Source organism: Panicum virgatum, chromosome 3N (assembly GCF_016808335.1).
Source record: "Panicum virgatum strain AP13 chromosome 3N, P.virgatum_v5, whole genome shotgun sequence".
In the NCBI taxonomy this organism is placed as follows: Eukaryota; Viridiplantae; Streptophyta; class Magnoliopsida; order Poales; family Poaceae; genus Panicum; species Panicum virgatum.
The window spans coordinates 24959918-25021795 of NC_053147.1; the positions used below are offsets into that span (position 1 = coordinate 24959918).

Sequence of the window (61878 nt, forward strand, 5' to 3'; positions counted from 1 at the left end):
TTTTTAATAGGTACGAGTTTCAGATTTAACAGGCAATATTAAATGTTCTCTGAATTGTTCTACTAGTTCAGGAACCCTTCTATGGCATGGATGGCTTCTGCGCGTATGGTGTCGGCTCTTGCTATGATCGCTTCGTCGTCCTTGTCATTGCCTGTTACTATCTATTGACTCAAGGTGCTTATTTCTGTGAACTCTTCCCGTATTTGCTCGGTTATTTCTTGGGCTTCTTGCTTGGAGTTTGCAATCGAGGCTTTCTCCTCATGGATTAGTCTTTGGGTGGTGTGGACCTTTTCTTTGAGTTCCACCAGTTCTTTCTCCAAGAGATTGAGTCGCCTTGTACTCGCGGAGATATCGGCTTTGGCGTCCAGAGTTGCTTTCTTCTGGTTGAGCATTTTGCACTTTTGAGCGATGTCGGCTTTCAGAGGAATTTGAGAATGACGTAGTTCTATTCTCTGTTGCGCTACTTTCACCTCTGCCCGAAAGAAGGGAAGATGGCCGGCTGGCTAGAGCTTGACCTAAAGTGACTCTGGGAGTTGGGATTCTATCTGCTCGAGGATTTTCTTTATTTCACTGGAATCATCAACCAGGGTACTAATTGGAGTAGATAGCAGATTTTTGATGTGTTGAAGCTGATCCGCGAAGTCAATCGACTGCTGTGATGGTGGTACTTTCGCTCCAAGGGTGATCAAACCCATTGATGCTGGGTCAAAGGAGAGAAAATCTGAAATATTGAAGCCCTGTGGAGATATTAGAGTTAGTTTTGGAACAAGGTGCATCAATGCAGTTATCAGCTGATTTAGAATCGGCTCATGTAGTGTTACCTGTTCTGAGGACGAAGCAATGGTTGGTCCAGGTGTGATCGGCTCAGTTGGGTTTGAGATAGCAACAGGGGCATCGGCTATGTCAGCCTGTTCATCACGCACCTCCATCGGAGCATCGGGAGTCCCGGGTTGAACTTCCATTGGTACATCAGCTGTTGCAGTTCCTTCGCTGCGAATTTCTGCTGAAACGATGGTTGATTCTTGCTGTTCTTGGACTTCAGTTGTTCCAGTGTCGGCTTCATGAACGGTGGTTCCCTGTTGTGCTGGGCTTCCAGTACTGAAGGTGTCTCCAGCTGCGTCCTGAAAATAGGATTACAGTCAACCAGAATATATATGCGTAAGGAAGAAGTTTCGGAGGAATGAATTACCTAGTTGGTGTTGGATTCTGATTGATTTGGGGAAGGTTGTGCTGTTTTCTTGATGACTCGTCTTGCGATGATCTTCCTTTTCTTAGTTGGGACTCGGGGGGCAGCACTTCCAGAGGTCTATCTCCGCTTAGAAGCCGACTGGGGTGAGTCTGGCTGAACAGTCATTATTACTTTCTTCATTGGCAGTGATTCCTTGCAAAAAAGAACATCAGGGGCGGTTGGAAGGAAGTAGAATGGCTCCCGTTACTGGTCATGGGTTCTGGATCATCTTGTTGCTGTAGGCAAGGTGAGCAAGGTTAGCCAAGTAAAGTGGTGGACTTAGAGAAAGTGCACGGATTCAGTACCTCTTCCTCGGGGATTACATAATCAGGATCAATTTGTTGCTGTAGAGGGCCTAAAGCTCTTCTGAATACATGAGTTTTCCACATTCTCCACCATGTGTTAAAACCGATTGACGAGGGGGTAAAGGACAGATCGACTGGTATTGAAATATGGAGGTTGTCAAACATGCTGTAGCATCATGAACTGGTAAGACCATCGAGTAAATCGGCTCTACTCTTGTAACACCCTAATCTAAATTTCAGCATTTAATAATAAATTTAATTGATTTATTTAATTTTTCTAGGATCTAATTTGCTTAGCCTTGCATTTATAATTTATTTATTTTTGCTTCCTAAAGTAATTAAAATTTATCTTAGGTCAACATGTTGTGCATTCATGCTGGAGCATAGTTTTATTTTGGTTCAGTGCTTAGGATTTGAATTCAAATTTTATTTGAATTCAATTAGATTTGGGTTGGTTTGAAAAATAAAGGAAAACCAGAAAATAGGAAAAACCCGCTTTCAGCCCAGCAGAGCCCAGCCCTGTAACGACCCGGCCCGGGATAACGGCTAAGATCTACTCTTCAGGTTGAGTAAACCACACCTACTAATTAATCCACTTGCGCTTTCGTCCTCGCTTCGCGCAAAAAGGATCGATCCGGAATTAATTAGCTTCCCGCGACCGGCTATTTAAGCTGGTCTGCTCCTTCCTCCGATTCCAGTATGGGATTATCGGTCCGGCGCTACAGTGTCCCGCGATGAACAGTACCCCGACGCTACAGTACCATGCGTGCTACAGCACTCGAGCTACAGTGCCCGACATTGGGCCCGGCCCAATTCTGCTACAGTGCTCGAGCTACAGTATCCCGGCCCAGCACTGTTCAGCTCGGCCCACTGGCCCACTTAAGGCTGGGATGTCACAAGCCCAACCTGGCTTCCTTCTTTTACCCGGCCCAGCCGTTTTTTTTTCGTCTTTTCCTCCCGTCCAGCCCGAGCTCAGCTCCTTTTCCTTTTTTTTCGCGCGGGCCCAACAGACCGCGGCCCAGCTCGCCCCACCTCCCGCTCAGCCCAAACCCAGCGCCAGGCCCAGCCGCGACCTCCCTTCCCGCGCTCGGCCCAACCTGCTTTCCTTCTTTCTCGGCCCGCGCTCACACTCGCCTCGGCCTGCCCCGCACACCGCTCGCTCCGCAGCACACTCGCTCCGGCCAGCGCTCGCGCGTCGCCTCGCTGATCGCCCGGGCCCGCCTGTCGGATCCTCCGGCTACCTCGCGCAACGGCCGGCCCGGTCACCGCCGTGATCTCCGCGCTCGGCACGCCTGCCCAAGTTCGACCCCGCCGCCTTATAAATGCCCCCGTAGCCTCCCTGTGCTCCGTCCTTCCCTCCACAGCCGCCCACCAAACCCTAACAACGCCGCCGTACCCTCGGAGTCAGAGTAAGAGCCTGCGCCACCGTGTTCCCGGCGCTCCCCGACGTCCCCGCCACAGCAAGCTGCCGGAGAAGCTCCGCCTAGAGGCCAGGAGTGTCCCCGAGATACGGCCGCCGAACTCGACCCCTGCATATCGGGAATTGCTGCAGCGGAGGCCCGTCGATCTCCGCCTGTGTTGCTACGATTCCGCCCCTACGCCGCCTCGCGTCGACATCTACGGCCGGTAACAGCATCATGCGAGGGTAATGATCACGCCGTGCCCTTTCCCGGCTCTTTTTTTCCTTCTGTTGCACCCAGTTGACCTCGCTGTAGCTCAGCTGCGCCGCCGGTCCGTGTAGTAGGCTCTGCCGTGTTGCCGTAGATCGCTCTGAGCCCGTGAGTAGTTTGCCCTTGTCTCGTGCGTCCTACCCGACCCCAAAACCGAGGCCAATCGGGCCCCAGGCCGTCGTTGCAGCCCACGCCGGCGAGCTCCGCCGAGCAGGACCGCCCCCACCGCCGCGCACGCCATGCTCCGCCGTGGCGAGTCCCCTGCAGCGCACGCCAGCCACCACGCGACCCTGGTTCGGGTTCGCACTCACTCAACGCACACACCCGCACTCCTTTGTACCCAGAGCCGAGCCCAGAACGGCACGCGAGCAGCACGCCGGCGAGCCTCGCCGCGCAGACCCGCCGCCGCCACCGCTCTCGCCGCCCAGAACCCCGCCAAGCCCATCTGATGCCCTAGGTGGTCCACGCATGGCGTGACGAACCTCCCTGACCCAAGCTCGGGTCGAATTGACCCCGGAGCGGCGGTCTTGGCCAAGTCCGGCGAGTTTTTCCCCACGCGCCGCCGCGGGAGAAGAATCCCGGCGAGTTCCACCGCCGCCGTCGGTTGCGTTCGACCTCAGCCGTTCGATCCGAAATAGACGCGCTAGATTAAATCCAGTTTCGATCGAGTCCGGATCATCGGATGAAGATCCGATGGATCAGATCCGAGGATACCGGTTCGCCGGGTGTTTTTGCTAAAGAGTCCCTGGTCTTCTTTGAAATCAACCCGCGGTCCAGCTGTGTTCAAAACTAATTACAGATGGGCCCAAAATCTTGCACAGACCCCCCTGAGCTATCCAGAAATTGAACCCGCCGTCCACCCTTGGCAGTTTTACGCGTTAGACCCTAGAACTAAGGTTTAATTATATTTTAGTCCCTGGTTTTTGCAGAAAACCCCCAGAAACTCTGTTTTCTTACAGTTAAGCCCCAAGAACTTGTTATAAGCGTAGTTTTCACGTTTTAGCCCCGTTTTAAGCTTAGTTTTTTCTATTGTTTGCATGTATGTTTATGTTGTGTATTGTTTTTGGCCATGTGTTCGTGAGTAGACGTTGATCCATCTGAGGAGCCCCAGTACCAGTACCCGGAGCAGCCATCTTTGGATCAGTTTGAGCAGCAGCACGAGTAGTTTGAGGAAGGCAAGTATAACATGAGCAACACCTATCACTTTAAATACACTTTCATACTGCATTTTAATACTGTATGCCTATAAGGATTTCCTAGCCACATTTATCATTTATATAATTATCTTGGGTTGCATTTTGGTTAGTTGTGCTAGGTGCCGCGCTATAACACACTTGATCCTTTTTAATTAATTTGATTAATGGTTTATGCAACTTAATTTTGGGAGTGGCCCTCTGTGCTCCGTGCTTGAGTGGCTCACATCTCGTTAAAATATGTTTTGTTAGAAACATGGTTTAGGGGGCCAGCACGGTGCTTAGTGCTTGGTTGGCCACTCTCCATAAGGACCGGTTCATAGAGCGACAACCTGGGACAACAGCGCTACCACAAGATTGGAATGGGACGGTCTTGGCGTAATAATTAGGTCTTTTTGGTTTGGAGTAACTTACCTGCGGGGCAGGGGAGGTAAGCTTCTATGGCCCTCGTGCTGAGTGGCCTCATCTGTGCTCCGTGTCTTGACGCCCACTAGACCTGCTCCATAGTCGCCGATCCACCCTCGCGGTTACTCCTTACCAACGAGATTCTTTGTAAAGGCCTCGTAGTGAGTTTGCTAGCCATCTCACCTAAGGAAGTGTGATGAACAACTAGCGTAGCTCACGACTTGTGGGTAAAGATGTGCAACCTCTGCAGAGTGTAAAACTGGTATACTAGCCGTGCTCACGGTCATGAGATCCCCAGATCCTCCTTTTGATTAGTGGGGTTATCTTCCTTTGGTTAGGGAGGTTTCCCCGGGTGGCTTGGTTTGGTATGGTTCTCAGTAGTATCATAATTAATTCTGATTAATTACTATGTAACTGGGTTTATGGTAATTCATCAACTTGTAGTAAATAGCTTTAATAAAATTTTGCCAAGATTAAAAGCTAATGCAGTTATGTCAGCCAACCTTAGAGCCTCATAGTTTGTGTTATACTTGTTGAGTACAAGTTGTGTACTCACACTTGCCTTCTCTACTCTTTTTCCTCTTGTCCTTTTTGGGGATACTCTACTGCTGCTCAGTTACTGCCGACGCGAGGGAGTTCACCCGGAGCTACCAGGAGTACGAGGACTTCTAGGCGTTCGTCTCCCAGTCGACGTCCCTGTGGTGCCCAGCTTCCGAGAGGCTTCGTTTATGTTTTACGCTTCCGCATACTCTGTATCAGACATTTTGTCACTAATGTAATAAATAACATTCATACTCGTTTTATTATATCTTTTTACGTGATATGTGCTGTGATATATTGTTCATTCTGTTGTATATACATGTGACTTGATCCTGGCACGTATATGATTGCTCGGTTTATGTCCTTTTATAAACCGGGTGTTACAACTCGCCACCAAGTGGTGAATATGGAAGTGGGGAGGGACTTGTCCTAAGCCAAATTGCCGAGCTGCTACGACTGGTTGAAAGGTTTCATTACCTGGTTTGATGATTCTGTTGGAAGTACTTATGCCAACAGGGAGGAAGCCAGGTCAGATCATTAGGGAATACAGATGCCGAGTGCCGTCATCATCGGCAAAGCTATCCAGCCTGAAGGTAGTTGGGTTCTCAAAGGCTTCAGATTCAATGAATGGAAAGTAGTGGGGATTGTCTAGACCTTTGTAGAAAACTCTAAACCAGTTTGCTGCATCTGTCGAGTTCAGTTTACTGCCAGGGAGGCTAAATAGGGATTGGCCATAGCTGGTGCATCTAATTTTCTTGCCATTCTCGTCGGGGAAGGAATTATTGGCTAGGCTTTGAAAGTTTGGAATCTGATGCTGGAAGTAGAGTTGTGCCCATAACTGAATAAACCACCAAGGGCCTCCAGTTTTGAGTTTCCTTTGGCTGAGCAAACTAGTTGTCATCAGATGGAGACATCTGTATGTTTCTCCGAGAAAAAGTTTGCCTAGGCTGGTGCGGTTGCCATGGGCCAGATGGTAAGCCAAAGGAAGGTAATTCTTAGTTGGAGCTAAGGAAGGACCACAGAAAATAAATTGTTCTAACCAAAGATTTAAAAAGGCTGTGTGTTCCTTTTTAGTTACTAGACCTTTTGTCTTCATGTGCTGGTTCATGTAAGTACTCCAGTTTGTGCAGTCTGCCTTGAATGAAAGTTTGAAGGGGACTTCTACCATTCTGTTGGCTGCAGGATCAGGGGATCTAATGTCTAGGCCAGTAATCATGGTAACATCTAGCAGAGTAGGGGTCATGGGTCCATGACCAAAGAGGAAGCAGTTCAGAGCGTCGGACCAGAAATAGCCGATGGTTTTCAGAAGGTTTTCATCTTTATCAAGGGGGGATAATGATAAACTGAGTGCATCAGCTATGTTCAATTCTTGCCACAAGGCCATATAGGTTTTTGCTATTCTGCTATACCATGCAATCCAGCTCTCGGGTGGATTAGGCCAGACTCTTTAGCAGTCGGCCCAGGAATTTAAATTAATGTCTTGACTTACGAAGGGGATTCTATTCGCTTCATAGGAGATTAAATCCATTTGATCATGGGCCAAGACAAAATGATTTGGGATTGGAAGGATGCGGCAAAAGGATGTCTGACACCTAGAGTTCAGAAATTTAGAAATTTATATATGGTGTCATATTTCAGAGTTTAATTCATTCGGAGGATTAATGAGCTGAGGAAAGTCGAAAGGACAGGCTGAATATTACCTTCAGGCCGAGGATTGCCGTATCTATGATTGGAGATCTCGCTGTTTGAGCTTCAGAGTCTGCCATGGTTCAGATCTGCTAACTTAGGGTTTGGTTGTTTTGTGGGCTGTGGATCAAGTTTTGGATACTGTGAGTTTTCGCTCGAACTTATGGAGCGGGATTCTCGAATTTGGAATATCTATTTCGAGTCGGATTCAGAGTGGGGGTGTGGTTTTGTTCTTATGTGGGTTACTTCCAGTTTTGAATTTCGTCGGCTCTTGGATATTGGTAAAGCCCGATGCAGTGCTATCGGCTTTTGGAGGGTTGTCCGAGCAAGCAATTAAGTGATAAGGAACTTTATTCATTAAAGATAAAGTTTTTACAAGAGGAAGAGCCGATTTGACAAAGGGGCGAATCCTTCGGCTCAATCTACGCTATAGTACTACTCCTACAGTACTACCTACATCTACCACCTGTAGGTACCTAGGTGCCTACGGCGCTTGGGGCTTCGTGCCGGCATGTTTCCGCCGTCGCTGTCGTCGCCGTCGTCATCGCTGCTGCCGTCGCTGGCCTCGTCGTCGCTGCTCCAGCCGCCACCGCTGTTGCTTTCCTCCTTGCTGTCCTCCTCGGAGGAGCCGAGGAATTTGAAGGCGCTTCCGGCCATCGGGTCATCTTCGTCAGAGGAGGAGTCGATTTCCTCTTCCGAGCAGGAATCGACTCTATCCCAGGAGAAGTGGTCGTCACTACTCTCCTCCAACTCTTCCTGGAATAGGAGCCGGAGGTCCTCGCCGTTGGTCTTGGGTTCGTCGTCTTCAGAGACGACCCCGAAGTCAAACTCCTCTGCATCCCAATGTAGAGAAGTGAGCACCTCGTGCGCCGCCGTCGGGTTGTATTCCGGCGTCGGCTCTCGGCTCTCGGAGATGGGATCGAGGGAGGAGACAGAGGAACTAGAGGAAGAGGGGGAAAGAGGGGAGCCGATGGAAGATGGGGAAAGAGGAGGAGGAGATCGCCATGGCTACAGGAGGTTTGGGTGCTCTACGCTGTTTGGCTGAGGGAGGAAGACAAGTTTGTGGTGAAATGAGTCGATTCAGGGTGAGATTAAATAGAAAAAAATGGAAGATGAATCGGCACTTTCACATTCTACGAGGAGCCGGCTGCAGAGACATTGCGTCTTCCGTGGTGGTTGTAGTGCGTTTTAATGAGCATCAACAGGGAGATGAAGCAACGAGATGGTTTTGGGATTATCATTGCCAAAACCAGGGGGCATGTGTTATCGCCATAAATTAACAGGGTTGATTAATGGGCCGCAAGTGAGTTGGGCTTATTGCAGAAATTAAAGGAGGCTTACGAATCGGCTCCTGCGTGGGCGTTCGGGTCATCTGGGCCATGTACCTTTAGGTTTAAGTTTAGTTTGAGTTAGAGATAGAGTACAATATGGGCACGTTAGTTTAGATTGTTTTCCAAGTCTCCAGACTATAAATATGTACCCTATGACATTCGTAAAAGAAGAACGTCATCACGTTTTGCAACAACACCTCAGCGCATCGCCGTCCCAAATTCTAGGGTTTCATCCAAGTAAGTGCCATGCTGCCCTGATTGCCCCTCGTGATCAGGGCGCCATTGTTCTTGCTTCTATCTTGGTATTACTCGTGCTGAAGCATTTTTTATGGCGAGTAATGCTAGTTATCCTGATGTTTCGTAGCATGTTTTAGTAGATTCATTATGCGCTTACTTGTTTATTATCTGTGAATATCATGATATCTCTGTACGATTATGTTCTAATCTTATGCTAATTCTCGTTACATAGAGTTAGTCGTGCGGAGATAATACCTTGCTTTGTTTCATTTAGTAGATCCGATCTGTTATGGTTTGTTCTTGTTCCATGAGAATTGGCTCAATATCTACTAGATTAGGCCTTGCAAACGGATTGGATGTTCCGGTGGTATGTCAGATGCTTTGTTTTGGCCTTAATGGGGATTTGTTCTGGGAATCGGCTCTTGCTAGTTCTTAGGCCTCCGTTCTGGTTAGTGTTTAGCCATCTATCATGCTCGTTAGGCCCAATTACGTGTAGGATGATCCGATCTAGTAGTGAAGCTTTAACCGTCGTGGATTGCATCAACTAGATTTAACTAAAGCAAGTTTCACTGTTATCTGTTTTAACTTTCAATATCCGGATATATATATATATCTGATCTGACACCGGGACTCGATCGGCTCTTTAAAAGCCGATGCAAGAGTCGTCCCGGGGAGCCGACCACGGCTCGGACTAATATTTACACGTGTTTATGCATGCAGGCAAATCGTCGAAAGCACGTTCGCACCTTCCTGATCTCCGGAAGCGTCGGCGTGTGCCAGGATCTGGGCTGTTGACCGAGGGACCGGTGCCAGCCAGCGCCCCGGCAGCCTCCCGGCTCTTCGTGTTGCCTGTCGCTACTCGCCGGTGGGTTTTGACTGACAACAGAACTTGAGTATAGGATGCCGTACTATCAAGAGGGATGCAACATCAGTGGTTTGACATTACCAAAAGTGCTCATAGCTTTCCCATGTGAGAAAAACCAGAGAGAAACACTTGGGAGCATAAAATCATCTGGGACCGGTCTAACCGGTCCAGGTGACCGGTCTGACCGGTCGGGGTCCAACGGCTAGTTTAATTGAACCGACTGGTCTGACGGGTCAGGGGGACCAGTCTGACTGGTCTGACTCTGATAGAGCAACGGCTAGTTTTTGAGAGAGGGGTATTTAAACCACACACCCTCACCCATTCGTGGGTGCTGATGCTATTGTGATTCTAAGCCATCACTGAGCCGTGAGAGCACATGAGAAGTCCTCCCCAACCTCTCATTGTGAGATTTGAGTGAATCAAGATTAGATCCTTGAGTTGGGTTGAGTGAAACCTTTGCTAAGAGAGGATTTGAGCAGTGAGAGCATAAGCCCTAGCTTGAGCACTTGTGGTTGCGTCAGCCAACTCGATTGAAGCATTTGTTACTCCTGGAGCATCGGCTCCTAGACGGCTAGGCGTCGCCGGCTAGCTCCCAAGCTTGTGGTGAGCAGTGGCAAGTTTGTTGCAGCAGCGATTGTGTGCCACGAGGGCACATGGTCATATAATGGAAAGGAGGAGATACCTTGACCTTGTGGTCGCCATAAGCTTCCTCAACGGAGAGTAGAATTCACACGTGGTGAACGTGGTGAATCCGAACTTCGGTGAAACAAATCACTGTGTCTCCTTGCATCATCTTCATTTGCTTTGCCTCACACTTTGTGCTCTAGCTTTATTTGTGCTTCCGCTTCGATCTACTTGGTTTTGTTGTTTCTGTGTGTGCAGGGTTAAGAAATATATTTGTAAGCACCTATAGAAGCACCACACCAAGTTGCATTTGTGCTAGAGCTCGTAAAGGGGAGAATTAACTTTGTTTGTGTAGGTTCAGCGTAAGACCAGTCTGACCGGTCTGCTCAACCGGTCTGACTGATTTGTGGCTAACAATTGTGTTAAGTGTTTTAATCTGCAGGATTAGTTTCTAAACGCCTATTCACCCCCCTCTAGGCGACATCACGCGATTAAGGTCCTTTCAATTGGCATCAAAGCGACGGTCTCCGGATTAAAGCTTAACCGCTTGGTGAATCGCGATGTCGATGCCACGTGAGGTACCATTTGAGCCACTTCGTTGCAGTGGCTCAAACTATCCTTCTTGGTCTGCTCATATGCTTAACGTTCTAAGGACCATGGGTCCTTCCTTTGAACATGTTGTCAAGACAAATGTCCTTCCCAAGGACGTTGATAATTTGTCCAAATTATCAACCGAGGAAAGGGAATGTTTGTCTTGCAACCGTCATGTTATTGACCTCTTATTTGAGTATATGGATAGAGAACTCTCAGATTCTATGCAAGAGGAGAGATTATTGCAAAATACAGGTAGTGATGCTTATCATCTTTGGAAGTTTTTGGAAAAGATATATGAAGACGAAAGCGATGATGAAGATCAAGAAGAAAAAGAAGAAAAGTCACTGGAGGAGTATTCTACTGCAACAATAAATACTCAACCTCATGTGACTCTTCATGAAGATCAAGGAGCGAGAATTGCAATGTCTGCTGGTTCCCTATTGGAACTGGTTAGACCGGTATCCAAGACCGGTCAGACTGGTCCTACCAGAGGGCAGCGCAAAGAAAGCAAGAAATGCTCCCGTAGGCGATCAAGACAAGTTTCAGCTAGATCAGCATCCTCAAGTAATGTTGATCACCAGTACTTGATAGCCAAAGGCAACAAAGAACATGTCCAAGAAGTCGAGCAAATAAGAGCTATAAGAAAGGAGCTTAAATGTCTTAAGATCAACTATGATTTCTTGGTAAGCATATCAGAAGCCTCCTCTGCTAATTCTTCATATCGAATAGACTCTTTGCAGAAGGAAAATCAAGTGCTCCAGGATAAATTGGAGAAGCTCTCAAGTGAACATGTGACTCTACAAGGAAATCATATGGAGCTTGAAAAAACATATGAGAAACTTGTGGAATCACATGTGTTGATTGAAATGGCTCATGAGGTTATGGTCAGCATGGTAAAATCCTATGAACCTCTCACACACACTTGCACATGTTCACATGTTTAAATTGATTTGACTTGCACTAAACAATGTTGTTCTCAAGCAAGCCAATCTAGTATTCAGCAAGTATTTGTAGAATCTTGTGATGACCTCATAGCACAAGAAAATGAAGATCTTATGTGTGAAGTAAAAAGGCTCAAGAAAGAAGTAACCCAGTTGAAGGGCAAGGGGCAAGTGAGACCATCTCAAGATAACCGGGATCCCAAGGTGAAAAAGCTTGAGATGGATTCAAACTTCACTAGCTCAGCTCATCAACAAGGTCAAAAGAGGATCAAGCACAAGATTCCAAGAAAAAAAACTCTAGAACACATCAAGTGTTTCAAGTGTCTAGAGAAAGGGCACTATGCAAGATATTGTCAAATCAAGTCTAATGAGGAGCTCAACTCTCAAGAAATCAAAAGAAGCTTTCCGAAAATAGGATGTGCCATGGATGCAAGAAATTGGGGCATATAGTTCATTGTTGTCCACAGCAGTGCAAGTCTGACCAGACCGGTCAGACCGGTCCAGGCCAGTGCAGCTGCTGGACCTCTTAAGAAGCCCACAAGAAGCACTCTTGCACCCAAGAAGGCTACTGATGCCCAGAAGCCCAAAATGCAAGTAAAGAGCACCTTTGTCAAACTCAAACATCGAATTTGCTATACATGTCGGGCAAAAGGTCATATGAGCAAGGATTGTCCAAATGGTAAAGTACTTAACTCAAAACTTATTCAATATTACTTTGCTAGACTTGGGAGGGACAAAATGAGCACTTATGCTACTAAGGTGATTCAATCACCAAATGCTAGCATAAGAGCTATTTGGGTTCCCAAGTCAATTGTGACTAATGTGGTAGGGTCCAACAAGAGTTGGGCACCAAAGAATGCTTGAAAAGCTTTCAGGTACATGGAGATGAATTGGAGGGCTTGGTTCATTGAAGTTTATTGTGCATTAAAGTTATTGGCCAAGTTCAAGGAATAATCTTGCATATCTTCATCCAATGTCATCTCGGTAACTCGTTTCTAATTTCAAATTGCACTAGTCACTTGTGTTGAGCTTGTGACATTCTAAATAAGTGACTAAAGCACTTTCTTCTGAGTTCCTTCCCATATGCCGTGAGATGCGTTTAATGGCTCTTGTGTAGAGCAATGTCTTGTTTTAGTGCAGATAAGCAAATCTATCTAGTAAATCATTCAAGGGTACAAGACATGGATAAATTGAAGACTACTGCAGTGCTGCCTTGACGGAGGTAGATCTACATACCTCCCTGCCGAGTGGGGTACCCGAACCCGGGAGACTACCCTGCTCGATGACTCGGCTACAACTACTCGGCGTGCAGGACTCGGTTGTGCGCAGAAGAGGATCCTCAGAGGATTAGAATGAGAGGCTCCAACTAGAAGCCCGCATATCTAGGGATCTTAACCGACCTCCTTCCTTGTAAAACAACCCGAATATATCATTCCTTGTACCCCTACAGCTCCTGGTCTATATAAGGGAGACGTAGGCCGACCCATAGGGTGACTGACTCTCTCCACTTTTCGAAGCATTCCACAAACCCTAATACAACCCCGAACACAAGACGTAGGGTGTTACGCTCATTGCGGCCCGAACCTATCTAAGTCCCTGCGTCTTCGTGTTACCATCGAGCTCTTGGTCCTGAGATCCCCATCCTGAAACTCTACCGTCGGGTACACCCCTGGTGGATTAGCCGGAATAACAATCCGACATGCCTGGTGTGACCGGTTTGACCGGTCTGCCAGACCGGTCTGAACCAGAAAAACTGCAGTAGTCAGAAGAAAGGAGAAAGAAGCTATCCACAAAAGTTCCTTCCCAGTGCATGTGGTCAAAAGGCATCTCATGGGGTCATGTACTACCAACAGCAAGAGAATCTAGCACAAATTTCAATTAAATATCCTTTTATGTGCTTTATGACCAAATTATCAAAGTAGTCTCTTCTAGTCCCTTAATATCGATAAAGTGCATCTAAAATAAATTCAAATCTCTTATGCACTTATTTAGGGGGCGATCACTTTATAATTTGTGTCCTTGGGATTAACATTTTCTTTGAGTGAATTTGTAGTCTCTCTTGATGTTGATTATGCTCTTTATGGATTTAATGAGAGTTAATGGATCAAATATTGATTGACTAAGCATGATCATGAGTACTTGTGCTACATTGAACACTATTTCTCTTCTTTGAGAGCTGGTGTTGTTTCTAAATTACTTATGCACAAGTTCAAGTGGCTAAGAGGCAAAGGTATATTTTCTACTCACTTATGTTTTACATTTGAGCATCTAGGCCTTGTTGTCGTGCTAGTGTGTGCATTTGTGTGCTTCAAGCTCATGAAATCCTGTCACCTAGAAATTTAGCTAAAACCTTCCTAATTGTGACTAAGTGTCAATCATGCGTAAAATTGTGTAAGGTTTATGCTAAATTCTCTAGTGTGGTGATAGCTTGACTTGTTGCATGTTTTGAGTGTTATAGGATGTAACACCCGGCTTATAAAAGGACATAAACCGAGCAATCATATACGTGCTAGGATCAAGTCACACGTATATACAACAGAATGAACAATATATCACAGCACATATCACGTAAAAAGATATAATAAAACGAGTATGAATGTTATTTATTACATTAATGACATAATGTCTGATACAGAGTATGCGGAAGCGTAAAACATAAACGAAGCCTCTCGGAAGCTGGGCACCACAGGGACGTCGACTGGGAGACGAACGCCTAGAAGTCCTCGTAGTCCTGGTAGCGCTGAGTGAACTCCCTCACGTCGGCAGGAACTGAGCAGCAGTAGAGTATCCAAATTAATTAAAAAGGACCAAGTGTGTTATAGCGCGGCACCTAGCACAACTAACCAAAATGCAACCCAAAGGATATATATAAAGGATATAAGGTGGCTAGGAAAGTCCTTATAGGCATACATTATTAAAATGTATGAAATTGTATTTAAAGTGATAGGTGTTGATCATGCTATACTTGTCTTCCTCAAACTGCTCCTGCTGCTGCTCAAACTGATCTAAAGATGGCTACTCTGGGTACTGGTACTGGGGCTCCTCAGATGGATCAACGTCTACTCACGAACACATGGCCAAAAACAATACACAACATAAACATACAAGCAAATAAGTGCAAACACTAAGAAATAGTACAACAATACATGAAAACAGCAAACAAAACTAGGCTAGAACTAATCTACGCATTACAACGATCGCGTGGACATAAAGAACGCCTAAAACGGAGCTAAAACGCAAAATCTAGGCCAAAAACAAGTTCCAGGGACCTATTTGTAAGAAAACTGGAGTTCCAGGGGTTTTCTGGGCAAAACCGAGGACTAAAACATAATTAAATCTTAGATCCCAGGGCTAACATGCAAAACTGACTGCACAGGACTGCGGTTTCTATTTCTATAGAGCTCAGGGGGCTACGCGCTAAATTCTGGACTAAACTGCGAATACTTTTGACTAGAGGTGGACTGCGGGTTGAAAACAGGAAAGTCGGGGGTCTCTTTTGCAATTAAACTAGGCCGAACCGGTATCCTCAGATATCGGCCGCTGGATCGCGATCTGGCGGTTCTGATATGATTGGGCCGTGATCTAATCTTATGCGTCCAAAACAAATCGAACGGTTCAGGTGGAAAGGGTCAACGGCGGCGGCGCGGGTCGCTGGAAAACTCTTTCCCGCGGCGGCGCATCGCTGGAGATGGTCGATTCCGGTGTTCCAGGTGCCAAAACAACTCGGGTTTGGGTCTGGGAGATGGTTCGCAACATGGGTAATCCACTGGAGCCAAAAGCGGGGCTCGGCAGGTGTCTGGGCGGTGTGAGCGACGGTGCAGGCGGCGAGCCTCGCCGGAGCACGGCGTGCAGGGACTCCAAGATCTAGCGTAACCGGGGTAAAAGGCCGATGCGGTGCTCACCGGGGTCTGGGAACGAACAGCGTAGCCGTGTAGGAGGGTTGTCGACGTAGACCGGCGGCGACGCACGGTCGGAGCTCGAGGTCCGGGCGCTGCTGGGCTCCACCGGGCGCCTGGATCCCTCGGGCTGGCTCGTGGTGCTCCTGCGAAGATGCTACGGAGGTTAGGGCGGACCAAGGACCACCGACGGCAAGCAAATGCTCGAGTCGGCGATTACCTGCGGCGACGGGATCCGAGGAAATCCCGGCGCGGGTGTAGCTTAGAGTCGGGGTAGCGGGCTCGGGTTGTTGTGGACTTCGAAGCGAAGCTGCTGCGCGGGCAAGGGGGTGGGGGCGCAGCGTGGAGCGGCGTGGCCGCGGTGGCGGGGTGTCCTGTTCCGAGCGGAGGCAAGGCAGGGCGATGCGTTAGGGTTTGGGCGGCTGCGGCAGCGAGGTAGGGTCCGGAGGGGCGTCACGGTTTGGTTTAAAGGAAACAAGGCGGGGATTGCGGCGTGGAGCAGCGGGATAAGGATCCCGGCGTCCTCGCCGGTGATCTCGGGCGCGACGTTGCGCTGCAGGGAGAAAGGAAAGGGAAGGGGAGCCGCTGGTGTGTGGGCCTGCGGGTCAGTGACAGAGCGAGCGGGTCGCGGGGCGCGCACGCGGGCTCCGTGCTGCTGCGTCTACTGACTTGCAGGCCCGCGTTGACGGTGAGGTGCGCGCTCGGGTGTGGAGGCGGGTCACTGCAGGATGAGGCGCTGGGCTGCGATCTGCGGTGCGGGGGCGCCGACAGGTGGGGCGAGCTGGCAGCGAGACACGGGGGAAGCTCGCAGCTGAGGAGAGAGCGGCTGACGCAAGGGGCCTTGCTGTCAGTAGAACGGAGCGTGCGGAGCGGGGCTGAAGCGGGCTGCGAGCTGGGCCGACGGGGAAAAAGGGAGTCGCGGGCCGGGCGGAAAGGAAAACGGGCCGGCTGGGGTTGGGTTGGGTTGTGAGCTGGGTTTCTTCTTTTTTCCTTCCTCTTTTCTGTTTAAAACAACACTCAACTCTATTTGAATTCAAATTTAAAATTTGAATTCAAGCCCTATCACTCAACCAAAATAAAACCATGCACCAGCATAAATGCACAAACATGTTTTAACCTAAAAAGATTTTTATTACTCACGAAAGAAAATTAAATTAAATGCAAGACTAAGCATATAAACCTTAGAAAATTAAATAAAGCCAATTAAATTTATTATTAAAGCTGAAATTTAAATTAGGGTGTTACATAGGATAGATGTTTTGAAAAACTCAACTAGTATGATAGGTTGTGTGTCAAACTTAAAAATGTTTGGATCTTGGTCTTTGTGACCGTATCAAGCTACTTGTGACTGTAGTTCTCATTGATTGTCTGATGGCTAGTCACAAGTGGTGAGATTTTCTCAAGTCCATAGATCTTTATCCATATCACTTCTCTCATCCAAGGACTGGTTATATATTGGAAACATCCTATCTTCCTTGGAAGTAACAAGGAGCTCGTGTTCAGAAATTGTTTAGTATCAAAATGCTCCTTAAGTTAATTCTATTCTTCCTATCTCTTTTCATGGTTAGCACATAAGGTCGGAAAAATATGAATTTTTGGAAGTGCTTAACCATTTGATTCAAGGAATTTTCACTCACAAAACACTCTTGCACAATCTTTTTGCATAGGCTCGGATCGTCCTGAGTTACCCCGGATGATCCGGCCAAACAGTGATTTTTGGCACTGAGTAAATTCGGATGATCCGGCCTCACTCCGGATGATCCGAGGTAACACATTTTTTCAGTTGTCAGGGGCCGACCGGTCTGACCGGTCTGGCCTGGCAGTTACATTTTTACCTCCTCACGGATTAAACAGTGAAAATATTTCACTTTTACCCTTCCACCGACACCACCCTTCTCCTTTCACCGTGCCTCTCCTTCTCATGCGCCCAAGGTCACCCCCATTGGCGATTTGAGGATTCAACCAAGGTAAAGGAGTTTCCTTTGGGGGATTTGGTGCACATCACCGGTCTGACCGCTCTCCCAAGGCGGTCCTTCATTTTTTTCTCCAAATCTCGGCTCTAAAGGTACCCAATGGCTTGTTTTTCATCGATCTATCTATCTAGGCCATAGATTTGAAATCCCCCTGGTAGAACAACTCCTGAAACATCCTAGAGCTGGCCCCTAGAAGACCTTTCATTTTCGTTGGATATTTTGGAAGATTTCACAACCTAGGGTTAGACTGGCCCGACCGGTCTGACCGGTCTAACCAGTGAAACCCTACGTCGTGATTTTGGACAATATGTTCAACTAATCTCTGCTAAGATTGATCTAGAACTTCCAAAAAATTATTCATGATCAAATTCTTGCTTTGAGATTGGCTTTGGAGCCATTGGCTCTGTTCTGAGCGAGACCCAATTGCTGCAATTTTGGTTCCTTAAACTTTCCACAATCCAATGCCAATCTATTCCTGTGGCCTTATTTCATTTTATTCTATCCTTTTGACCCAGGATCTGCAGCAAAATGGCAGGGGGACATGAGAGGAGAACAAAGCGCAGGTTTGATAGTGGTGGGGCAAATCAAGATGAGAGTGGCTCCAGTCATCCTGATGTGATCAGTGGCAGGGAGCTAAGGCCCAGGGAGAGAAAGAAAGCAGCAGCAGCTGACATAGTGGAAGAAAGTGAAGGTGGATCCTCCAGTGATGATGATGATGTGGAGGACTCCCCTTATAGGGTTGAGCAAAGGAGTGGGAAGGCTCCAGCAGATGAGAACAACAGTGAGGAAGAAGAAGTTGCTGGAGATGATGAGGAAGAAGATGAGAAAAGTGAGGGGAAAGGAAATCTCACTTATCTGATTATACAGAGGCCTATCAGACTTGGCTCCAGGAAATGTGTTGACTATTATGGAAAAGGGATGACAAGGGAAGTGAAAAGGTGGAGAAGCATTGATCCCTACCGTGAGCCAAAGAACTCAGCTGATCCTAGATTTCACACTCTATTTCAGCAGGATTTTTATGAGTCAGTCATTCTGAGGAATAGGAAGATTGCCATTGAGGCACAGTGTGTTGATTGAAAAAGCATGGAAAAGGCCAATGATCCTTTGTTTCAAGAAATCTTCAGTGCTTGTGAAAATAAACATGTCAAGAAACTCATGGGATTTCAAAATAGGGGCGGCTGCCAAGCCCATCTAGGGCCCAGCAAGCCCATCTAGGGCCCTCGAGAAGCCCATCGAGGCCACTGGTCGCTGGCTGCCGGCCACCAAGGCCGTTGCTCCGTGGTCGCGTCCGCCAGTCGAGGCCCCTGCTCCATGGCCGCGTCCGCCCGCCGAGGCCGCGGCGCTCCTTGGCCGCGTCCGCCAGCCAGCCGCCGCGCGCCGTGGCCGCGTCCGCCAGCCGACAGTCGCGCTCCTTTGCTGCGTCCAGCCCTAGGGCCCACGGCTCACGTGCCGGGCGCGGCTGTATCGACCGCCCGCGTCGGCACTGGCTGCTAGGGCCGCCAACCGTGCCTGCCGCCCTCGACCGCGGCCGCGCCGGCTGCCCGCCGCCGCTCCACGGCTCGCTCACCACCCGCCCCGTCCACCGTGTGCTCAGGTCCGAGCCACTGCCATCGGGCAAGGCCGGATCCGCCCTTTGCTCGCCGGGGAGAGGAAGAATGGAGAGAGAGGGCTGGCGGAGAGGGAGATGGAAAGGGAGAAGGGAGAGAGAGAGGCACGGGGGCGCAATAGGGAGAGTGGGTTAGGGTTTGCTGCCGTCCCGGGTTATATGGGTTTTAACTAGGCTAGTCTATTAATTGAGGTGATTTTTTATAATGCGTTCGCCTCTTAACCGCCTCAGTTAATGTATTTTTAGAGGCAGTTTTTGTAACCGCCTTAGTTAATAATAAATGACCGCCTCGGTTAATGATGGGCATTAGCAGAGGCGGTTATTTTTTGTGCCCGCCTCAGAGCTCCAAAAAAAGGTCGCTATTAATCAGTTTTTGTAGTAGTGATAAATATCTCAGACCAGTCACTCGGATCCTATAGTTAGACGTGTTAGCCACGTCGGCCTGCCAGTCCATACTCATACACGTGGACATCCGGGTCACACTTCCTCAGTGGACCCCGATTGACCCAGTCAGCATACGTCGCTGCCAGATAGACATGCATACTGGACCAGTGAAATGGGACCTACAGTTACACATGTTAGCCACTTCAGCCTGCTGGGTCTGCACTCATACACGTGGACACAAGGGTCACACCTCTGTAGTGGACCCATGTTGACATAGTTGACCACACAAGCATGGCACAAGGACCGGTGGATCCAGGTCGCTACACGTGGTAGCCAGTCCAGTTCTAGGACGAGTCGTGTTTTGAGGGTGGACCGTTTTGTGTCGCTATCAGATACTGTTTTGTGACACACGTTTTACTTTCATCACTGTCCTGCATGGGATGAAGGCTGCACCGATGATCTATGACGAAACGGATGTTGTTCTGTGACATGCATTTTATTTTCGTCATAACTAAACAGGGAATGAGGGCCGTAACCGAAGAGCTATGACGAGTTTTGGAATGTCACGTGCAAAATGTCATTGAAGCTATTGTTTTCGTCATAGATGTTGTGCTCTGACATGCATTTTATTTTCGTCATAGATGCTGCCTGTTCGATGACAAGTTTTGGAATGTCACGTTCAAAATGTCATTGAACACTACTAGAAAACGGGCCTTGGGCACCGGCTGAGAAAGGCCAAAGGCACAGGTTTCCCAACCGGTGCCCCGCAACCGCGACCATTGGCCTCTACTTAAGACACCGGGTTTTTCAACCGGTGCCTTAGGCCTCCATTGGTACCGGTTGGAAGTACCAGCCGGTACCAAAGAGGCTGCCTCGCTGACGTAAGGTGGCAGCCCCTTTGGTACCGGTTGGTATTTCCAACCGGTACCAATGACCTTTTCCCTTTTTTCCCAAATCCAGTTTTGTTTGTTCTATTTATTACTGTTTATTCTTTTATAATTGCTAAACGCACTCAAACTCTACAGTACTCTACGTTCATTGGTTGTTCGTGTTCGTTTTCAGAGAATATTTGAAACTAACTAAAAGTGAAATGCGAGCATATAATTAAGCTAATTACATGAACTAATATATTTACAAATTTACAAACATCAAGGCATAATGTTTAAAAATATTTACAAATGTATAAGTCATGTTAGCCGTCCAACTACTAGTCCCCTCAGGATGTCGATGAAAGTCCTCTATCGATGTGACCGTCGTGGTAGAACTCGCCTCTAGGATCCAAGATCTCGTTCAAAATGAATCCGGCGAGCTGCTCGCACACGGCGTTGATCCGATCAGTAGAGTAACATTCATCCCCCATTTGAGACATCTATCATTTAGGAAAAAAGCATTAACATTCTGTGCGTTAGTACAATTATGAAAATATACTAGTGAACGGTTTGGACGTACTCTCGTTTCTTCATCAGTAGCCTTCCCGCATGGAGTCATGATGTGCAAGTAGTCGCATACGTAGTACCCGCACCAATCAGTTCCTTGTTGTTGTCTCGCACACTTAAGGAGAAACAAATAAATTACTCAATTTAGAACAATTTGGGATTATATACTTAACTAGACAAATCTTTATGAATGACCATACCGGATAATCCATGTTAACGTTCAGTTCGGGCCTCCATTGACCACGTCCTTTGTTATTTTTCACAAATTTTTTCCAAACCCTACGCTCAAAGTTAAGTTTGATATTCAGGAATTGTTATTAACAGAAAAAAGATTTGATTGTGCAAACTGAACTTACCTGTTCAAGGAGTCTATGATATGTTGGATTGCGGAATATGGATTTCTCATTGAGTCAAAGACTATAAGATTGCCGGTCTCTACGGAAAGTATGAGTAAAATCCAATGATAACTGCAGATATAGATAGGATATATACATAACTGTATTAGACAACTTAGTATTTATTTAGTAATATAACAGAGGTTTGAGTCGATCAAGGCTTACCCAAAGTTGTATGGTATAAATATATAGGATTTGTAACTTTGCCTAGTCAACGAATCGTACATGTTTTCGCACGTTTCCTTGTAACTTTCGTTGATCAATTTCTGGTTGACTAGCAAAGGAGACATGAAGCCGATCTGATGGTGCCATCCATGTTTTCAGCTTCTTTGGATCTCCTGTCTAAACGATGCAATACAAATTTTATAATGCACACATATAATTATGTTCTTGTTAACAATAAGTATTAATGTAGAGGTAAGTGATACTTACAAAACCCAAATGGTGATGATAGAGGCATCGAGGGCTTGTCGATGGTAAATGTGATATAAATTTTGGAAGTACACCCAGAAGTCGTCCTCCCCGCGGAAGAAATCATGGTCACGATACTTGACTCCAAACATTTTTCCTTCGTCTTTCGCCATTCGCAGGTACCATCTATGCAAATTGAACATCTGCGTGCCTAGACTTTTCTCCTCTTCCTCAGTGACAAACGGTATTCCATGCTGGAATGGAGTAATAGTGCGAGCGACAGGGATTTTTGCCTCCACATGCCCCGTTGCCTCCTCTAGCGTTAATCCAGTTTCAGAAAGAAATATTGCGGCCTGTAGGTTTGCCTGGAGTTGTACGTCCGTCGGGTGTAGGAGTGGCAACCCTGGCACCCGGAGGGGCTCGAGTTCTTTTTGTTGTGTGCCAAGCTGAGGAATGGTCTTGCCACATTTTTTCTTCAGATTTCTCACCTTGTGTGCCTTTGTCAGAGTACGATCATAGTCCGAGGGTAAGCTTTTCGGTTTTGGTGGGTTGTCTAGGTTTGCGAGAAGCTTTTTCCCTAGTTCTAGAGGTACCATTTCCCTCGGCGGGGGGACTTTAGGCTTCAATTGTTCTTTTATATATCGAGCAGTCTCCTCTTCCAACTCCTCAGCGGTTTTATCGTAGGTTAATTGTATTTCGACCGTTTTCTACTTCTTCTTTGAGGGTCCAGCCGCTGGGAGGGATGCTGTCTTTTTCTTTCCCTTTTCTAGTGTAGGAGGAGTTGGAGTACTCGTGGCCCTTTGCGCCAGCGGAGACGGTGGTGAAGGAGGTGGTAGTGGGGACGGCGGTGAGGTAGGCCGCGGAGACGGGCGATCGGTCTGCACGGGAGCCGTTGTGCTTGCAGTAAGTTTGATGTCGGCCTTGCGCCATAGAACGACCCCGTGCAGTGCGTCTCCCAATGTCTTCTCTCCATCCCCTCCAATGAAGTCGAGCTCAAGATCCTCATTGTTTCCAACTATCTGCTCGACTGTGACGGAGGTGTAGCCAGGAGGTATCGGCCTTCCATGAATTGTAGTAGAAGGATTCAGGGGCAGGGCTGACCCGTATGCGACATGAATGGATATATTTCTTGCTCGCACATGAAGCTCGCACGGTGTCGGCATGGTGACATCATCCACTGGATACCTCTGGTCATCTACCGTCGTTGGTTCAATCTGGGGTTGCTGTTCCGCTTGTACGTCGGGCGCCGCCGTGGATGCACAGCTGCTGCGTCGCTGAGAGGCCGGGCTTATCACAACATCCGGGTGCGACCGAGCAGTGCCCCTTTGGCTCAGAGCTAGCTGCACCGCCTCATTGACCCTGGCGTCCATCTGAGATTCCAAGGATGCAACCTTCTCGTTCATCTTTTCTTCTATGGCACGAAGTTTCTCTTCCTGTTCGGCTTTGCTCTTTCGGTGAGTCTTGTAAGAGGGATCTCCGGCCCAAGCAACTTTCCATGGGACCACACCGATGCCACGGGCTCGTCCAGGGTGTTCCGGATTCTTTAATGCCCTTGTCAGCTCATCATTCTCCCTTTGAGGATGGAATGTTCCTTGTTGAGTCTCATCTATTGCAGCGACTAGATCGCGGGACACTTCTTGCATATGCTCGGGCACGACCAAACTTCCATCCAACTGGTTTAGTGTCACGCCATTAGCAAATAACCACCACTTGGATCTATCCGGCCAATCACAAGTCGTCGGCCTGATGCCTCTATATATAAGGTCCTGCTCCATCTTCTGCCATTTTTTTACTGACTTCTTGTACCCGCCAGCCCCAAGGTGGTGGCTGTACTTCTTATTTGCAGCATTCACCTTGGCTTGTTCGGATTTTTTTTGGGCTTCCTCTGATAGTTTGTATTGTTTGAACTCCTCCCAGTATGGTTTAACCTGAGGAAGATCGTCCCAGTTCGGCTCCTTATCCTTCTTGATGTAATTGGTGTACATCTTCTTCTTGAAAGTTGCAAAGGCAAGGGCCATATTTCTCAAGGCACATTTCTTCACAAGTTCTTGGTCAACTCCTTCAGAAAGAGTGAACATATCCTTGAGTTCTGCCCATAGCATTTCCTTCTGATGTGCAGGCACGGCGTGTTGCTGTTCTTCGGGTTTGGTCGTTTTCCATAGTCTTGTGGTGATCGGAATTCTTGCCGGAACAATAACCCCACATTGGTTGACAAATTTTGTGCTAGCATCCTCTGGAGCACTTGGACAGCCCTCTGCGTCCACTTCTCTGACGACCTATCTTCCCTCCATTTTCTTGGTTGGCCGGCGTCTCCCTTTTGACTGGCTCAACGAAGTCGATGTGGAGGTCGACTAAATTACAGAAAAGATATGTTAATCGCAAAACTAATCTACTAAAGACACCATGCATATAGTTTTAAGATTCGTACTGGAACATGCTGCTGTTGATTGGGCGGCGGCGCAAAGTCATCATCTTCTTCATCAGCATCTCCAGACATATTCAGGAACGAATCAGCTGTCCGAGCATCTTCTTCAGCGATTGGCTGGGTGGTGTTGGTCCTCGTATCTTTGTTTATTGCGTCCAACATGTATTGCCCGGCGGCCTGCTCATCACCGAATGGGTCCATCCTTAACTGAAACCGTAAAAATGTGTTAGAGTATGTGTCCATCCTTAAATGAAGCAGGAGAATTCAATTCTTTGAACGAATATGCGTGTTTGAGAGAGAGAGAGTGTGTGTGTATGTTAGAGGGACAGAGAAAGAGAGAGAGAGTTAGTGTGTGTGTGTGTGTCTGTGTGTGTTAGTGTGAGCGTGTGTGTGTGTTAGAGTGTATTAGACAGTGTGTGTGTGTGTGTGTGTCGTGGAATGGGGTCGAGGAACCGGTTCGAGGAACGGGGTTGAGAGTTGAGGGTCGAGGAACCGGGTCGAGGAACGGGGTTGAGGGTCGAGGTCTAGAGTTGAGGGTCGAGGGATGGCAAATGCGTGAGTTAGAGAGCGAATACGAAATTACTCATCGTCGTTACTCGTCGTCGTTACTCGTCGTCGTTACACGAGTTACATGATAAATACATGAGTTACAAAAATACATGATAAATACATAAATACAAGCATTATTCACTCTCTATTTAAATACATGTTATACTTGCCTTCCTCAAACTGCTCCTGCTGCTCAAACTGCTCAGAAGATGGCTGCTCCGGGTACTGGTACTGGGGCTACTGATCAGATGGATCAACGCCTTCTCACGAACACATGGCCAAAAACAATACACAACATAAACATACATGCAAATAATAGCAAAAACTAAGAAACAGTACAACAATACATGAAAACAGCAACCAAAACTATGCTAGAACTATTCTACGCGTTACAACGATCACGTGGACACAAAGAACGCCTAAAACAGAACTAGAACGTGAAAACTTCGCTTAAAACAAGGTCTAGGGGCTTTTCTGCAAGAAAAAACTAAGTTTCTAGGGGTTTTTTCTGCAAAACCAGGGACCTATACGTAATTAAAGGGTAGACACGGGGGTTAGGATGCAAAAAGACCAGGGGCGACGGTTGGGTGGACCGCGGGTTAAATTTTAAAGAAGATCAGGGTCTAAAACATAAAAGCAGGGGCGGATTTGGAAATACTTTTCAACTAGCATGGACTGCGGGTTTATTTTGAAGAAGCTGAGGGGCTCTTTAGCAAAACACGTGGGCGCTGACCGTTATCCGCCTGGATTGACTCGGGCTCGGGTGTTTCCGGCCGTTGGATCAAGATCGGGCGGCTGAGATCGGTTGGGCGCGCGGGGCGGCGGCGCGAGTCGCCGGAGACGACGCTCCCGCGGCGGAGGCTCACCGGAGACGGCCGAACTCGGCCTTCCGGGGGTCAAATCGACCGGGCTTTGGGTCTATGATGGACTACGCGGCATGCGTGATCCACCTATGGCCTGTGCGGGCTAGGGAAGGCTCGGGGCGGCGGGTTCGACGGCGGTGGCAGCTCTGCGCGGCGGCGCTCGCCGGGGCGTACGCGCTGGGCGGCTTTGGGGCTCGGATCCGGGCGCAAAAGGATGGCGGGGGCTTGGGGGACTTGCCGAGGCTTGAAATCGAGCAAGGCGGCCGTGTAGGGGCGGTGGCGTCAAAGGCGAGCGGCGAGGGCAGTGCGGTGCCCGTGGACGAGTCGATGCAGGGGTCCTCTGGGACTCTTGGCTCCACGGGAAGCTTCGGGGTCGAGCTGTGAAGCCGGTGGAGGGGTCAGGGAGGTCGGAATCGCGCCAGCGATGTTGAATTTCACGGGCGGAGCACTTACCGGCGGCTAGAGCGGAGGAGGGGCGGGGGCCACCGGCGCGGGCAGACGACACCGGACCGAGCGCGGAGAGGAAGAGGCGGCGGCGTGACAATGTGGCAGCGGCGGCACAACTATGCGACGATGCGCGCGCGGAGATGGAGGGCGGCGGCGGTCGACCGGAGGAATGGAGGAGCAGTGGAGAATTGGGAGGAAGAAGGCAACGGGTTTATACCCCTGGCCAAAGGTACCGGGTCAAAAATTCAGCCGGTACCTATGTAGGCCTCAGGTACCGGTTGTATCTCCAACCGGTGCCTTAGGCGAGACTTAGGTACCGGTTCTCCGCACACCCGGTGCCTTAGGGCCCAACGGGCAAGAAATGAAAAGCCCCTATGGTACCGGGTGGATTAACAAAACCGGTACCTTAGGCCTTTTGCAGTTCACTTTTCAATCTTCTTTGACCCCCTTTGAACGGAATTCGTCAGTATCTCAATGGTAACTCGCGGAAATTTGGGCTTCGCGGCCACGGTTCGACTCCCGCGCGACGCCCCACTTTTTTTTTATCCAAATAGGACCCTAAGGTACCGGTTGGATTTTCCAACCGGTACCAAAGGTTATCTTTTCTTTTCCCCTTTCTTTTTCTCTTGTAAATCTATTAATTGCCTCATAATTCGTAATAAATCTGATATTTGCATAATAAATCTGATAATTGCCTAGAAAATCAGATAATTATCTAATAATTTAAATAATTGTCTAATAGTTAAAATAATTGTCTAATAAATTTGTTATTTGCTCAATAAATTTATTAACTGCCTAGTAAATCATTCAACTAAGAAAATATTAACTATGGTTTTATGTGCACAATAATAAATCATTTAAATGTACAATAATTTTAATTACTACATAATAAATCATTTAGGTGCATAACTAATTATTTTAATTGCATAATAAATCAAATAATTGCATAAGAAATCTAATAATGTTCACATAAAATATTACAAGACATAATCATTCAACTAAGGGAATATTAACAATGGTTCGCTTTACAATCGTCCCTTCATTAGGATCATGACGTGCGTACGGAGCCTCCACTTCGGCTAAAAGAATACTTGTGTCAACCTCCACTGCGAACGGAGTCATATCTTCAACCTTATTGTATTCTTCTTCATCTGTGACATCGTCGACTCCCACAATTTTTCTTTTTCCTGCCAGAACAATATTGCGCTTTGCCTCATCTCTGGCACCTACAAAACTTGATTTATTCCTAGACTTGTCCTTTCTCGTTTTGCTAGACATGTCCTGCACATAGAAAACTTGAGTGACATCTTTAGCTAGGACGAATGGTTCGTCTCGATAGCCAAGCTCTTTGAGGTCTACCGTTGTCATTCCGTACTCGTCAATATCGACACCTTTTCCTGTGAGTTTAACCCATTGACAACGAAATAGAGGTATCTTCAACGGCCCATAGTCGAGTTCCCAGATCTCTTCAATGTAACCAAAATATGAGTTCGTTTGGCCACTAGAGTCGGTGACATCTATACGGACACCACTATTTTGATTGGTGCTCTTGTTATCTTGGGCTTTTGTATAAAATGTGTAACCATTAATTTCATATCCTTGGTACATCAGGATTGAATTTGCCGGACCCCTGGCTAGCCAAGCTAGCTGCTCATGAATTTGATCGTTGGCCATGACTTCCTTCTGCAACCAGGTGGCGAATGTATCGTTATGATGTTTTGTAATCCATGTCTCAGACTTCAAAGGGTATATACTTCGCACAATTTGCATGTGCTCCTCCATGTATGGAGCCACCAAGGCTGATTGTTGCAGAACTGTGAGATGTGCTTTGCTCAACGTGGCATGATCTGTGGCATTTACTGATTTTCTTCCAAGTGCGCCCTTTCCAATCAGCCGCCCCTCATAACGTGATACTGGAATCCCAATTGGGCAGAGTTCTTCCACATAGTCAACACAAAATTCAATGACCTCCTCTGTGACGTAACCCTTCGCAATGCTTCCTTCTGGATGAGCCCGATTACGAACGTATTTCTTTAGTACTGCAAAGTATCGTTCAAAAGGGAACATATTATGAAGGAAAATAGGACCGAGAATACCAATCTCTTTGACCAGGTGAACTAGAAGATGCGTCATAATATTGAAGAATGATGGAGGAAATATCATTTCAAAACTGACTAAACTTTGGACAACATCCTCTTGTAGCCTGCTTAAACTCGATGGATCGATTGCCTTCTGAGAAATTGTGTTGAGAAATGCGCATAGCTTTATGATTGTTGCTCGAACATTAGATGGTAGAATACCTCTAAGTGCAATTGGAATCAATTGCGTCATCAACACGTAACAGTCATGAGACTTTACGTGTGCGAATTTCTTCTCTTTCAAGTTCAGTAGCCTCTTTATATTCGAAGAGTAGCCTGATGGGACCTTGATACTGTTCAAACAGTCGAATATACTTTGCTTCTCTTCCTTACTAAGAGTGTAGCACGCAGGACCTAGATAATGACGTCCTTTATCCCTTTTTTCTGGATGTAGGGCGGCCCATTGTTTCATACGTTGAAGATCTTGCCGCGCTTCCAATGTATCCTTTGCCTTACCGTAGACACCAAGGAAACCTAGAAGGTTCACACAAAGATTTTTTGTTAGGTGCATCACATCAATTGCGTGGCGGACGTCTAAGACTTCCCAATAAGGTAACTCCCAAAAAATACTCTTCTTCTTGCACATAGGTGCACGTCCGTCATCACTCTGCACTAATTTGTTGTTGGGTCCTTTTCCGAATACTACTTTTATATCTTTGACAATTTCAAACACCATTTTCCCACAACGGTGCCTAGGCTTGGTACGATGATCTGCCTTTCCGTCGTAGTGAGCATGCCTCCTCCTTAATGGGTGCTTGATCGGAAGAAATTGACGATGACCCATATACACAATCTTCCTACAGTGCTTGAGGTACATGCTGTCGGTTTCTTCTAAACAATGGGACATGGGTGCATGCCCTATAACCCTTATTGGATTGTCCGGAGAGGTTACTTAGTGCTGGCCAATCGTTGGTGGTTACGAAAAGCAATGCACGCAGGTTAAAATGATCCTCTGCGTGCGCATCCCACATACGAACACCCTCATCTTTCCACAACAATAGAAGATCCTCAATCAGTGGTTTCAGATACACATTTATATCGTTACCGGGTTGCTTCGGGCCGGGGATAAGCACCGGCATCATAATGAATTTCCGCTTCATACACAACCAGGGAGGAAGGTTGTATATACATAGTGTTACAGGCCAGGTACTATGACCACTGCTCTGCTCACCGAAAGGATTCATGCCATCCGTACTTAAGCCGAACCTTATATTCCTCGCTTCATTTGCAAATGTTGGGAATGTTCTGTCCACTTTTCTCCACTGCGACCCATCAGCGGGGTGTCTCAACATATTGTCTTGCTTACGTTCTTCTTTGTGCCATCGCATCAATTTAGCATTCGTTTTGTTCATGAACAAACATTTTAGACGTGGTATTAGAGGAAAATACCACATCACCTTGGCAGGCACCCTCTTCTTGACACGCATCCCCTCAACGTCGCCTGAATCATCTCGAGGGATCTTATACCGGCATGCGTTGCATACAGGGCATGAATCCAAATTTTCATACTCACCTCGATATAGGATGCAGTCATTAGGATAAGCATGTATCTTCTGTGCCTCTAATCCTAAAGGACAAACAACTTTTTTTTGCCTCGTATGTTGTCTCCGGCAAGGTGTTACCCTCAGGGAGTAAGTTTTTAATAAGTTTCAGCAACTCCTCGAATCCCTTGTCAGACAAACCATTTTATGCCTTCCATTGCAATAATTCCAATGTGGTACCCAACTTCTTTTGGTCTTGTTTGCAATCAGGGTACAACAATGTTCTGTAGTCCTCCAACATACGCTTCAGATCTCTCGATTCCTTTTCTGTTTCGCAACCTTTCTCAGCTTCGCGCAGCATCTGACCAAGATCATCTTCTACAACGTATCCTTCAGTATCTTCTTCAGGTTCACCCATTGCAGTGTCGTTGAAAAGGGAATTATAATTGGCTGCAAAGTCAGGAATCCTGTCCTCTTCTTCTACATTATTATCCAGCTCAATTCCTCTTTCGCCATGCTTGGTCCAAACATAGTAGTTCGGTATGAAACCACTATTGAACAAGTGACTATGGATGGTTCTTGATGATGAGTAATCCTTCTCATTCTTACAGAATTTGCATGGACGACGAACGAAACCGTCATACTTGTGTTTCTCGGCCGCTTTTATGAATTCATGCACGCCATCAATGAACTCCTTTGAACGCCGATCGGCCATGTACATCCATTGCCGACTCATCTAGGTCCACAATACATTTATATACATCATTGTAGTGTACAAATAATACATTCATACTATATTAAATTTGAATTCAAATATATAATTGATAATGCTTATAACTATAATAAATAGATACTATTCACTTATCAAATAAATTAAATGATAAATGCTTCTAAAAACCAATTGCTAAGTTATGGAGAAAAATAACTAACCTTTTTTGAAGAAAAAAAATCGCCACCCCTCCCCTCACTCAGCTGCCATGAACAGTGAGTTCACGGCAGCTTGGAGGGGGGAGGGGTTGGGGTATTTATAGGCGTGGCTCAAAGGCACCGGTTGGTGCTCAACAACCGGTGCCAAACAAAAGGCATAGGCACCGGTTGATGTTACTAACCGGTGCCTTTGTTGTGGGCACGTGGCGGCACCGGGCCATGGCAAAATCCGGTGCCATTGTCCACCCTTTAGGCACCGGTTGGTTCCACCAACCGGTACCTATTCCTCCCTGTGCTTTTGGTACCGGTTGGTGGCACTAACCGGTTTCTATATTAAAGTTTTGGTATCGGGTGATGCTTTAACCTGGTACCAAACACCTTACCTTTGATCGCCGCTGGCCAAAGGTATCAGCTGCTTTTGCAGCCGGTACTGATGCGTGGCATTAGTACCGGTTGCAACAGCAGCTGGTACCTTTGGCCAGGACCTTTGGCATATTTTCTAGTAGTGGAAGCTATTATTTCTACCAGTGGGTTGTTCCTGTTGCTGGCGACCCTTGTGGACGTATGCTAGTGACCGATCCCCTTATTATTCCGGATTTCATGGGATTTTATCGGCCAAATTCTGGTGTCAACGCCAGCCAAGTTTTGATGTTCACAACTATAAATAACCTTCTAGGTGGTTTTGCATAGCAGTTTTGCTGATGACACCTGCTGACATGAAAATATTTGCATACGTTGACATGGATAAAATTGTCTACATATCATGATAGATGACTCTAGATCCACCCATTTATATCTTCCCATTTCAACATTTATACCACCTCATGTCATTTTATTTCTTTCATCACGCATAACTATAATACGCTACCTTAATGACAGCCTCTAATGCTTACCCAGACTAGGATAACATTTTAGTACAACTAAGAAGGAGATGATATTTTTTATGCCGCTGTAATTGATAATAAAGATGACCCATATGCAATTTCATGAGTTATTGTCATGCCAGCGTCCATGCAATATGTCATGTTAGCAAAACTACCCTTAAAATTTGCCTAGGAGATAGGGTCATTTAGACATTTTGAATAATCTAGGATGTTCAAAACCTGATTTTACAGTTAAGGGATTAAGTAGTCTGAGATTCATCTCCGGACAAATCAGATCCTAGCATTTCAGGCTGGGCATTCCGGAGGAACCGAACCAATCGGTTCTGTTCCTCGGTTCCCACGGAACTTCGGCTCCTAGATAATAGGTACCGATCGGTTCTTTTTATAGGCAGGAACCGAGCAACTTCGGTTTGGGTTAGTTCGGTTCGGTACCGGTACTAACCGAAGGAACCGAACTTTCATGATGCAAAAAAAACAGGGGCACAGCGGCACTTGGGAGGTTGGCCGGAGCTGGGCGGGGCACTGGGGCAGCGGAGGCCGGAGCTGGGCGGGGCACTAAGCAACCGAGTAGGGGAGGCTGGAGCTGGGTGGGGCACTGGGGCGGGAGGTCGAGCGCCGAAGCTGGCCTGGCCGGGGCATTGGGGCGGGCGCTGGTGGCCTAAACGACGAACGTGGGCCCGGGGCGGCAGGGAGCCGGAGGCTTGACGCCCGGCGGGGCTGCGCCGGGGGGCGGGGACCAGTGGGCGGCGATGTGCGCTCGTGCCAGGTGGGGAGCGGCGGCTCGGGGGCAGATGTGACTGGGAATCGGTAGGGGGATGGGGTGAAAAGAGGGATTAGGGTTTTTACTTGGGCTTGGGCCTGTTAGATTGGGCTTTATTGGACTAAATTTTGGTTGCTCGGTAATCGAGCCCAAGAACGGAAGTAACCGAAAAACTTCGGTTCCGCTCAATTGGGAACAGAATCAGAACTGAACTTTCTCGGTTCTGATACTTTCGGTTCTGGTTCTCGATAAGTTCGGCTCGGTTCTCAGTTCTCAGTAAATTTTGCCTAGCCCGACTAGCATTTTCGTGGCATCACCCTGTCATCATCTATTTCTCTCTCCTATTTGTCGCTCTCTAGCCCCCCCCCCCCCCCCCGCTTTTTAACCCCCTCGGTAACTAGTATTATAAAAAATAACAAAATCGACCGTTACGTATGGATGGCAAAATGGGCCGCACAGCACGACACGACACTAACATGGTCTCGACTCCTCAGCCTAGATACAGCACTAGATGCACGCTGTCGTGTCGTGCCGGCACGATGGGCATGGTCGGGCTGGTGTGCTCGTGCCGATCCGAGCCTGAAGCTCAGCGACGGAGGCCGTGGCCGTGGCGGTGAAGCTGAGAGGCGCTGGCAGGAGGAGGCAAGCGAGGGGCGCGGGGGCGCCGGCCAAGTGACGGCGGCGATGAAGGTGAGAGGCACAGGAAGACGGCGTCCATGGGATGGCACAGGCGTGGGGAGTCCGCGGCGGCGGCAAGGATGGCAACAGGCGCGGGTCCACGCGCCTCGAGGCGGTGGAGACGGCAAGGTGCGTGGAGGCCGCGGCGGCGGCTATGGTGGGTAGGGATGTAAATGGTACGGATATTTCCCGACCGTATTCGAATTCGATTCGGTCTGGAAGAGTTTTTATCCGTCCGTATCCGATTCCGAGTATCCAATATCCGTAACCGATCCGTATCCGAATGCTCAAAAGTTATATTTTTTTATGATGTCGATATCCATTACAATTCTATCCGGCAAAAACCAACACTATTCGTATCCGACTCCGTATTCGAACATAAATATGAAAATAAATACGATATCAGTAATATCCGTCCATATCCGATTCGTTTACATCCCTAATGGTGGGGATGGCGAGATGTGTGGGCGTCGGGATGGAGAGAGGTCTGGAGAGACGATAGGCATGAGGCAGGCACATGCGAGAGATAAAAGAGATTAGGAAGTAGATAGAAGGAGGTGCGGCCCAGACTGAGGGCGTGTTTAGTTCGTGAAATTTTTTGGATTTGGCTACTATAGCACTTTCGTTTTTATTTGATAATTAGTGTCTAATCATGAACAAATTAGACTCAAAAAATTCATCTCATCATTTACAACTAAACTGTGTAATTGGTTATTTTTTTAAACTACATTTAATACTTCATGCATGTCCAATAATTCGATGTGACAGGAAATCTTGAAAAATTTTAGGAACTAAACATGACCTGAGACTAAGGCAGTGGTCTGAGATAGTAGGCCGAATCCAAGATTAGCCGTGTCTAATCGGTTCAGGTTCGTTAGTTGTATATCAACACAACGTAATAAGATTCCGGCCAGGCATGACATGGCACATCAGGTCGGGTCGATTGGTTCTACTTATTGTGTTTTTCGTGCCGTGGTACTTATACACCCCACTAGTGCCCTGTTTGGGAGCGCAGGTAGCAGACGCGCGTCGCTTATACGCAAACGCGGCTCGGCCGTCGATTACTTGATTTTCCCCCGCGCAGTTCAAACATCTGTATTTTGTGTTGCGTGTGTTCGGCAAACGCGCGGCTGACGCGAGGCGTTCAGCGGGATTATTTCTGCTTCTCGCGTTTACGCATCGCCACCGTAGTCCCAAACAGGACCTAGATCGAGCCTATTTGATCATCTATACCGTTAGCAAATAGACTGATCGGATCCTAACATTCCCGCGGAATCACCCCATGGTGATCTATTTCTCTCTGCTGTTCATCGCTCTATAGTCCCCTCGGCCCTCTCTCTTTCTCTCTTCACGAGCCGCCGAGCGCGTCGCTGGTGATGAACACTCTCATCATCTATTTCTCTCTCCTGTTCACCTCCCCCTCCTCTCTCTCTGGCCTCCTTTTCTGGTGGCGACGAGGCGCCCTTCCCCGGCGACGAGCACCCACCAGGTTTGCCCGCCCCTTCTATTCCCTTCCTGCTGTGCGAAACGGAGCTCTCCAAAAACTATTTTGTGAGTATGAATTTGAGGTATTTTGCGAAACGGAGCCCTATTCAACTGGTGCTCTTCTCTGGAGCGAGAGCAGTATGAATTTGAGGTTTTCACCAAAGCAAAAGATTTCTCCATTTTTTGAAAGGACAAAAGATGGCTGTTGCACCTAAAATTCTGCATTTTGCTAGAACAAGCATCTGACGGAGGAAAGATCACAGATTCACAGCAATCAGAAATCTGTTTCCAGCTACACAGGACCTTCTCCTCTCCTCTCTCGGCCCCCCTCTTCCTCCTCTTTGCACACAGCACGGTCGGTCCGGACTTCTCTTCATCTCCGAGCTCCTTCCCTCACTGGCCTCCTCTTCCCAAATTCCAACCTCCCTTCCCTCTCTAATTTCTAGTCTCCTCTGTCCCCGAGCTCCATCGGCTGGGCCGACGCGGAAAACCACACTTGGGCGACGCGAACGGAGCCGCCGTCGCCTCGGAGAAATCTGACGCAGCACGGGAGAGCAGCCGGTGAAGGATGAGGGCTCCTACTCCCTCTCCTACATCTGCGAGGTGAAGGCAACTAGCTGGAATAATTTGATGATCTCTCCTTCACTGTGTTTTTTCTGTCCAGTGACATGAATCCGGCTGGAATACTCTAACATCGATTAGAAGATGCAACGAATTTACAAAATTTGTATAAGTGTTTTGGTGCAATTATTTCCCGGGGTTTTGGGGAGGTTTTAGCCCCCTTCTCTTTGTTGTGTCACTTTTCCTTAGCCTGTTGTGATCTTGTTCTTTGCAAGGATTTCCCTCAGGGTGCACCCTGCATGCAACTCCTGAAAGCCCGGTGGATTTGACACGGGCATATCCGCGGGGAGGGGCGATCTAAACATTCCTGGCAATAGACCTCTGTTCCTGAATGCTGACCTACCCAACTTAGGCTGTCAAAATCTTGCTAATACAGCCACAGCAGGCTACAGCAGCCCAATTGTCTCACCGGCCTTACTCTCCGCATGCTCCACGTCTGTCCTGCATACCATGCAGGAGAGTTCTGCTCCACAAGCTGCTCTGTCAAGTCCAATTGGCAGCGCAACTGAACAGCATGGCAGCCCATCCGTCCATCCATCCTGGAATGTGCCTGCCGGGTGCACGCAGGTGCCTATTAGTATCCTAGTGTTCCATGGGCCGCTGACTGGAAGGGGTTCGAGGCCGCAGTTGCCACCATCTCATAGTTTTATGCCAGCCCCTGCTTTGCCTGATGCTTCAGAGGGTAAGCATGTCTTTATCTTATTCTTTCCAGGTGTCATGTTGGTTCAGCTTTGTGGCTGGATCACCTGACATTGTGAATAACTGAACACCTTTTGTTTGCTGTTGCTCTATTATTCTGAAGGTGGAGCTTCCATTCAGCTTGCTGGGAGTAATTTCTTGTCACTTGGAAGAACGTCAAATGCAGGTGATATGATGATGAATCCTGCACAACTAGCCACTCCAGATAAATACAATTCTGAGCATCTTTGGGCAAATGGTTTATATGATGAAGCATCCAAGACTGAAAATGGAACAGAAGCTAGCCATCCGCAACCATCAGCAACAACAATTTTCAGTGATAACCATTATGATTTGGAACCAGCGGTTCCTGCAAACACCTTGGCAACACGAGTCCAGCATCCTCACAAATCAACTGCCATTCTTGCAGAAAGAGCTGATGATGATGACATGCATACTTACCAGCCTATGCAAAAAAGGCCCAAGACACAAATCAATCAGAGTGAACAAACACGATTGCCAACACCAGCTGTACCCAAGGAGAGAACACTAAATCAAATTGAGATGCATATTGTAGGTGCTGAGAAAACTGAAATGTTCAGGAATGAGGAAACCCCAGCACAAAAAATGAAGACTCGGAGGAAAAAACACAGGCCAAAGGTAATCAGAGAGAATAAGTTAACCAAAGTGCAAAAATCTGATTCAACACCAGATGGAAAATCTCCGAATCAGAAAGTTAAGAGAAGGTATGTCCGGAAGAAAAGAAGTCTCAGCTCTCTCGAGAAGTACTCAGGTCCTGCTAGTGATCAATCAATCTCTAGAGGAACAGGAATTGCAGCTAGAAGAAGAACTGCATCAGTTCGAAGAAGCCTGCAATTTGAACCCGAAGAACAAGGAGTGCAGGGAGGTGGTTCATCAACGCCCAGTTTGCATCACCAGAACTATGAGAAACCTGTTCATGCTCGAAGTTCATTCTGCTCAGAATCAGAAGTGCAGATTGAACATGGTCTACAAGCAGATATGGAAAATTCACCAGGAGGATTAGCTTTTGGCATGAGTCTCAGACTGAACAAATTGATAGACGAGTACATAGATTTGCCAGATGTCACACCAAAACCTGCACAAGAAGTTTCAAACGCAAGTTCTGGATCTTTAAGTACGGAACTAGCAAGGGAACAAGAAAATGTTGGAAGAACTTGCAAACCTGATGATACAAGCAAGTCCAGTTTGTGCAATGCAGAAAGGGTGGTAAAGACAGTAATGGAAGGAAATAAAATGAACCTGGAATTGAATTATTCTGATGCAGATGGTTTTCTTTCCTCAGCTAGGTCTATGCATGAACAGTCGAGTAAGCTATCAGAAGTGGAGAACCATAACGATGGTGAATCATCTCTAACTGGCACACAGGATTCTATTATCTTGAGAACTGCAGCTGAGATGCTAGCATTCTGCCAAGCTGGTGGGATAAAAAAGAAGCGATCGGCCCGAGTCCGCAAAAATTCCTTGTATTCTATGATGGATCTCGAGGATAATACTTCACAAGCATCAACAAGACTGCGACAGCCATGCATGGATGATGCTCTGTGTGAAAGTTCGTACATTAAGTTTATGACCAAAAAACGTTCAATAGAAGCAAGACTGCACTATTCTAATTTCATTCATCCAAATGATGAGCTAAATAATATGCTTTCAGCTGGAAGTATTATATATGGTGTATCTAATGGATCCACCAAAGTATCAGAAGAGACATTTCCAAACTCATCACCTCAGACCCTGGACAATGAAAGAATCAACTTCGATACTCATTGTGATGTACCAGAAGGGAGCTCAGCAAATACATCAACAGGACAATATATGGATTACCTTCAAGGAGTTGCCTCAAAGCTGAAACATCTTGATTTGAACACTGAACAGGTGCACAGAACTGAGATGCATTTATCTCGGAGCACACCTGCTGTCATTTCTTTTGGAGGAACAGATGGTCTATCAAATGCTCTTGTCCCATATGGTGGTGGGGTGATGGTTCCATATGAGAGGTCCTTGCACCTGGTTAAAAAGCAGCGCCATCGGGCTAAGGTTGAGTTGGATTTTGAGACAACAAGAGTTTGGAATCTTTTGATGGGGAACACAAGTGAGCCTGATGGAACTGATGTTGAGAAGGAGAGATGGTGGCAGCAAGAAAGAGAAATTTTTCAAGGCCGTGCCAATTCGTTTATAGCACGCATGCGACTTGTTCAAGGTACTGAACATCTATACTATGCTAAAAATAAGTTTCCCTTTCTGCTACTAATACCTATCTCACTCTCAGGACCGTGGCAGCTAAAGTGTATTGATTTACATAGTCCTTGAAATAGGAATTTAGTGTGATTTGGGAGTCTATTTGTTCTTATTTTCTGCCGCCTAGTTCCTTCTAGGTTGGTCGAGTTTACATGGTCCTTTAAATGTTTTGCATTGCCTTGAATCCATGGTTGAAGCTTGTGAGAAAACATAGTCTACAATTAAATTTTTTGCATTGCCTTGAATCCATGGTTGAAGCTTGTGGCTAATTTCTCAACCACTTGTTTATCAGGGGACAGGCGCTTTTCCCCTTGGAAAGGATCTGTAGTTGACTCTGTAGTAGGAGTATTCCTCACTCAGAACGTAGCTGATCATCTTTCAAGGTATGACGTTCACATTTTCTTTGCTTCACTGATACTCCCAATTCTTGAAATCAAAATGATGAACGAACAAAGATCTTATGTGTAGCTCTCATTATGACTACTATTTTGACAAACTACAGCTCTGCCTATATGTCCCTTGCTGCAACTTTTCCATCACGGTCAGTCAACAGCAACTGGAAGGATGATGTTACCACCCAAAACAATGAACAAACCATCAGGACGAGTGCACTAGGAGAAAAAAGCATATTTGACCCTTTCTCCGATGGTGTCAGACTTGATAGAGTGGGCTGTGAGGATCTATCAGTGACCTATGAGAATATATATATGGAGCCAAAGGATGATACTAGGGCTAGTGAATGGAGTGAAGGTGAAATTTATTCCTTTGGTTACAAATCAGCAAATGGAAGTGTTTGCAATCACCAAGGGACAGGAATAGAACATAAAGAACAACAATTTCCGGAATCGTCCTCGGTAGAATTAACCGACCCTACAGAACTCATCCAGCAGACGCAGATCCAGAAGGAAACCTCATCCTCTCAAAGTGTTTCTTTGGAAACTATTCAATCAAGATTATCTTTGACTTCTGGGACATCTAGAAATTTTGTTGGTGGTAGTTCCTCCTATCAGCAGCTGGAAAGCAATTTTGACTGTGGAAGATCATTAAGAGGAAACAATGCCACAGCCAGTGAGATTGAATCCCAGAGACTCCGAATGGCAGCAATAAACGATTATGGATTTGCTAAACTCGGGATTCCTTCTAGTTCTGCGATGCCATTTCTCTTGACTGTTGATGCTCAACAACTAAATTTGAGAAATGAGCCAAATTTTTCTTCAGCATCTTCCAACAGTCCTTCAGATTCTGCATCACCAAAAATTAAAAATGGCATGAGTCCTGTTTTCATGCCTTTTGATTCCTATGGGGCAGAGTGTAGTGGTAATAGGGCAGCTGGCACCACTCTGAACTCTGCAAAAACAAGCACAGCACTTCCAGGTTAGTATACATCGCTTTCTTCTATAATTTTAGTGAAATGAAATACTAGTCTGCTAACTGCTTGGCAAAAACTTAACCATGAATTAAAGTGACACCATGACAAAAGGACTAGTTTTGAACCACCAGAACTGAAGGAGCACATAATTACTTTTTCTGACAGGTGAGATGACAGTGGAAACAACAAGAAGAGAAGATGAATATACACTGAAATCTGGATTTACTTCCTATAATGGAGTACCAGATACAGCAGCACAAGCATCAAGGCCAAAGAAAACAAGAACCTCAAGTAAAAAGAATACAGAGAATTTTGACTGGGATAAATTACGAAGGCAGGCTTGTAGTGAAGACCACATGAAAAAAAGAAGTTGTGAAAGACGAGACTCTGTAGATTGGGAAGCAGTAAGGTGTGCAGATGTGCAAAGAATATCTCACGCCATTCGAGAAAGGGGAATGAATAATATTTTAGCAGAGCGAATCCAGGTAATAGTTGAATAGTTACTAGGATTAACTATGATCTATATGCACCAGCTATGTCTCGTTGCAAGTCAAACCATTTTTTCTCTCAGAAGGACACATGATGGAGTTAGTAATTATTCCTTAGTACTGAGTTGGAACAGTTATTTTTTTATATGCACATGATGTCTTTGTCCAAAGTCAGTTATTGGAATAATTATGTTAGTAATTATGCCACATGATAGAGTTAGTAATTATTCCGTAATATATGCAAATGCATGGAGTAAGGCGCTATCATAGAGATGACTTTTAACCATAAGGATATTTCCTACTGTAGCATAAGAAGTTTTATCATCATTCCTATACATTTCCTAATGTTAAAATTGGTGGTTTTTACAGAATTTTCTGAATCGTTTGGTTAGAGACCATGGGAGCATTGATCTTGAGTGGCTCAGGGATATCCCCCCTGACTCTGCAAAGTAAGATGCTATGTTTACATTCGATCATTTCATGGTCATTCACATTTCTAGTGCTGGAACTGACCAGACCAGAATCATGAGTATGTGAATGAATTAAGTGCAGCAAGGGGTGCAGCATTTTGAAGCCAACATTGGAAATCAGTAAATAGATTCGTGGTGCATTAAAATTTAAGTTCTGTGAAATGTCACCTTTATTACTAGTATGGAAAAGTTTATAATTTGTAACATAGATTAAAGCAGTGAAGGGCTCCATAGAAAAACACATGCATTTATATGAGACTCGTGTACTTAACAAGTGAGAAGTATTTTTATTAAAATATATTTGGTTTACTGTCAGGGATTACCTGCTAAGTATTCGTGGACTGGGGCTTAAAAGTGTCGAATGTGTTCGTCTTCTCACACTGCATCATCTCGCCTTCCCTGTAAGTTTGTTCCTGTTGTCCTTAGAAGCCTTGAAAATCAGCAATCCACGTGCTTGATACATGAGCAAGGCTTTATTAATGCCTTTTTATGTTACTATTACTATTAATTATTAGATGTATATAGCTGTATTTGACTTGTATAAGTCATGTAACTGACTTTACTTGTACTCCAAGCCTATACGGCCTATATATATACAAGAGGTCACCCCCCCTCCTTGGGTGTGTGGTGTTTACCCTAATCATACCTCTCTACATGGTACCACGAGTCCGGGCCCTCTCCTGCCCTGTCGTGCGCCCCCTCCCTTCCGCTGCCCTAGCCGCCGACCAGGGGACTCCCCCCATCGATGCCACCCCTTCTCTGCGCCCTAACCCTAGGGCGCCTCCCCTCCTTCCCTGTGCCCTACCTTGGGCGCCAAACACACCACCCCCAGCGCCCCCTTCCCCGGGCTGCGCCCTCCCCTCCTCAACAGATCCAATCAGTTGATGTTCGAGATCACCAGCTCCTCCTCCGCTGTTGCGTCTCCTGCCATGGCTGATGTGATCAGCCCCTTTGCGACCATCAACGTGAAGGCTCACGTCCACATAACCCTGGAGCTTCATTCTTCAAACTACAAGTGGAGCGCCTTCTTCCTTGCCATGTGCGGCAAGTTTGGGCTCCTCAAGCACATCGATGGACCCCTGCTCCTAAACCTGTTGATGCGACCTGGGCCCAGAACAACTGCTGCGTTCGCACATGGCTATACGGCTCCGTCTCCGAGTCCGTCCTCGACTTCACCATGGCGCCCAATCAGATGGTGCGCCAACTTTGGGTCGCCATCGAAAATCACTTTCAGGCGAAAAGGCTCCCCGCTTCATCTACCTGAGTTAGGGAGATCTCTCTGTTGAAGATTACGCCAAGAAGATGAAGGTCATCGCCGATGCGCTTCGCGACGTTGGTCAGCCTGTTTCAGAGGCTACTCTCGTCCTCAACATCCTGCGCTGCATCAACCCACGATTCAATGCCACCGCCGACTTCATCGCCGGGCAGAAAGACATGACGTTCACCACAACTCTCGATCAGCTTGCGCTGAAAGAGCTGCGCCTGGCTAATGAAGCCCAAGTCGCTGCTGCCACTACCCTGGTCGGCTCCTCGCCTTCCACTAGCTGTGGTTTCGCCTGCCGTTCTTCCTCGACTACATCCGGCACACAACAGCAGTAGCCTCGGCGCCCTAGGAAGAACAGGCGGCAACGGCGGCGGCGGCGCCCAGCAGCAGGCGCGCCCTCCTTTCCCAGCGGGTCCGCGGATCTGCTTCAACCCATGGGCCGCTCAGGGAGGATGACAGGCCGGCCACTGGGGTGTTGGATCACGCGCTGGGCCCTCTGGTTTGGGTAGCTAGGGCGGGCAAGGTCTGCTCGGCTCTGCCCCGCAGGCGCACACCGCCTTCGCCCCGTCCCAATTCTCCCAGCCATCGGCGCGCCCTCTTGGGATCAGGCCGGCCTCATCGCCGCTCTTCAGCAGATGTCTGTCCAAGGCTCGTCTCTGTGGGTCTTGGACACCGACGCCACCACTCATATGCATTCTTCTGAAGGTATACTGCTTTCCCGTACCCCTTCACCGCATTCTTATATTGTTGTAGGCAATGGCACTCGTATTCCTGTCACGTCTCGTGGTCAGTCTACCCTTCCCACCACAACTTCCCAATTCGTTTTGAACAATGTTCTTGTCGTTCCATCCATAGTTCGTAACCTTCTTTCCATTCGACAATTCACTCGCAGCAATAGTTGTTCAATAGAACTTGATGCCGTTGGTTTTTCTGTGAACGACCTCAGGACGCGATGCGTGATTCTTCGCTGCAATAGTGATGGCGACCTCTACACCATCACTACTGCAGCGCCAGCCACTGCCCACGCCCTCCTTGCTGCCTCTACTTCCCTGTGGCATCAGCGTCTGCTCCTGCCGTCGTTGCTTCGCTTCGCCAGAATAAGCACATCACTTGTACTAAAGTAGACTGTTTCCAGTGTCATGCCTGTCAGCTAGGCAAACACAAGCGTCTTCCTTTTAGTACCTCTACCTCTCGGACATCTTCACCTTTTGAGTTAGTGGATTGTGATGTTTGGACGTAACCTATTCCTAGTGTTTCGGGTTACAGATATTATTTAGTCGTTCTGGATGATTTTACTCATTATTGTTGGACCTTCCCTCTTCATCATAAGTCTGATGTTTATGAGCATATTGTCCAGTTTATTTCTTATGTGCAAACCCAGTTCAGCCTGCCAGTAAAATGTTTCCAGACTGATAATGGCAAAGAATTCATTAATACTCCTGTACCACTACCTTTCTAGCATCTCATGGTATTATTTTCCGTCATTCTTGCCCTTATACGTCTCCTCAAAACGGCAAAGCTGAGCGTGTCCTTCGTACTCTAAATAATTTTGTGCGTACCCTGTTGATGCATGCCTCCATGCCGCCACAATATTGGGCTGAGGCATTATCTGTAGCGACCTATCTTCTGAACAGACGCCCATCCACCTCCATCTCCGGTGAGATTCCGTACGTGCGTCTTCATGGCAGCCCTCCCAGCTATGATCACTTGAGGGTTTTTGGGTGCCTCTGTTACCCTAACCTCCAAGCGACCTCGCCTCATAAGTTAGCCCTCCGGTCTATTGCTTGTGTGTTTCTGGGCTATCCTTCGGCACATAAAGGCTATCGTTGTCTTGACCTCTCGACTCATCGCATTATCATCTCTCGCCATGTTGTGTTTGATGAGTTTTCATTTCCGTTTGCTCGCGGTGATCATGTCCCGTCTTCCTCTTTTGACTTTCTAGAAGACAACGATTTGGATATACTTGTACCTTGCTCTACTAACAATGCAACGGTTCGGGCATCGGTCGCTCCATCTTCGGATGTTGAGCAGCCACCTTCATCGACATCTGGTGCCACTAGTGCTGGTGGGCGCGGCTCTGTGCCCCCACCAGTCTCTTCTTCGAGCGACTCTGGCGCTGGTGGGAGCAGTTCAGTACCCCCACCAGACTCTTCGCGACCGGGCAGGTCGCCTACTGCTCCACAGCAGCCTGCTGACCCTGCTGATCCGCCTGGTCGATTTGGCATGGTCTACACTCATTGGCCTCACCAGCAGCCTGCTGTTCCATCTGGCCGATTCGGTCAGGTCTACGTTCGACGTCCACAACTGCCTGCTTAGACTGCTGATCCGCCTCGTCGCCTGCCGTCTCCACCTCCAGTGAGGCACCCCATACATGGACCTGTTCCTGTGTGGTCTGCTACTGTACGGCAGCCATCAGCCGGTTCATTCAGTGTGGTACCGCAACCACCTCTGCACAGTTCTTCGCCACCTCCTGCTTTGCGGCATCTGACTCGCCTTCGGACCGGTACCATTCAGCCTAAGAGCTATAAGAATCTGTCTGTTGCACATCTTGTTGCTTCTCCGATCCCATCTAATTATCAGAGTGCGCTTGCTGATTTCAATTGGTGGGCTGCTATGGCGGATGAATATCAAGCACTCATGGATAATGGAACCTGGCATCTTGTTCCTCGCCCTTCAGGGGCCAATGTGGTTACAGGCAAGTGGATTTTTAAGCATAAATATCATTCTGATGGTTCTCTTGCTCGCCATAAGGCCCGCTGGGTTGTCCGAGGTTTTTCACAGTAACATGGTGTTGATTGTGACGAGACTTTCAATCCTGTGGTGAAGCCTGCAACTATCAGGACTGTTCTTAGCATTACAGTCTCTCGTCATTGGCCGATCCATCAGCTCGATGTGAAAAATGTCTTTCTTCATGGACATTTTGATGAGATAGTGTACTGCCAGCAGCCTCCTGGCTTTGTTGATCCTGCACACCCTGATCATGTCTGTCTGCTGCAAAAGTCACTATATGGTCTGAAACAGGCTCCTCATGCGTGGTACCAGCGTTTCGCCACATATATCCGACAGTTGGACTTTGTTCCTTCACTTTCCGACACGTCCTTATTTGTCTACAAGGATGGTTCTCAGATGGCCTATCTTCTGATGTATGTGGATGACATAGTACTCACAGCTTCTTCAGATGCCCTGCTTCACTCTATTATTGGTCGACTTAATACTGAATTTGCTATGACTGATCTTGATGCCCTTCATCACTTCCTGGGGATTTCAGTTACTCGGTCTTCTGATGGTCTATTCTTGTCACAGTGGCAGTATGCTTTGGACCTTTTACAGCGTTCTGGTATGAGTGATTGCCATTCCACCACGATCTCAGTTGACTGTAAGCCCAAGCTTTCTGCATCAGATGGACCCCCTGTTGCTGATCCCTCTGAGTACAGGAGTATAGCTGGTGCTCTTCAGTATCTGACACTCACTCGACATGACCTTTCTTATGTTGTTCAACAAGTCTGCTTGTTTATGCATAATCATCGGGAGCCACATCTTGCTCTTGTCAAGCGCATCCTGCGCTATGTCAAGGGAACCCTATCTTCTGGTCTTCAGATTGGTGTTGGCGCTGTTGACTCGCTCACAGCCTACTCTAATGCAGACTGAGCTGGTTGTCCTGACTCTCGACGTTCCACTTCTGGCTATTGTGTATATGTTGGTGACACTCTAGTCTCCTGGTCCTCCAAGTGGCAGACTACTGTCTCTCGCCTTAGTGCTGAGGCTGAATACCGGGCAGTTGCACATGTTGTTGCAAAATGTTGCTAGATGTCAGTTGCTTCAGGAGCTTCACATTCCTCTCTCAAAGGCTACGATCGTCTATTGTGACAATGTCAGTGCAGTTTATATGACTGCCAGTCCAGTTCATCATCGACGGACGAAGCATATTGAGATTGACATCCACTTTGTGCGTGAGAAGGTTGCTTTGGGAGAAGTCCGAGTTCTTCATGTACCTTCTTCACATCAGTTTGCTGACATTATGACAAAAGGTCTTCCTGTTCACTGAGTTTAGGTCCAGTCTTGGTGTCCGACAGGCTTCCCCCGCAACTACGGGCGGGTATTAGATGTACATAGCTATATTTGACTTGTATACATCTTGTAACTAACTTTACTTGTACTCCAAGCCTATACGGCCTATATATACAAGAGGTCACCCCCCTCCTTGAGTGTGTGGTGTTTACCCTAGTCATACCTCTCTACATTAACAATGCATTTCTATATTTTATATTTTCCTTTTTTACTGGTTGCTCTGTTGGCTTTCATCTCTAGCTTACTCGAATTTTCTTGGGCCAATGAGGCTTTGCTGTTATTGAGTATTTAGTTTTCCTGTATTAAATTCAATATTTGCATAGCAATGCTTTTACTACTCAGGTTGACATCAATGTTGGTCGCATATGTGTAAGATTGGGGTGGGTGCCCATTCAACCCCTTCCTGAGTCTTTACAGTTACATCTCTTGGAGCTGTAAGTGTCATGCATTGTCCACATCGATTATGTCATTTATGGGTCTTTGCTTTTTTTTCAGTTAAAATATGAACCCATCACTTTTTTTTATTGTCACAGATATCCTGTGTTGGAAACTATACAAAAATATCTTTGGCCTCGCCTTTGCAAACTCGATCAACAAACATTGTGAGTTACAAAAGCATTTGCTTCGAAGTGCAGATTCTTTTATTGGTTTTTGTGAATCCTTGCCGACTGCAGTATTTGCATATCATGTATAAACAAGTCCTGACAGTAATAACTAACAAAACTATCGCATTTTGACAGGTATGAGCTACATTACCAGATGATTACCTTTGGGAAGGTACTTCATAAGCATGTCCTTTGAAACTAGCTGAATTTGTATGTTCAGCCAAATGTGAATTTTGTATTCATTACAAGACTCTAATGCCTCTAATTAAATATAACTGTATTTTATATAAGATTAGAATTCCTATGATTCAATGAACAAATAATTCGAATGATTGATACATACTTCTATCTGTTCTTTTTCCATTCGGATTTCCTTTTCTCCCCTTCAGACTTGAATCCCAAATAAGAGGTGCCTTGAGTCCCACATGTTACTTTTATTTGAACATATGGATGAGTAAATGATTTCTTCCCATCAACCATGCAGGTCTTTTGTACCAAAAGCAAGCCAAATTGCAATGCATGCCCAATGAGGAGTGAGTGCAAGCATTTTGCAAGTGCCTTTGCGAGGTATTGTCACACTTTCCGTGCATCTTCAGTCATAATAGCTTATAATTAAGTAGAAAAGAGCTTTGTGGAGCAATTAGTGGACTTAAGAACCCATGAATTGGTCTGAACAATTGATACTTTCACAGTGTGCACACATGAACCTTGTCGTGAGTGCCTCACTTTCATTGGTTGAGACTTGAGAGGAACCACCTCAGTAAAACAACATGACAATATAACCTACCGCTCAGGGTGTAAAGAGAATTGTGCAATACCTCAGAGCCAATTTGATTCGTTGCCACACTTGGAGCTGTGAATCTATTGGTCCTTATTCACAGACTACATGAACATATCATTTTTGTATGCACTTCAGCATAATTGACACTTCAGTTGATCTTATTTAGGACCTTTACTTACTCCCCCATCCCAAAATAAGTGTTCGTTTAGCCTTCAAAGTTTGTCCCACAGTGTGTTCTTTTAGATTGCAGTAAAGTCCATCTAATTAAAGCAATATCAAATACCAAGAAAAATTGTATAGAGGTGTGGGCCAATCAAATGCTTAAGTAGATCAGTAGATGTTACTTTTCTAGTTCCAATGCATTTGCATTTATTGAGAATCTAGGGAACCAAATAAACAGTGCGGTTTTCAATCACAACTGCTATAGTTAATTAGGGGTAACATGGTCATTTTCCACTACTAGTAATGTGTGAAATTTTCTAAACGAACATTATTTTGGGCCGGAGGGAGTATGTGTTACCTCTTTATATTGACTATTTCTTTTCCTGATTGCATTTGGAATGAAGTGCAAGGCTTGCACTTCCTGCTCCACAGGAGAAAAGCTTAGTGAAGTCAACAAATCAATATGCTTTCCAGAATAGCAGCATGTACACTATGAATTCGACTCATCTGCCTCGCCTTGAGGGGAGTAACCATGCAAGGGACTTTCTTCCTAAGAACTCAGAGCCAATAATCGAGGAGCCTGCAAGTCCAAGAGAGGAAGAATCCCCAGAAGCAATGGAAAATGATATTGAAGATGTTTATGAAGATGGTGAAATTCCAACAATAAAGCTTAACATGGAAGCTTTTGCGCATAACTTAGAAAATTGCATTAAAGAAAGCAATAAGGAACTCCAGTCTGATGATATTGCAAAAGCATTGGTTGCTATAAGCACTGAAGCAGCTTCAATTCCTGTACCTAAACTAAAGAATGTGCACAGGCTTCGAACAGAACACTATGTGTAAGTGGTGAATTATTTTTGTTTGGGCAAATGTCTGGTGAAAATGCATCAAAATCAAACTTCAAATAGTGTAGAAAAAGTCTCTAAAACATACCATAATTTGGGTAGAGCATGTTCTTTATGTATGAAAAAAGTTGCAAGGTTGAACTACTGCATTTTTCTTTACTCAAAACTGTAGGGGAGGACTCTATCGCACTTGCAAGATGCAAGACTAGGTATTTGTGTCTTCCATACCCTGCAAATGCGAGCAAAGTTTAAACTTGACAATTTTTAAGGGATATAGAACATGTGTTTCACTACATCTGGTCTTGTTTCGAAGATATAACCTTTAGTTTTTACCTATTTGGCCTTTTCACCAATTTACGGTGGTCTTTTGCTTAGCATCAATATGCATCACTTCAGACTCAACATTGTTGCTGTCCATCTTAAATAATGTCATTCATCTAGAAGATATTTAGTCCTTAACTGCAATTTCTGTGCTTGCAGATATGAACTTCCAGATTCACATCAACTTCTACAACAGGTGAGATTCTGCCAGTTCTCTTTGAAGCATTTCAAACTACAATTCCTGATTCAGCAATTGATTAACAGTTAGGACTTGACCAACGGGAGCCTGATGATCCTACCCCGTACTTATTGGCCATATGGACACCAGGCAAGCTTATTTGCACCCCCCCCCCCCCACCCACACACACACCCAAAACAATACACAGATCTGTGTATCTGCCCTAAGAGAGAAGAAAGCTTATTTTCTTTAAGTGCATCAGGTTGACATACAAAGTTGATTTTCACTAATTTTATGACTACTGTGCAGACGAAATAAATGAAATAAGGAAGGTACCGAAACCATGCTGCGACCCGCAAATGGAAGGCAGCTTATGCAATAATGAGATGTGCCACAGTTGTACTGATGAGCAAGAGAATCAATCCCGATATGTGAGAGGCACAATTTTGGTAAAGGAACACTATAAACAAGCAATAACTTATCTAAATAGTGAATTAACGTTGCATGAGTTGTGAAACAAAATCAATGTTTAGTGCACATGTGAACCCAGGTCCGTCTTTCAGTTCTACTACATAAGCAAACTGTCCCTTAGTTTATGTACCTACAGTTTGGCTCAGAATAGAGGTGTAAACTCGAATCCAATAGTTTATTAATTTATGATATTCACTTCCAAAAAGAAGACTAACATATACTTTTGAACTGTCAGGATAAAATGTATTTTTTGTTAGATAATATAAACAGATCTGAGCAAGAAGAATAATGGCTATTAATTTTGTGCACATTTCAGCTAATGATAAGTTGATGGAACATGAACAGGTTCCTTGTCGAACAGCTATGAGGGGTAGTTTCCCATTGAATGGCACTTACTTTCAAGTCAACGAGGTATACCAGAGCTATATCTAATATATAAGTACTGTTCGTGAGCCTCCCTGTCTCCATGGACAGACATTTTGAGATTCTGTGTGTCTGTTCATACAGGTATTTGCTGACCACAGCTCTAGCCACAACCCTATACATGTCGAAAGGGTGCAACTATGGAATTTGCAAAGGCGCATGGTCTTCTTCGGGACTTCAGTATCTAGCATATTCAAAGGTTGTCACCCTTGCACAAATAACTCAATGTAATTTTATCTGCAATAGTACCAACAACAGTTATTTTGATTATGTAGGTCTAACAACAGAAGAAATACAACAATGCTTCTGGAGAGGTATGAAAAGTACTTCCATTCATTTTGTCATCAGATGCTATTCCTTGAAACATCTTGCAAATTGTCATCAAACAGTTTTGCAGAATGCAGATCCTGTGATGACCAGTAATCTAGACCATGGTATATGTGTACTCAATCACCGTTTACAGTGTCCCAATAGTTATATGAGATTCACGATTGCCACGTGGTGTCTATTCAATAATGAAGAAAACAGTTCATGGTGGCTATATGTTGATGCCGGTGTTACTTTTCAAGATAACCTGAGGATAGTGGGGCCATATTCAAATGACAGAATGATTAAGGCTAACGAACAAAATTGCCAATATGAATGGAGAAACGAACTTATGAAAATTAGAAGAGGAATTGATGTGCACATTTACGTAAACTTACATTTCATGTGCAAAGATTATGGATTTTAGTAGTTCTAGGCTTCAACTTAATGACTTTCTGCGCGACTGAAATGCAATGCAGGATTTGTCTGTGTGCGAGGATTCGACATGGAGACAAGGGCACCAAGGCCTCTGTGCCCTCATTTGCATATTGTAGCAAGGCCGAAATCCCGCAAGACAGCAGCGGCTGAGCAAGTACCGTAATTCAGCAAGATATCAGTTTTATAAACATCCTACTTATGGTGATATGATGCCCTTAGCTCTCGACCTGTGCATGGACCATATTAGTTCCTGCCGGACGACAGCCATTCTTCTAGCAAGAAACCATGGAGTTGAAGACTGTTAATTCTGATATGCTGGAACTAATCAAGATAGTGAAGAACCAATTGTTTTCGTTCGCACTGCTGGTGCAAGTTATATATAAAATTATCAATCAAACATCAATCGGTGTAGGATGTTATTGCGTTCCTTTCTGAGACACACCATCTTTTCAACATTTCATTTAGTTAATCAATTGTACTTGTACTAGATTTTTATGCGATGATGATATCATGTTGCGTGCTACCTACTTAAAGCATCGGTTTGATTGCTAACTTTGTTTTTGTACATGTATGTTCTTGTTATCTGCATCAATGGTTTAATTGATTATGAACATCACACCATGTGTTGGGATGATGATAGCAATGATAGGGTTACAAAAATGCATAGCATACAGTATGAGTAAATTTTCTCGGTGCCATACAAATTTTGAGGACTTCCTTCTATGCCATAAAATTTTGAGAAATCCCTTCACTGCCATTGAAATTTTGATTTATCCCTCAGTGTCATTTCTTTACTATTTCCATCAATGTGCTGTTAACTCACATGCGAAAAAGATGATTTTACCCCTTGCCCTATCTGTCAGTGCCCATCTCTTAATTCCTTTCTCCACCCACCCACCCACCACTGCCATGGCTCAGGCTGACCACGCTCGCCTACGCCGACGACCGCACCGCTTGCCCGCACTGACAGCCGCAACCCTGCTCGCCCGCACATGCCACCGCTGCGGCCCTGCTCGCTCGCGCGTAGGCCGCCGCCGCTCGCCCGCACCATCTGCCTCGCGAGAAGAAGGCGGCCTACGCGCCCGCACCATCTGCCTCACGAGAAGAATGGAGGGGAGGGGCAGTGGGGGAGGCACGGAGAGGAGCTGTGGGGAGTTGAGCGAGCGAGAGGGGGAGTTAGGGCAACTCCAACCGAGCCATTTTCTGAACCCCTACCTTATTTTTTAGAGTTGAAACGTAAAAAATGGTCTCCAACCGGTCTCTCATCCCGACCCCGACGGATGAGGCGACCTCATTTTCCCCCCTCCAACTCTCACTTGTAGGAGCTCCTCTTCCGAGCTCTCATCCGGCGACAACCGCAACGACCGGACCTCCCGCGCCTCCATGGAGTTTTCTCCACGCCTTCCACGGAGCTTTTCTCGCGCTAGGTAGGTTGATTTCTCATTACTGATGGCTATGGAGTCTAGGAGATGGAGGTACCTTTAGATCCGGTGGCTATGGAGCCAGGGGCGCAGATCCGCGCCGGAGGGGGCCGGCGGTGTCCCGCCTCGCCCGATTTCATAGCTCCTGTAGCCCGATTTCATAGCTCCGGTAGCCCGATTCAACTTGGGAAGGGCTCAAATGGATCGCTGAAGTTGCTGCGATGCCGGTGGTGCGAGGAATTGGTTGGTTTGGCTTGACGATCGGTGAATTTGACGGCGAGTGAACTCAGGTGCATTGACCAATTTAGTCGGTCAAATGACCAATTTAGTTGGTCAATTTTCACCATTTACCGATTTGGTCCGTCAACGATTTAGTCTGTCGATCAAAAATTAATAATTATAAATACTTAATGGTTACAAATAAGTCCGCCCAATAATTGTTAGTGCGAAATATAGTTATTAAGAAAATCATTATTAGTAGTAACGAACGTTTGTATAAATAATGCTTAGATTGTTAGTTACATGATATCAATAAAGAAAGAGGTATAGGAAGACATATGAGAGTTCGGTTGGAGTAAAGCAAAGTAGGGGCTGAATCTGGATGAGAGATCCTCATATAGAAGAATAGGGGCTCAAATTTGAGAGTTCGGTTGGAGTTGCCCTAAGACAGCGACAGCTGAGGCTAGGGGTAAAATTGTCTTTTCAAACCACACTTAACAGCACATGGATGGAAATCGCTGAGGCTAGGGGTAAAATTGTCTTTTGAAACCACACTTAACAGCACATGGATGGAAATGTGGACGGAATGGCACTGCGGGGATAAATCAAAACTTTAATGACAGTGAAGGCACTTCTCAAAATTTATGGCACCGAGGGGAGTCATCAAAATTTCTATGGCACTGAGAGAATTTACTTCAGTAGTATTGTAATGAGCTACAAATAAGGATTGCTGGAGAAAGCAAATGAGCTGCACTTGCCATCATGGAAGACTCCTTTGCCATAACATACGGAGTATGTGATATAAAGAACAGAGACCGTTAAATACCAGGGGAAAAGCAATACCTGCCCTGATGGATGCATATCGTCAAAGAACAGGGATTCATCTGGAGAAAGCAGAACCCAGTGCTCTAGGGCTGGCAACTTTGCCTGTATCTTGCATATACAACTCGGAGGTAATGATTGTCAATTCCATAGAATAGAGGAACATTTCAAACATTGATACTGCTTATAAACATAACTTGTTCCCAGATTGCAACACGACATGACACACATTGCTACCAAACCTAAGGCAAAATCAAATCAACAAATGGCATCTAACTCAAAACAACGTAAGGTTCAAAGCATGCACAGGTACAACTGAACTTAATGCCCTAAACCATGACCATGCTCGAAGAGCATACCAGCATCTCCAGAAGGCATTACCCTTCTGAAATCATTGCCAAACCTTGTAACTTCTGGGAGAAAAGAACCCCTCCCCATTCTGAAATCCGGCACAGTGATGTTACGACCACCAGAAGTAGGCACGGATAGCAACATGGAACTATGAGGATCATGATACAGATCTGGTGACAACTCCGAGCCATATTGCGAAAAAGATGGAGTTGACATGATATGGTTAGAAGAGTAGCTTGATGATATGTGGTGTTGATTTGCCACTGTCAAACAGAACCTTGAACAAGAGCCATCACTTAAGCCCGTCTCATTTCTGGGAAACGAATCTGTTGGCAAACGAAACAAACCAGCAGGGCCTACTGGTACTTTCACATCGTCGTGTGGTGGGACCCTGTTAAAGTAGCCTGCTGGTTCTGGTAGTGCCAATACCCCCTGGCTGAGTGGCTGGGAGGGTTTGACCTGCTGAGTGAAAGTTGCATGTCTAGCAAATCATCCAGTGCTGGAAGTGCCATTATATTCTGGCTGGGTGGACTTGGCCGGCACAGCTTTGCTCTGAGAGAAATCCTGGCACGTTGAAGGGCCTCTAGCACCCCTCCTACATCATTGCTTGATGGTTGACGAATCTGTGTATCAAGCTGGTTATCAGTATGGTTATGAAAGCATGAGGAGCTCCATTCTGAGACTTCGCTTTTAGGGGTATCACTTAGTGGACTCCCAACTGATGATGTATTTATGTAGCGCTCAGAAGAGTGAGCATTGACATGGTAGCTTGAACCACTGTCTGAATTTTCATCTCCTTGATCTTTGTCATATCTTGCATTTAGGATGCTACCACAGCTCCCTTGTGGAGGGGGAACTGATTTCCCAAGATTATTATCATTTCCTCCAAGATAGCTTTTAGTTGTAAGCACATCCTTCCTAACCTGCAATTCACTATAGTGCGAAGCAATCGTCACAGTACTCGCTACAAAATCATGATCAGGCCCATCAGTTTTGCATTCCTCAATAACACCATCTTTGGCTGCATTTTGAGGCAATTCTGAAACGGAGCCCTTTTGTAAATATTCAGCGGGATTGTTGATGCCATGGAGATTATCCTCACTTGATCTTGCATGTTCACAAACCACTTCTTTATCCACGATCTGAGCAGTTTCCCATCTCCCACAAGCATTTTCAGCCTGATTTAGCTTATTGTTTAAGTTAACATTATCCTGGAAGTTGGAGAGCAGAAATAAGTGCACAATATGGAATATTATCTCATTCTATTTTTTTATCCAGTCAAATGCAAGAACAACTAAATAAAAAGCACATGTGTATAAAAAAAGGACAATGCCTACCGCAGTTGAATCCTGACTCTTGCTGAATTTCTTCTCCCACTCCCTCTGAGCACTCTCTTCAGCCTCATACTGCCCAATTAGCTCAGCCTGCTTCTCGAGCATCCTCTCCATCTCCCCATCCTTCACATACACCATGGCAAACCGATCACCTTCGTTATCCAATCCTCTGTTGCCAGAAGAGCCACGCCCATCCTGCCTCACCTCGCCATCAAAATCAGGCTGCTCGTCAGTGCATACGGTACAATCTGATCTCTCCTGCCCGTCCTCCACGCTCTCCTCCACAATGCACTTGCCATCCTCGCCTTCCGTCTGAGATCTGCCAATTGGAACAGCATGCGTATCAGATGACCAAAGCACATGTCAGCTAGAATTTGAGCAATGCGCAGCGCTTGGACCTCAGCTCCTTCCTCTTGATCTTCCGGCACGACTGCCCCGGATGGTACTTGGGCGACGAATCCGCGGCACGCGAGTAGAGGTAGCCCCTCCTATGGCCATGGCCGTGCCTCTGCCTCAGCTGCCTGCCCTTCTGCTGCTGCTGCGGCGGCCGCCGCCTCTCGCAGTCGTGGCTCGCGGCGGCGCGGCCTTTCCACGAGAGCCCCCCGGCCTGAGCAGCCGCCGCCGCCGCCGCCGCCGTCTGGGCTCCCAGCTCCGATCCCAACAGCGCGTCCTCGGCCGCATTCCCGCCGCGGCGGCCCCCCTCGGCGGCGTCGGGGTCGCCCGCGTCCACCTCGTCCTCCGTGCCCGAGTCGTCCGCGGCATCGGAGAGGCGGCCGAAGCCCTGGGAGTCGAGGATGGCGAGCACCTCCGCGGCCGCCCGCTCCGCCTTGCGCCGCTGCGCCGTCACCGCGCGGAGCTGCTCCTCCAGCTCTGCGACCTGCGGCGACGGGGGGCTCGGTGATAATTAAAAAAAAAGGCCGGCAATGCGGCGGGAGGAAGCGACGGGGAACGGGCGCGGGCGCACTTACCCGCCTGGCGAGGTGGTCGCCGCGCTCCTTCGCGGCGCGGGAGACGGAGCGCTCGGAGAGGAGCCGCGCGCGGAGGAAGTCGATGGTCATCGCCGTCGTCCCGTCCGCCCCCATCGCTGAACCCGGGCCCGCAGTGGAGTCTCGCGGTCTCCGAAGAACGTCACCGGGACCGGGGCATCCCCTGCCCGCTTTCGAGCTTTCTTCCCAGGTCTCGGCAGCCGCGTCCGGGGTCAAGTCGCATCCCAGAGTCCCGTGCGTAGCGCTTGTTTCTCCTGCGTCCTGCCCCTGCCTTGCCGCGTACTCACGTGAATCCCCGTGATGGTCTGTGCTTTGCCGCTGGGAGACTGGGACCTCGACCCTTCAGCTTTACGCTACGCCACTCTCGCGCGTGGCACAGGCTCGCCGCAACCAGCAGGGCACGCCATAGAGCAACTATTATGCTACCTCGTCTAGACGTCCGGTGCGTTCGGCACCGAAAGGGGGCCATGGGCCATGGCAGCTTGGTGCTCGATTCACCCACAGCGCCGCTACAAACATGGCAGAACCTCGCATTGGCAGCATACGAAACAACTTCTCATTGACGATGTCGTACATTGACGAGCCAACCCCAGCGTACTGATCGCTAGCAACCAATGCTCATATGCATCATAAGATAGTGAGAGGTATTACGGTACTGAACATTCTGAAATTTCACATATGTAGGCTAACATTCAACTTCTTAAGTTTCCTGAAAGACATGCTACCATCACAGGATGCCAACGGTACTAGACATGTACACACGAAATAGCACAGAGGACTGCATACTCGCATATCATGACACCAAAGTACTAGACATGCCATTATCACAAGCAAAATAGCACACTGATACTAGTTCTCGGCATGGTTATTTTGCGGATACCGACCGGTGTATCAGACCATACGATACCGACCGGTGTATCAGACCATACGTGCGAAGAAACTACATGCAGGGCAGCAGTGCTTAATCGAACAAGCTGAAACCCATATCCTGCAAGAAATTCAGCAAGAGTAGCAATCAGTACGGATGTACTAGTACTTTGTACAAGAGAATTCACAGCATCCTTAAATGGGGATAAACAACATGACGCGAATTGCTATATAGCTTATGTGGTAACTAATGTAAGTGTCAAAAGATACGCAAACCCCTGCATATGCAGTTAGTCCAGGCAATAGATGAATGGTAGTGGGGTAGAGAAGGGCAGTTGCAGGGCCAAACTTGAAAGATGCTTGCAATGACAAGATTATAATAAGAAAAATTTTGATTGGTGGATAAAATTAGTATCTATAGCTGGTTAGAAAGATAATCCTGCCAGACGAGCAGCATAGGATGAATGAATACAGAACAATTAGTTAGGTGAAAAACCACTTACGTCATCTGATTCCTCCTTCTCTTCAACCTTCTCTTCCTTCTTTGCCTCTTCAGCAGGTGCAGCACCACCAGCTGCAGCAGCCGGAGCTCCCACAGCAATTGCACCACCACCTGAAGGCACGGAGGCGAACTTTTCCCTTCCAGCTGCAATCACTTCTGTTATGTCCTTGCCTTTGAGTTCTGTGAGCAGGAAGTCCAGTTTCTCTTCATCAGCTTCAGCCCCAACTGTAAGAAAAACAGAGCTCGTTATTAATTTAAATAATATACAGCAGCATATAGCAAAAATTTCTTGCAATATCCTCCAAACATCAAGCACTTTCCTCTGTTATAGACTATAATAGATAAAAGGAAAATTGTGGCATTAACAGAGTGTTTCCTATGGTGTTGAACCAACAGGGGGTTATTAGGTGTATCCCCTTTATGTTAATCAACTAGAGATCAGTCACTCTTATCACATGCCACATCAGCCGAACCTTATTAGCTAACCAACAACATAGATAGCTGAAATACCTGATTCCAGAATGTTCTTAACGTCATCAGCAGTGGGGGAAGTGTTTCCACCCAGGACAGCGAGCAGGTAGGCAGCGATCATCTTCATTGTTGAAACTACAGAAGTGCAAACCATTGAGCAATGTAAGTAATATCGCACAGAAAGAGATTGTAACATGAAAGCACTATAAATACATACCGAAATCCAATTACACAAGTAAAATCTAATTTAACTAGGCATGTAATAATATATTTGGATCTAAATCCTTAGATCTAGCTGATAGTCAAATGTGAAGTAAACCCGAGATATTCCTGAAGCTATACCCATCGTACAAACAGCCCCACGGATCTAGGGACCAGGTTGGATGTGAGGCTTTGGACTCGAAAATACTTAGGGTTTAGTCCAGATCAGGGGCGGACCCAGCATAGGACATGGGTGTACACATGCACACCCGATAATTCTTGCAAACGAAATCAAAGTTAGTAGTTAATATATTGTAACTGGATTCAGATCCGAATACAAATAGTTTTGTTAGGGTTTGGGGTCCTCCGTCTCGCACAGCAGAAGGAAAGAGAAGGGGAGCGGGCATACCTGGAGGATGCGCTCGTCGCTGGCAAAGGGTTGGGCCAAGACAGGACAAATGACGCCGCCGCTCGGTCGTCGCCGCCAGGGAAGGGAGGAGACAGGAGAGAGTCCGAGAGAAGGGAACGGTTCAAGAAACAAAGGGAGGAGATAGACGCGTTACGTGATTACGTGAGAGCAACTCAACAGACTATTTTCTCGTTTCTCTTTTCCACTTTTTAGCTATAAAAAAATTAAGAGAAAAAATTTAGTTCCAACAAATTAATTTTCTATTTTCCCTTTCTTCTTTATTTCCCTCCCCTCTTCACTTTTTAGAGGGAAAAGAGCAACTCCAATAGCTTGATTTTCTCTTTTTTCTTTTCTCACTATATAGAGAAATTCTCTTTTCAACTTTCAACTTATAAGGAGAAGTGCTCCAGCAACTAGATTTTTTTTTTCATTTTCCTCTCCTGTCATGTGGGATCAACTTGCCATTGTCACAACTTGGCAAGCAGTGGCACTCGCACGGCAAGCAAGCAGAGTAGCTGGCAAGCACGTCGGCAGGAACACATAGAGCAAGCTCATCCATCGCAGCACAGCAGGGGGCGTGTGGCCTTGACGCTAGCAGCAAGCAATAGCAAGAGCACAGCAGCACAGGTGTTCTCGCCAGCAGCAAGCAATAGCATCAGAGCGCAGCAGCAAGCAATAGCGATAGCCCTGGCGGCACAGCCTCAAGGCGACCAGTGCGAGGCCGTCGCAAGGAAAGGGAGACTCTTTTCTTCCCGTTTTTATTGAGGATTGGAGAGATAATATTAGAGATCGAGAAAAAATAAAAGAGAAAGAGAGATAAAAAATCAATTTGTTGAAATAGGTTTTTTCACCATCAATTCCCTATATCAAGAAAAAGTGAAAAGAAGAAAAAGAAAAATCAAACGGTTGGAGTTGTTCTTACACCTTCTCCCTTTCTATCCATTCTTTCCTAAACACAAGATTCATATGCATGAGAAGATTCTGGCCACTCATGAATTAAAGGGAAAAGGGAAATATCACTCTGGTGAAACACATCTCTCCAATAAATTAAAATTATGATGAGGAATTCCCCTATAAGATAAAAAAAAGAGGAAAATCAATGGATTGGAGTTGCTACGAGGCCTTGAGCGCCTGAGCCTGAGCGGGAGGGGCTGTCAACGAGCCGAAGCTCGAGCGAGGCTCGGAGCCTGCCACCTGAGTATGAGTATGGAAACGGATAGGAAATATTTTAATTATTCGACATCCGTATCCGTTTAAATATAATATAGTTTGTATTCAAATTTAATAGAATAGTAAACTGAATACATTCAAATTCTATTTTCATTGATTCTCTGTCAGATTTTACATCCGTATTCGACAATATTCAACATTATCAATATCTGTTTTCATTCAAAAACTATTTAAAAATTATATTTATTTCTCACAATCCATATCATTAACTTTTATAATAAAGATATAGAAATATTAAATTATTTTTAAATATGAGTAAAATTCATCATCAGTCCCTAAACTTATACTGCTGTGTTCTCCCGATTCCTAAACTTATAAATTGACCGTTTAGATCCTCAAACTTATTCATCTGGGTTATCGATCCTCAAACTTGTTTGGTTGTGTCATCCCGGTCCTTAAACTTAGAAATCGCACGTTTAGATCCTCAAACTTGTTTAGTTATATCATCCCGGTCTCTAAACTTAATTTTGAGTCTCATCTAAGTCAAAACAATATGATCTAGAAACTCTATATCAAAAAATAATTCATAATTTTTTCATATAAACTCGAAAATACAAATTTTATATCAAAATTGTAGCAGGCGACACAATCTATAACTTTGTAGTTGAAAAGTTTATGAATTGAAACTATTTAGGGTCCCAGATTATTGTTGTAAGTCTATAAATTTTGAAATTTAAAATTTAAAATTAAATTTTAGTACACCAAACGACTTCAAATAAAAACTATTCAACTATAAAGTTGTAGTCCGTGTCGAGAGCTATAACTTTGATGTAAAGTTTGTCTTCATTCGAGTTCATATGAAAATTTTATAAATTTTTTTAATATAGAGTTTTTAGATCTACCTGTTTAATCCTGATGAGAATCAAAACCAAGTTTAGGGACTGAAATAATATAAATGAACAAGTTTGAGGAATTAAATGGGTGATTTCTAAATTTAGGGACCGGTATGACATAACCGGATAAGTTTGAGAATATAAACGGTCGATTTGCGAGTTAGTGACCGGAAGACACAACCGACAAATTTATGGACCGATGATGAACTTTACTTTTTAAATATTCTTGTTCTATCTTGAAATTACTTCTATATTTTTTATTTATATATAATAAAACTTATTTATATGTTTATTGCCATATATATTTATTTCTAATTTTATTTTCATATATTTATTTATTAACATATTTATTGATAAATAAATTATTTTTAATTAGCTATCTTTATTATATTATTATACTTTAGTTTGTACATGTATATTTTGTTATCTAAAACTACCAATAAAGAAAATAGCTAAATATTAGCTCATATATCAAGTAAATATTCGAATTAGAATCCGCATCCGAGGTATCCGTTTTGCATTCGTATCCAAGAATATCTGAATCTGTATCTGTATTCGGATTTAAAATGTGATAAAGATGATATTCAGGCCTGTTTTTTGGGCACGTGCAGGGCGTGCGACCGCACCGGGCTCCCAAATTCGAAGGGTCCCTAAAATATTAGGTATACATTAAGTATAATGATGTAGAGATTTTAATTTAGTTGATTGTTGGCTGAATTTGTGACAAAACATGGCTCAAATTGCTCCTAGAAAATGAATCTTTGTAGGTGTATCGCTTGCTACTTCCTTTTACACATCGCGCTTGACGGCTGCTGTCGCATGGTATTTGCGACAGCAGACCGCCAAATCACAGTCTGCACCGACGACGTCGGCAGCGGCCACCTCGTGACTCCATCTAGATATGATAATTATTGAAACATCTTATTTACATGTACTATGTTATAGTATATATATTATTTTTATTGTTGTTATCAGTTATTGCTAGGCTATTAGGGTGCAGTCCACTATTTTGCAGAGTCCTCGAATTTGCCGGTACGCTCTGATGATATTCAAATCTGATTTCCTTACTACCACCTGAGCATTCTGAGCGATCTGACCTTGAGATGTTCGTAACCTTTTCTGGAGAGCACGGCAGGCAGACCGACTTTTAGCCTCGGATCCTGCCAACTGAGGATCCCAAGTAGAGATCGATCTGATCTCGAGATGTCGTAACTTTGAGCATGTTTAGTTGTTTAGTTAGTGAAAATTTTTGTCAAAGGGTCACATTGAATATTTGATCAGATGTTGGGATGGATTTTCGGGCACTAATTAAAAAAACTAATTTCAGAACTCGTTTGGAAACTGCGAAATGAATCTTTTGAGGCCTTTGACCGCATCATTAGCACATGCGGTTACTGTAGCACTTATGGCTAACCATACACTAATTAGGCTCAAAAAATTCGGCTCGTCGTGTACATCCAACTGTGCAATTTGTTTTATTTTTTAACTACATTTAATACTCCAAGTATGTGTCTAAAGGGGAGACACAAATTTTTGGATGAAAATTTTTGGTAACTAAACGGGCCATATGAAGAGCACGGCATGGCAGGCTGAGCGACTTCACGCTAGCAGTATTGATAATAGATAAGGAGACGCACATATAGGACTAGTCTCAATAGGAGTTTCGTAAGCACTAAATATTATACAACATCAGCAAATTTACTGACATAGCAGGATCATTACAAGAAGTGAGAAGATGAAGTTTTATGGAATGTAAGAAGAAACATTGTTATATTGTAATTTACAACATACACACGATTATTCTAGATTTAGTCAACCTAAAACTAATAGATAAAACTGTTCAACCGTTACGGTACTTTATGGACTTTCTACTCCTAACTAAATGTGGAGGATTACAATGGCACAAAATAAAGTTGCCACCACCTACAGGCTACCTCTATGAACGGTGGAAAAGAGCGACATCCAGCAACACTTGATTAACCCAGATACTATGTCTACATTAATAAATGATACTCTAGTATATATTTCGCGTGGAGCCCCTACCTTTCGAATGATAGATATCATACTAGAGCAAACATTCAAATACTTGAGTGGGTGCCGATGTACTAAA

The 61878-nt window shown here is 45.9% G+C and overlaps 2 protein-coding genes and 1 pseudogene across 7 annotated transcripts; 1 reads left to right on the forward strand and 2 right to left on the reverse strand.

Moving 5' to 3' along the window:
* Nucleotides 1-34156: 34156 nt before the first annotated feature.
* On the forward strand, nucleotides 34157-50687 carry LOC120665320 (protein ROS1C-like). 6 transcript variants are annotated; one of them, XM_039944859.1, is made up of 21 exons: nucleotides 34168-34361; nucleotides 34591-34960; nucleotides 35194-35660; nucleotides 35781-37895; nucleotides 38226-38316; nucleotides 38436-39307; nucleotides 39468-39787; nucleotides 40160-40239; nucleotides 40577-40661; nucleotides 45935-46026; nucleotides 46126-46194; nucleotides 46333-46369; nucleotides 46682-46764; nucleotides 47545-47979; nucleotides 48466-48502; nucleotides 48571-48634; nucleotides 48794-48933; nucleotides 49301-49366; nucleotides 49463-49577; nucleotides 49654-49692; nucleotides 50164-50687. In XM_039944859.1, the coding sequence occupies exons 3-21, from the start codon at nucleotides 35429-35431 to the stop codon at nucleotides 50283-50285; spliced, it is 5094 nt and encodes a 1697-aa protein (XP_039800793.1). In that variant the 5' UTR covers nucleotides 34168-34361; nucleotides 34591-34960; nucleotides 35194-35428; the 3' UTR covers nucleotides 50286-50687. The 6 variants fall into 6 exon arrangements, 5 of the variants coding, with proteins under 5 accessions (XP_039800793.1, XP_039800790.1, XP_039800791.1 ...); XM_039944856.1 differs by lacking the exon at nucleotides 34591-34960; XM_039944857.1 differs by lacking the exon at nucleotides 34591-34960 and having other exon boundaries at nucleotides 35206-35660; nucleotides 50164-50674.
* A 2022-nt stretch (nucleotides 50688-52709) lies between these two features.
* LOC120665321 lies at nucleotides 52710-55749 on the reverse strand (annotated as a pseudogene).
* A 151-nt stretch (nucleotides 55750-55900) lies between these two features.
* Nucleotides 55901-57892, reverse strand: LOC120665322 (60S acidic ribosomal protein P2B-like). Its single transcript, XM_039944862.1, has 4 exons — nucleotides 57706-57892; nucleotides 57135-57230; nucleotides 56626-56849; nucleotides 55901-56243 (listed from the first exon to the last, which is right to left on the reverse strand). Exons 2-4 carry the CDS (start codon nucleotides 57220-57222, stop codon nucleotides 56217-56219), a joined length of 339 nt encoding a protein of 112 aa, XP_039800796.1. The 5' UTR covers nucleotides 57223-57230; nucleotides 57706-57892; the 3' UTR covers nucleotides 55901-56216.
* Nucleotides 57893-61878: the final 3986 nt, after the last annotated feature.

Excerpts from the sequence above, each read along its gene's own strand:
- LOC120665320 (XM_039944859.1), top strand. The coding sequence starts at position 35,429 with ATGCAGGAGAGTTCTGCTCCACAAGCTGCTCTGTCAAGTCCAATTGGC. Across the intron at positions 39,308-39,467 it reads AACAAGCACAGCACTTCCAG|GTGAGATGACAGTGGAAACA; the intron begins GTTAGTATACAT and ends TTTTTCTGACAG. Across the intron at positions 48,503-48,570 it reads CACATCAACTTCTACAACAG|TTAGGACTTGACCAACGGGA; the intron begins GTGAGATTCTGC and ends ATTGATTAACAG.
- LOC120665322 (XM_039944862.1), bottom strand. The coding sequence starts at position 57,222 with ATGAAGATGATCGCTGCCTACCTGCTCGCTGTCCTGGGTGGAAACACT. Across the intron at positions 56,850-57,134 it reads TAAGAACATTCTGGAATCAG|TTGGGGCTGAAGCTGATGAA; the intron begins GTATTTCAGCTA and ends TTTTTCTTACAG. Across the intron at positions 56,244-56,625 it reads AGAAGGAGGAATCAGATGAC|GATATGGGTTTCAGCTTGTT; the intron begins GTAAGTGGTTTT and ends AATTTCTTGCAG.